We start from the raw sequence: 72,089 nt of genomic DNA, 5'->3' as shown, positions 1-72,089 counted from the left end.
TTGGTTTTGGTGAATTGATGAAACTCTAAGTGCTAACCTAGTTCATCAAGTGATCATGAGATAGGTAGCACACTTCAAGTAGAGAAGCAAATGAAGATCATAACATGACAATGGTGATAGCATGGAGATGATCAAGGGCTTACACTTGAAGAGAAGAAAGAGAAAAACAAAAAGCTCAAGGCAAAGGTATAACTTGTAGGAGCTATTTTGTTTTGGTGATCAAGACACTTAAAGAGTGTGATCACATTTAGGTTTGATAGCCGTACTATTAAGAGGGGTGAAACTCGTATCGGAATGCGGTTATCAAAGTGCCACTAGATGCTCTAACTCATTGCATATGCATTTAGGATCTAGTGGAGTGCTAACACCCTTGATAATATTTGTGAAAATATGCTACCACATGTGCACAAGGTGTTTGTAGGGTTGAGATGGGTTTGGGTCCCTCTCTCCCTCCCGCCCAGCAAGCTCGGCGGGATTCGGCGCTTTCGGGAAAATGAAATGTCTATTTTCTATTGCGCCGGATGCAAAATTCTTGGTGGTTGGCACACTTGAGCAAGGGTGAAGAAGTTAGAGTTAAAATGGAGTTGATCGAAATGATGCTGGCGTCGGTCTACTGACCGGACGCTGGGTCACTCAGCGACCGGACGCTGAAAGGCTGCGTTCGGTCGAGCTGTCAGACGACACAGTAAGCTAGGGTTGAGCACCGGACGCTGGTTGCGTCCGGTCAAGGTGGACCGAACGCGTCCGGTCGGAAAAACATGCCTCGGGGAGCTTACTGGAAACGACCGGACGCTGGGCCTTCAGCGTCCGGTTAGCTTCATAGCCGTTGGAATCCGACGAACATCGTTTGAAGGGGATGACACGCGGCGTCCATCGGGCGACCGGACGCTGAGGGCCAGCGTCCGGTCAGTATGACCGGAGCGTCCGGTCAGAGCGCGTTTTGCCCAGTGAAGGGGTATAACGGCTCTATTTGATGGAGGCTCTATTTATAGCCCCATGGCCGGCTCAAGCTGGGACTCTTGGCCATTTCTATTGACATAGCATACTTGTGAGCTTAGCCAAAGCCCTCCCACTCATCTAGATCATTGATTCATCATCATAGTGAGATTGGGAGTGAATCCAAGTGCATTGCTTGAGTGATTGCATCTAGAGGCACTTGGTGATTGTGTTTCGCTGTGGATTTCTCTTGTTACTCTTGGTGGTTGCCGCCACCTAGACGGCTTGGAGCAGCGAGGATCATTGAGCGGAGGTGGTGATTGGCTCCGGCTCCGATCGTGGTGATTGTGAGGGGTTCTTGACCTTTCCCCGGCGGAGCGCCAAAAGGTACTCTAGTAAATTGCTTGTGGCTTGTGTGATCCTCATCTTGTGTTGGTTGTGCGGCACCCTATTGAGGGTTTGGCGAGTGATGCCAATCAGCGCGTGAACCTCCAAATGAGTGAATCGCCACAACGAGGACTAGCTTGCCGGCAAGTAAGTGAACCTCGGTAAAAATCATTGTGTTCATCATTTGATTCCGAGGTGATTGGTCTACATTGGTATTCATCATTGTGATCGATTGGTTCCTACCACTACACGGCGGTATAACTCTCTTGCTCACTCTTACATTACCGCAAACTAGTTATCAAGCTCTTTAGTGTAGTTAGTTGTGAGAGCTTGTTTGTTTGATTAGTGTTGCTCTTTAGTTAGTCTTTGAGAGCACACTAATTTAGCTAAGTGTCATAGCTATTGTGTGGATATACACTATTCAAAATAGAATTGTGGTAGGTGGCTTGCATTTTAGTAGGCTAGCACAACACTCGCTTCGCCGCATAATTGTCTAACATATTTTGTTAAGTGTTGTTGTAGAATTTTATTAGGCTATTCACCCCCTCTAGCCATTAGGACCTTTCAGCTGCCCATGAGCATGGCCAGCTTCAGCATGTCGCTGCTGTACACCAACGCTGCCATTGTGGCCTCCGCTGATGACGAAGGTAGAAGATGCTGTAGCAGGGTGGTTTTTGTAAAAAAAATATCCTAGTCAGCATCCTCTCAAAGGGTATGGGCCTGCGGTACACGACTTAACAAGTTTAGGAGTCCAGATTTCAGTTTCGAGAGTTCGTGGACCTAAGTGACATAGGGCCACAAGTTCAAGGGTCACTAGTGTATTTAACTCTTATTATTATTATGTGCTAGCATAGGTATACCTTGAGACTGAAATCGACATAGCCCTGTTCTACTGCAACTACCTCAGCATTATTTTTCAGCGAAGAAACATTATTTTCCTCTAATAACAAATCAGCATAAGTATCAGTATAAGCCAAATTTCAGCAAAACGAACAACACACACATAGAAAATATTTATTATATGTAGCGAAACTTCAGCAAGTTTTGATCAGTATAAAAGCCTCTGTTTTGAAGCTTTGTGATTCTTCTAAACATTTATTATATGTAGCAATAGATACATAGAAAATACAAAACATTGCATGATTGTATCAGGGAAAGAGGGTCCAAAACTTGCTACTCAACTAACTTGTACTTCCTATGTTCCTTATTAACTGTCGCTATGGGAAGAGTACTGGTCAAACTTTCTTAAGTTTGATTAGATTTATAGAAAATATTAACAGTATTTGTATCTTCAAATAAATTTATTATAAAAATAAATTCAATGATCTATCTAATGATACTAATTATGTATGATAAATATTAGTATTTTTCTTATATATGTTTGGTCAAAGTTGAGTATATTTGATTTACTGGAATCGAGAACGACAATTAGAAAGGAATGGAGGGAGCAGTGCTTTAGCCTCACCCCTCTCCTCCTATGAGTTTTATTTTCATGTATGTCTAAATACTTAAGTGCAAGTTGTACTATCTGAACTTTATAGCCCAAACTGAAACCACACATATATTGTACGCAAGTTAGAACTACACATATACATAAAGACACATACGCAACTGAGAGATACTCGAAGATCAACAAACTCCAAGCATGATAGGCATGACATTTTAACCATTGTAAGTATCTACACGTAAAGCTGCAAAAAAAATGAGGAAAAATTGGTACCAAACCGGTGTAGTAGCTCAAACACGGAATGAGATCCTCTGCAGTTGGCCACATGACTTCTCTCTACGGTTGCTGAGCATCCAGGCGTTCATTCATATCTAACGGTGGCCAGAGCATAAGTGCTGCGCCCCTCAGCTAGCTGGGCTTCGGCCCAAACAACAGAGCCGCGTCCACTAAAAAAAACTGTACAACAGAGCAGCTGTATTTTGGTTCCGGCGCTATTACTCGATACTTTGGCGCCGGGACTGCGTTTTTGGCGCGAGAAAGGAAAGGGCGGGCGCCGGGATCGGACTGCTGCTGCTGTGGTGCTCTCGATCAGTAAGCAGGTGGACTTCTGTACTCACGTCATCCCTTGCCGTGACGTGTTGTTCTAATTTGATTTTTTTTGTCCTCCCTCACTGGATTTTGCTGGAATCGATAGATTGAAGGAGATGTGATATGGAAGCCTGAAGTAACATCAACTTGCTTGAATGAAAACAAAATTTGCATATTTAACATGGAAGAAAATAGGTGTGTAACGCCATGATTGTTTTTTTGTGGTCCAACTAATTTAGGGATAGATTGTAGTTGTTCAGTTCGCTATATCACGTCATCTTTATCTGTTTTCTTGTAGGGAGGGCTTGCTTCCTAATCTTTTACCTCAAGTTGGCATGGAGTTCAGTACTGTAGATGAGGCTTGGATGTTTTGGATTAGCTATGGGGGTCACAAAGGCTTTGAGGTGAGGAAAATGTACACAAATAAAAGAAAGTTAGATGGAAAGGTTAGTTCCTGCAGATTTGTTTGTGCAAATGAGGGCCAGAGAAAGCCAGATAAAAGAGATCATCTAACAAAGTGTCCAAGAGCTGAAACTAGGACTAACTGTCAAGTTCGCATGGGACTTATAATGGACAAGAATAAGGGAAATTATAGAGTGACTGATCTGTTTTTGGAACACAATCATACCCTTCAGCTGCCACAAACCTCACACTTGATGGCGTCCCAAAGGAAAATTTCAGAGTTACAAGGTTTTGAAATTGAGACGGCTGACGATGCAGGAATTGGGCCCAAAGCTGCTCATGAGTTGGCTTGCATCCAAGTTGGTGGCTCAGTTAATCTCAGTTACACTCTTCAAGACCACAAGAACTATTTACGGGGCAAGCGGCAACGGGAGATGGCATATGGTCAAGCAGGAAGCATGCTTATGTATTTTCAGGAAAAAATTGCCGAGAACCCATCATTTCAATATGCACTGCAGATGGATCGGGAAGAACAGATTGCAAACATATTCTGGGTTGATGCTAAAATGCTCACTGACTATGCATATTTTGGTGATGTTGTCAGTTTTGATACTACCTTTGGTACAAACAAGGAGAGTAGGCCTTTTGGCGTATTTGTTGGGTTCAACCATTTTAGAGAAACAGTGGTTTTTGGTGCTATTCTCATGTATGACGAGACATTTGAATCTTTCAAGTGGCTATTTGAGACCTTCCTGAGAGCCCATAATGGCAAGCAACCTAAAACAATATATACCGATCAAGATTATGCAATGGGAAAAGCAGTTAAGGAAGTTTTTTTAGAAGCATGGCATGGTCTGTGCACTTTTCACATTATGCAGAATGCTGTCAAGCATCTAGCTGAACCGGATGATGAGGAATCAGGTGCATCTCCCAAACAGGAAGTAGAAGACAGCAATAAAGAACCAAGTATTCTCTCTGATTTTAGTGCATGTATGTATGAGTATGAAGATGAAGCAACATTTGAAGATGCATTTAACATCATGAGGTCAAAGACGAAAAAGCAAACTTGGTTGGATAGTATATATAAGGTAAGAGAAAAATGGGCCGAATGTTACATGAAGGATGTGTTCACATTAGGGATGAGAAGTACACAACTCAGTGAGAGTCTGAATAGTGACCTGAAGCGACATTTCAAATCTGATTTTGATATAATCCGATTTCTTAAGCATTTTGAAAGGGTTGTGGAATATAAAAGAAAGAAAGAACTGCAATCTGAATTTGAATCAAGAAAAAAATTACCTAGAATCAAAATGAGGACACCTATGTTAATCCAAGCTAGCAAGCTGTACACACCACATATTTTTGAAGCTTTTCAAGGTGAGTATGAGAGGTCAATGGCAGCATGCACCAGAACATTGGAAGGCACAAATGAATATCTTGTAGCAATTGGGAGTCTAGATGAAAATTTTACCTTTGAGAAGGAGTACAAAGTTATTGGTGATCCATTAGAACAGATCAGTACATGCAGCTGTGGGCAATTCAATAGAATCGGAATACTATGTGGCCATGCTTTAAAAGTCCTTGATTTGATGAATATCAAATCACTTCCCACACAATATGTACTGAAGAGATGGGCACGGGAAGCACGCAGTGGAGCAGTACAGGACAACAAAGGCCGAGACATAATAGAGAATCCAAAATTAGATGATATGCTTCGCTACAAAGATATGGCTCGCAAATTTCTCAATTTGGCATATCGAGCTGCCAGCCATCCAAAATGCACCTTATTAGTAAACAACACACTGGATATGCTCAGCAAGCAAGTTGAAGAAGAAATGAATGGTGTTACAAGCCCTATGGATCCCATCATCGCTCCCACCAATGTTACTTTGCCTAATGAATTGTTGAGTACAGTAAGCCTAAAGAAAAAGGAGGTGGAAACAAAAACCTCGAAGCGCAAAAGAACTTGGCTTGACAAGAAGCGCAAGTGTGCAAAAAAGGGAGGTAACAAAAAAGAAAACAGTACAAAGGTGTGTGACAAGAAAAAAAAAAGTTTGAAGGTTTGTGACAAGAAAAAAGAAAAAAGTTCAAAGGTATTTAACAACACAAAATATATCAGATTATCTCTAACTGTATTCGCTACAAAAAGTTTCAGTTGTATTTAACTATTTGATTCTCTTCTATCTGATCAGGAGCAACAGCCTACAAAAGTGTCAGTCGATGATGGCGCAACACTACAAAAAACATGCCTGAACCATCCATCTTTACCTCAGGAAGAGATCTCTAAATCATACACAGTCATCAATAGTTTCTCTCAGCTATTGACGGTAATATTATAAAGTAATACATTTTTCCTCTTAATCATATATGGTCATTATGTTGAATTATTTTTGTTCTATTTTTCAGGGAGCAATGACAGATGGTGTTATTGGTGAATTCTAGTAGTACAGATTATGTCCCCTTTGCATGTCCTGCAATGACAGATGGTTTTGTAGTTAAAGTGTAATCAGCCAAATGGAGCTTCTAGTAATATGCATCATTTTGTGCATCTTGATGAAATTGCAGTACCCAGCAACATCTTTTGTGCAGCCATATGAAATTGCAGTAATGAGTGACATCTTTTGTGCATTGCATTCACAATAGCATTCCAAATCAATTTACAACAGCGATATTTACGTCTTCTATAGTCACAAATTGTTTGCTAGCACTAGAACAATTTACAGAAGGGATTCCCCTTTACAGAACTGATAGCAATTACAATATCCTTCCATCACTAGTCTTTTACAGTCCACCGATGGGCCTGACCATAGGGCGCCAGGGGCTGTGGCCACGAAGCCGGGCATCTGCCACGAAGCCGGGCTGTGGCCACGAAGACCGGCGTGATGAGGAACGGTGTCGACGGCGCAGCAGCTTCGTCGGCGATGAGGCTCGTGCGTGATGGCAGGGAGACGAGCGCCAATGCCAATGCAATTCCTCCAGGAGAATTGTAACAGAACCGACCAAATCATAAGAACGTAAGTACAAAAACAATCACCGAAGCGATCAAATTCCTGTACTTAAGCTCCCATAATCCCGGTAGTCCGGAAATCACGAAGGATTTCAACCAACTCTCGACATACAAACCAAGATCGTAATGATTCAACACAACACATCATCTGTTACAACATTTCATAAGTAGCATTCGGATTACATCCATCAGAGTTCAAATAAATATTACAAACCAAGTTTGAGTGTGCGGAAGCAACATAGTTTAGTACAAAACATCATAGTTTTCAAATACATTGCCAAGATCAGAGTCATGTCCCACAAAAGCATTAACAGATACGAGAGCTAGTAGAGACCGTGCCCCACGGTCTAGTCTTCATCCCCAGCAGGGAGAAGGCAGTACTTGCAGCAACCAAAGTAGAACTGGTCATCTGCAACAGGTGGGAAATAAACCCTGAGTACGAGAAGGTACTCAGCTAGACTTACCCGACGAAAATTAGAAATAAAGACACCAAGGATCATGCAAGGCTTTTCAGGTGGGCTAGCTTGACACAGTTGCATAAAAGAGCTTAAGATTATAGTAACCCATTTAAACTTAGCATCAAGCTTATCATTATTTACCTGTCCGCTAGATTAGCACCTGTACTAGAGCACTCACTTATTAGGAGCAAACAATATTAACCATAGCAGGTATAATAAGGCTGTCATCATCATATCATCATTTCGAACCATTAAGATATTAAGTGTATCTACATTGGAGATAAGCCCGTCAAGTTCTCACTAACCGGGAGAGACGGCGATTCGAATCGAATTACAACTCAGCTGAGGGGGTATTCCTAACTCTCACCCTGGCATACTTTGCAAGGGTAGCCGTGGGTCACCTTTGGAACATCTCAGGAACCAAATTCGCGGGTTCGATCAGCGCCAGCACTCTCAGGGATTACCCTTCTGCCAGGACGACCAGGACTTTTAAATCACCTGCCCTTGGACTCACGCCTACGGCTCCCTTCCGAGGCGCACTTTATACTTATCGACTCCCGGCCTGAGGTGAGCTACTCGGCTTCGTGGTCGGTCTCCAGACCCGGCCAACTAAGAGAGAGGCATGCGTTCAACATGAACAGGAAAGGCTCCAAGATCCAGTCCTTAATCGACACAGACGGAGTCACTGCAAACCGGCAAGCCTCCGTCCGGTCTTCATTTCAATTTAAGACTGGTTCTTTTCCACGATAGCAAATATAGCCAACCGTGCCACATGTATCTTCCTATATCTCGCAGGTGACAGGAAATCACCCGACTTCTACCGAGTTTAAGCAGGGCTAAGCACTACTCGAGCCTGAGCTACATAGGGTTCAGGGTGACAATATCTGGACAAGGAATGGGTAACCAATGCAGCAAGTGTTTGCATCCAACACCTAAACTTAATGCAACAATATATGTAATAATAATACTGTAACTGCAGTTCGGAAAATAGGAGGCTTAATATGCTCCGGGGCTTGCCTTTCACAAAGTTGCAAGGACGGTGGTCAGGGCACTCAACGGCGACCTCGTCTGGCACTTCTCCTGAAGGCTGCTCCTCCTGAATTTCCGGTGTCGGCTGCTGCTGCTCGTTCAGTTCCTCGAATTCCAGCAGGGTCACTCCTTCCGGTACACCTATTGCATGCCGATGCAAAAGATAAATACCATGGATGCATAAGGTATGACATGATGCTCATGAAGAATGGATCGTAGTAAGTGTTTACGAAGGTATTACTGGACACTCGTTTACCGAGTACTTCGCTCTATTCAAATCACTTTAAGCATGTATCCAACTTAACTTAAATAACAAGAGCAACTTACCTAGCTTGCATAACCTAAGATAAAGATGCTCATCTTCAGTTAAAGGCCTAACACCTAGGAACAGTACCATGAACTTAGGATAGTAAAGACATACTTAAAATAACAGTTAAAGCTTCATATGCAACAAGTAGCAACTTAAATCTATCATAACCCGAGTTCTATAACTCCAAATGACGTACAAGAGGACATTCTGGAAAGCTTATGAAATTCTCTACAATTTATTTGTAAACATCAAAGCATGATTCTAAAGTTGACCAACTCCAATTTCAGTAGACCTAGAATCTGTCCCGCAATGACAGGGTTGCTAACTTAATTATTTAATGATGGTGCAAAAGCCTAATTTGACCAAACCAAGTTAACCAACTTGTTTTTCATACCTAAGCAACATCAGAAAGTACAGTGCTAACTTCTAAATAAATTCTTTAATATCCTTTTCTAATTTATCTAGTTAATTAGGTGATTAAAGCAATATATAGTAAACCTGTTCAGAAAAATCTACAAAAATTACAGTAGCTATTTCATGCTTCACATAGACTACTATAAAAATTTCAAAGCCATTGAGTAAGTAGAACAGTTTACACAAAAATGATAAGGCATACTAGCTTAAAATGGCATAATTAAGAAATCCTAATGAAAAGTGTCAAGCAACAGATTTCACATTTTTCCTAGCATCATTATAGCATAATAATAGTACCCATAAAATTTCACCTTCACTGGATCTATAGAAAAATTATGAAAATTCACACAAGATCCACCTATTAATAAAAGGAAATTCTATAACTTAAAAACTACACATGCACTAGCTCTGAAATTTTTACCAGAGCTTCTAATAAACCTAAATAGAGGACCCACAAAATTTCATAATTTTTGGACCACAGAAACTCAAGATAAAATTCAAACAAGTTTGCATGCTCCTAAAAACACATTTCAAAGTCCTATTTAAATCATCAAAAATTTCTAAAACAAGTGCCCATATAATATTTTTGTTAAATACTAGACATGATCAGGAACCCAACAAAATTAGAACCATAGCATTTGGATCTATATACTAGGAGCTACATATTTTTCAAGATGTACATAAATCTGTGGAATAAATAAACGAAATAAAATGGGAAAACAACACTCAGCCCTACACGGGCCAGCCCAAGAACGGCGGCCCAAGACTACGGCGCTGGCGCGGCCCAACGCGACGCGGCCCACGCTGGGCTCCCGCCTCAGCCGCGGCGGCTGACAAGAAGGGCCCGCGCGTCAGCGAGAGGAGCAGGGGAGGCGGCCTCGGCGACGGTGGAACTCGCCGACGGCGAACCCTCCGGTGAATCGAACAGCACCGGCGTGCTTCCCAAGTCCCCGCGTTTCGATTTCCCTACAAAGCCAAAGCTCTAGGGGTCCCTAAGCGCTCCGACCACGGCGCACGGCGAATCGGCCATGGCGCACGGCGGCGCTCGGCCGTGTCCCGGCGCGGCTGGACCGGCACTGGTGATGGCATCTACACCCAAGCAGCTACTCGTGATGGAGAAGGCTAAACGTGAGCTAAGAGTGGAGGAGGGGAACGGTGCCGTGCTGGCCACGGTGAGGTCACCGGCGCGGCCATGGCTGCGGTGGGAAGAACGGCGAATACGCCCTTACCAAAGCACGATCGACCTGGCTGAGGGGTGGGGGTGGCAGAGGAGATCACGGTGAGGCTACAGGCGGACGGGGCAACGCGTTTTTGCCAAGACGCGGGCGCTAGGCGAGAGCGAAGCTCCGGCGACAATGGCGGGCGGCTCGGTGCTGCGCTGCGGGAGGCGAAGAAATGTGAACTGGAGTGGTGAAGGCGTCGACAGGCGCTGGCTTGAAGTGGAGGGCAACGGCAGCGGCGTCAGGCCAGCCTCGGCGCGTGGCCAGCGTGACAGCAAGCCGGCGACGAGTGGCGGACACGCGGCGTCGAGTCTCTGCGTCGGTCGGCCACATCGTTACTGAAGGTTTTCTGAAAACCGCGATTCAGTTAACCCTTGTCCCGACTGACAGAGCATGTTCGACGATAAATATCTCCTAAACCGTGGCGAGTTAGTGGAAGACATGAACATAAAAGCTATAGACTTATCTTCCCTCTACAATTTCTTTTCAATGATCCCCACCTAAAACTTCATGGATCAGAAGTTACATGAAGCTAAAGTCGGCCTGATGCAACTGGAAAACACTATGACTTAGAATATTTTTCTAAGTGTTGAAAACAGCATGTATCACAGACTTGTGGGCCATGTTTGACCATGTTCCACACATTTTCATGACTTGGCTAGAAAACAACTTTTGTTCCTTGATAAATTAGCCACAACTTTTGTAAAGAGTGCACAGCCATGCAAAGTCTCTAAGTTGCACTTTTCAAACAGTCAAACAATGAGACTCCTATGGTCAATTCTAGTCAAACTTGCACTTAAGGGCATTTTGGTCATTTTGATCTACATGAACAATGTTCCAACAAGTAAACTAAATGTAGTTAAGGTGTATTAGACCATGATCAACCACTTTACAAACTTGTTATACCACTTCTAATGATCACATGGAATAAGACAATTAAAATAAACAATTCAATCATATGTTGCAATGAAATGTTTCATATGTTTCATGGCTTGGTTGTTATTTTACACTTGTCATATTTCTACCATGTTGCCATGTTTCAAGGTATGAGAAATTTATGTTGCATTCATAGGTTGCAATACTATCATTCATGAGCACTCAACTACGAAACACATACAATTTCAAATGTTGCATACGTATGTTTCAATGATAATGACATGGTGATATAGATAATGCACATGATTATGAAATGACATGCAATTAGTGGAAGCCAAACACCTAGGGTGTTACAGCCCTCCCCCCTTAGAAAAATCTCGTCCCGAGATTTGGAAAGCGTACCATTTAGTATAGAAAGTTGGATGATTTTCCTTTAAATAATCTTCCCGCTCCCAAGTTGCATCCCGTTCACTATGGTTACTCCAAACTACCTTGTATAACTTAACCACTCGTGTACGAGTCACTCTTTCTTGAGTATCCAGAACTTGCACGGGCTTTTCCTCATAAGAAAGATCAGATTTCAAGTTGACTTTCCTTGTTGCTATTCTTTCTTCGGGAATACGAAGACACTTCTTCAGCTGGGACACATGGAATACCGGGAATATAGCGCCCATTTCACGGGGTAAGTCGAGTTTATAGGCTACTCTTCCACTTTTCTCGATAATGCGGTAAGGTCCAACGTATCGAGGCTCAAGCTTCCTTTTAATTCCAAAACGCTTGACTCCTTTCATAGGGGATACCTTCAAATAAACATGATCACCTACTTCAAACTCAATAGGTTTCCTTCTCTTATCAGCATAGCTCTTTTGTCTAGCCTGAGCGGCAGTCATATTCTTTTGTATAGTCCGGACTTGCTCTTCGGCTTCTTTTACAAAGTCAATACCATAGAATCTTCTTTCCCCGGGTTCTACCCAGTTCAAAGGAGTTCTACACTTTCGGCCATAAAGAGCTTCAAAAGGAGCCATTTTGATACTCTCTTGATAACTGTTGTTATAAGAGAATTCAGCGAGAGGTAACCAGTCTTCCCAAGAGCCTTTGCAAGAGATAAGACAAGCTCTAAGCATGTCCTCAAGAATTTGATTAACACGCTCAGTCTGTCCTGATGTTTGCGGATGATAGGCAGAACTGCGGATTAGATGAGTGCCAAGATTCTGATGTAAGCACTCCCAAAAGCGAGCCGTGAACTGAGGTCCTCTATCAGAAACAATGGATTTGGGTACACCATGGAGACGTACTACTTGTTGAAAATAGATCTCAGCATAATTGTGAGGATGATAGGTAGACTTGACCGGAATAAAGTGAGCAGATTTAGTTAGACGATCTACGATAACCCAGATGGAATCACAACCCTTTTTGGTAGTGGGTAATCCAACAATAAAATCCATACTAATTTCTTCCCACTTCCAGCCAGGAATAGATAGTGGCTGCAATAGTCCGGGCCTTATGTGAATAGCCTTGACTCTGCAACAGTTATCACACCTTGCCACATAAGCTGCGATTTCTTTCTTCATCTTGGTCCACCAATAATACAGCTTGAGATCTTGATACATTTTACTGCTACCAGGATGGATGGACAATTTTGAAGAATGGGCTTCCTCCATAATTTGATTTCTAAGTTCTTTATCTTTGGGTACCACCAACCTATCATTAAACCAGAGAATTCCCTTGTCATCGACTTTAAAGTGCTTGGTCTCTTTCTCTTTCATTTTCCTTTTGATATGAAACACACCCACATCAGTCTTCTGGAGTTCGATAATTCGACCTCTAAGAGAGCAATCCACAGTGATATTGTGGAGTACTATAGGATGAAGGAGGTGTGACAGATGAAAGTCTTCACTAACTAAGGAATTGCAATGGGCCTTTCTGCTTAAAGCATCAGCAACAACATTTGCCTTACCAGGATGGTAGTGCACTTGAAGGTTGTAGTCCTTGATCAATTCTAACCATCGTCGTTGACGCATGTTCAACTCAGGTTGAGTAAAGATGTACTTGAGGCTCTTATGGTCAGTATAGATGTTGCACACATTACCCAGCAAGTAATGTCTCCAAATCTTCAGGGCATGAACAACTGCGGCTAGTTCTAAGTCATGGGTAGGATAGTTGACTTCATGCTTTCGAAGCTGACGCGAAGCATAAGCAATTACTCGGCCCTCCTGCATAAGAACACACCCCAAACCGGTGCCACATGCGTCACAGAAGACATCAAAAGGCTTCTCGATATCAGGTTGTGCCAATACAGGAGCAGAGGTGAGTAAGGTCCGCAAAGTGTGGAAAGCCTCTTCACACTTCGGAGTCCACACAAACTTCTCATCCTTTTGCAGTAGTCGAGTCATGGGCTTGGCGATTTTTGAGAAATCCGGGATAAAGCGACGATAATAGCCAGCCAGACCCAGAAAGCTTCGGACTTCTGTGACCGTAGTAGGTGCCTTCCACTCAAGGACTTCTTGCACCTTAGTAGGGTCAACCGAAATTCCATCACCAGATAACACATGACCCAGAAAAGGTATCTTGTTCAACCAGAACTCGCACTTGCTGAACTTAGCATAAAGCTGGTTGTCTCGTAACCGAGTTAAAACAATTCTCAGATGTTCAGCATGCTCTTCTTCATTCTGAGAATATACCAGAATATCATCAATGAACACGACGACAAATTTGTCCAATTCCGGCATGAATACAGAATTCATCAGGTACATAAAGTGTGCCGGAGCATTTGTCAACCCAAATGACATGACGAGGTATTCGAACAAGCCATATCGAGTAGAGAAAGCTGTCTTAGGTATATCTTCAGGACGAATTTTGATCTGATGGTAGCCAGACCTCAAATCGATCTTGGAGAATACCTTAGCTTTAGAGAGCTGATCAAACAGAATATCGATGCGAGGAAGAGGGTACTTGTTCTTGATAGTAACAGCATTTAGGGGACGATAATCCACACACATGCGTAGAGACTCGTCCTTCTTCTTCACAAATATAGCTGGACAACCCCAAGGAGAAGAACTAGGCCGAATCAATCCTTTCTTCAATAGCTCATTCAACTGACTCTTCAGCTCAGCCAACTCATTGGGCGGCATTCGATAAGGCCTTCGAGAAATGGGAGCCGTACCCGGAATGAGTTCTATTTTGAATTCTACATCGCGGTCCGGAGGTAATCCAGGCAAGTCATCAGGAAAGACATCTGGAAACTCACAGACAACCGGTAGATCCTTAATGGCCTTGGCTAGGGTAGCATTGGCTGTATTGTGAATAGAGATATCACGAGGTAACTGCACGAGAAAACCTTTCTTATCCACAGGATCCCTCAACATTACTACACGGGTTGACGTGTCGATCAACACTCCATTCCCGCTCATCCACTTCATTCCTAGGATGACATCGATTCCTACCCCCGGTAGAACTACAAGATCCGTACGGAACTCTCGATCCCCAATCTCAAGCTTTACATCTTTAACTACTCGGTTAGTCAGGATGTTATTTCCAGCAGCACTAATACAATACCCACCCTTGACAATTGTAATCACATTCATATTATGCTCAGATGCAAAAGTAGAACTCACAAAGGAGTGCGAAGCACCCGAATCAAAGAGCACAACTGCAGGGTGATCATTAACAAGAAACTTACCAGCGGTGACCACTTCACCAGCAGGAATTTCCTCCACTGTAGTATAGTGAACACGCCCCTGACGGACGTTTCCTTGAGCATTCTTGGGAGGATGGGGACATCTGTTTGCCCAATGACCAGGTTGGTTACAGTTCCAGCATGGCCTGTTTGATGGTGGAACATTGGAGCTACTCTGCCCAGATGTATTCTTCGGCAAGGAAATGGTATACCCCTTGCGGAAACCGGTTTTAGCTTGGTTCTTCTTCTACGGTGGGCGGTACCGGACATTAGCATGGGGCGGACGGTATGGGGCCTTAGATACCATTGGAGCCTTGGACTGGGAAGCACCAGCCTCAAAGTTCCTTTTTCGGTTCTTGGAAGCAGCATAAATCTTGTCATTGTTCTCCTGGGTCAGAGTGTCACTGATAAATTCATTGAAGGTGACACACTTGCAGTTGCCCATTGACTTCATCAGTTTTGGGGAAAGTCCCCTCTTGAAACTAGCTATTCTTTTGGCGTCAGTATCGACGAACTCAGGAGCATATCTTGCCAGGTTGTTGAATGCCTGGAGGTACTCATTGAGACTCTTATTGCCTTGGGTGAGCTTCATAAACTCAGTATGCTTGATGGCCATGAGACCAGGAGGAATAAAGTGTCCCCTGAAGGCTGCCTGGAACTGGTTCCAGACGATCTCAACGTTAGCAGGGAAGGTGGTCCTGTGATGGGTCCACCAAATACCTGCAGGGCCTTGGAGCTGGTGTCCTGCATACGTAGCCTTCAGGCTTTCGGTCAAACGGAGCAATCCAAATCGTTGCTCTATCGTGCTCAACCATTCATCCGCTTGTAAGGGTTCTTCTGCCTCACGAAAGACAGGAGGCTTTGTGTCCATGAAGTCCTTAAAAGTGCTATACTGGTTCGGCTCAGGTCCCTGGCGGACATGCCGATCCTCACGGTTAGCCATCTGGCGCATAGCCTCAGCTAGCATGCGCTGACTTTCCACAACAGTCTGCATTAGCTCAGCTGGTGTGGGTGGTGGCGGAGGTGGTTGTTCCTCATTTCCCATGCCACGACCGCGACGAAGGTTATGAGCCATCTGCAAAATGTATAGCCAATGAGCACTGACGATGTGGAAATTTTTTTGCAGATGAAATGTATAATTATGCCGAACTGACTCCAATGGAGAAAATGAATTCGTACTATCAACAGAGGCACAATCATCCATCACAATCACACAACTCATCAAGTGCATCAATTGACACATTAATGCGATGAACTTAACCAACAACGAGATCCATAGACCGCAAGGGCGAAATTCATCAAAAGCTCTCATACGTGGAGCATAATACGTTCGATAGGTTACACCCAAGCCATAGTGGTTTCAACTTACATCAAAGGTAACATAGGGTTCGAGATTACATCCCAACGATTAACTTGTCCATGCATGAGGGTTAACAAAAGACTAGATCTAGCGCATTAGCTAAGTAGTAAGCTAAACTACGCATCGTCCTCGGAGTCGGTGTCGAAGATTTCTCCTCCATCTTCATCACTAGGAGGCTCTAACTCCTCATCTTCCTCCTCATCAGGTGGAGCGTCCTCAGGTCCATTGACTTCCATGTCATCATCACCTTCGGCCATGATGACGCCAGATCCCATCTCATTTTCATCCTCAGGTGGCAGGATAGGGTGAAGTTGGTTGTGCAGTAGGTGAACCTCCTCATGGAGATTGTCATTGTACTCTTCTGCAGCCGCCAACTGCTGCTCTAGCTCCACCTGCCTCGCCCTCAACACATTCTCCTCGTGCCAGGCTTCATTCCGTTGGTTCAGCATGTGAACCAACATACGCTCACAGTTACGATGAGCAATTGTCAACCTCTGAACCTCAAGGGTTTCTTGGTCCCTCTCTTGCGTGACTTGCTCCAAACGCTGCTGAACTGCAGTCCTTTCAGCAGTCACCTGGGCCAGCTCTGCCCTTAGCCTTTCCGCCTCAGTAGGCTCAGGACGGGGCTCACGAGGAGCTAAACGGTGACGAGGCGCCCTACCTCCAGCGGACTTGCGAGCAGTGCGTTTCGTGCGCGCCATCTGTAGCAAAAGTTACAACGTAAGGGGAGAATCATTTAAGGGACGCGAAATTTAATTATTCGGGACCATCAATTTTAAAGGAGGGAGTAATGCAAGAAATGCCATGTATGCTTGAACATGATGCATGCACGATCCGTACGTCCTCACAAACCTAGAAAAATTTAAAGGCTAGCGAAATATACGGTGGCATACATACGTTCTCTCGTATACGGTAGCTAGTCGATCTACAACGATACGTTGTTAGTGTACCTGCAGAAGATTTCATTTCAGCCCAATACTTTCCCCAAAAAGCATAGAAAACAAACAGTAAACTAAATACTTTCATACATACATCCCCTGATGTATATACTCTAGTATCACAGCTACCCGTCAGAGATACCCACAATTAAGTACTCTCATAAATACATGATTAAACACGTAAGTATGCGAGCAACCACAACTACTCTCCCCTAGACCGACGATTGGACGGTCATGCTCTCACAACTCACACTTACCAGAGCGTAGAGGTATTTTGATCCATACATTACCACCCAAGCGGATGGCATCAATACAATAGCACGCCGTATGGACGACGAAATAGAAACAAGCAGGAACCCCCAAGTTAGTACTTTAATAAGCCACCTAAGAGTCCTTATTTGGGCATAAGGGATATGACCACTGGCAATACTTAGTATTTAATTTAGGATTTTCACAAATACTTTTGTTTTAAATACACAAATGACGTGTTTAGTGTCAAATCTTGCTCTGATACCAGCTGTAACAGAACCGACCAAATCATAAGAACGTAAGTACAAAAACAATCACCGAAGCGATCAAATTCCTGTACTTAAGCTCCCATAATCCCGGTAGTCCGGAAATCACGAAGGATTTCAACCAACTCTCGACATACAAACCAAGATCGTAATGATTCAACACAACACATCATCTGTTACAACATTTCATAAGTAGCATTCGGATTACATCCATCAGAGTTCAAATAAATATTACAAACCAAGTTTGAGTGTGCGGAAGCAACATAGTTTAGTACAAAACATCATAGTTTTCAAATACATTGCCAAGATCAGAGTCATGTCCCACAAAAGCATTAACAGATACGAGAGCTAGTAGAGACCGTGCCCCACGGTCTAGTCTTCATCCCCAGCAGGGAGAAGGCAGTACTTGCAGCAACCAAAGTAGAACTGGTCATCTGCAACAGGTGGGAAATAAACCCTGAGTACGAGAAGGTACTCAGCTAGACTTACCCGACGAAAATTAGAAATAAAGACACCAAGGATCATGCAAGGCTTTTCAGGTGGGCTAGCTTGACACAGTTGCATAAAAGAGCTTAAGATTATAGTAACCCATTTAAACTTAGCATCAAGCTTATCATTATTTACCTGTCCGCTAGATTAGCACCTGTACTAGAGCACTCACTTATTAGGAGCAAACAATATTAACCATAGCAGGTATAATAAGGCTGTCATCATCATATCATCATTTCGAACCATTAAGATATTAAGTGTATCTACATTGGAGATAAGCCCGTCAAGTTCTCACTAACCGGGAGAGACGGCGATTCGAATCGAATTACAACTCAGCTGAGGGGGTATTCCTAACTCTCACCCTGGCATACTTTGCAAGGGTAGCCGTGGGTCACCTTTGGAACATCTCAGGAACCAAATTCGCGGGTTCGATCAGCGCCAGCACTCTCAGGGATTACCCTTCTGCCAGGACGACCAGGACTTTTAAATCACCTGCCCTTGGACTCACGCCTACGGCTCCCTTCCGAGGCGCACTTTATACTTATCGACTCCCGGCCTGAGGTGAGCTACTCGGCTTCGTGGTCGGTCTCCAGACCCGGCCAACTAAGAGAGAGGCATGCGTTCAACATGAACAGGAAAGGCTCCAAGATCCAGTCCTTAATCGACACAGACGGAGTCACTGCAAACCGGCAAGCCTCCGTCCGGTCTTCATTTCAATTTAAGACTGGTTCTTTTCCACGATAGCAAATATAGCCAACCGTGCCACATGTATCTTCCTATATCTCGCAGGTGACAGGAAATCACCCGACTTCTACCGAGTTTAAGCAGGGCTAAGCACTACTCGAGCCTGAGCTACATAGGGTTCAGGGTGACAATATCTGGACAAGGAATGGGTAACCAATGCAGCAAGTGTTTGCATCCAACACCTAAACTTAATGCAACAATATATGTAATAATAATACTGTAACTGCAGTTCGGAAAATAGGAGGCTTAATATGCTCCGGGGCTTGCCTTTCACAAAGTTGCAAGGACGGTGGTCAGGGCACTCAACGGCGACCTCGTCTGGCACTTCTCCTGAAGGCTGCTCCTCCTGAATTTCCGGTGTCGGCTGCTGCTGCTCGTTCAGTTCCTCGAATTCCAGCAGGGTCACTCCTTCCGGTACACCTATTGCATGCCGATGCAAAAGATAAATACCATGGATGCATAAGGTATGACATGATGCTCATGAAGAATGGATCGTAGTAAGTGTTTACGAAGGTATTACTGGACACTCGTTTACCGAGTACTTCGCTCTATTCAAATCACTTTAAGCATGTATCCAACTTAACTTAAATAACAAGAGCAACTTACCTAGCTTGCATAACCTAAGATAAAGATGCTCATCTTCAGTTAAAGGCCTAACACCTAGGAACAGTACCATGAACTTAGGATAGTAAAGACATACTTAAAATAACAGTTAAAGCTTCATATGCAACAAGTAGCAACTTAAATCTATCATAACCCGAGTTCTATAACTCCAAATGACGTACAAGAGGACATTCTGGAAAGCTTATGAAATTCTCTACAATTTATTTGTAAACATCAAAGCATGATTCTAAAGTTGACCAACTCCAATTTCAGTAGACCTAGAATCTGTCCCGCAATGACAGGGTTGCTAACTTAATTATTTAATGATGGTGCAAAAGCCTAATTTGACCAAACCAAGTTAACCAACTTGTTTTTCATACCTAAGCAACATCAGAAAGTACAGTGCTAACTTCTAAATAAATTCTTTAATATCCTTTTCTAATTTATCTAGTTAATTAGGTGATTAAAGCAATATATAGTAAACCTGTTCAGAAAAATCTACAAAAATTACAGTAGCTATTTCATGCTTCACATAGACTACTATAAAAATTTCAAAGCCATTGAGTAAGTAGAACAGTTTACACAAAAATGATAAGGCATACTAGCTTAAAATGGCATAATTAAGAAATCCTAATGAAAAGTGTCAAGCAACAGATTTCACATTTTTCCTAGCATCATTATAGCATAATAATAGTACCCATAAAATTTCACCTTCACTGGATCTATAGAAAAATTATGAAAATTCACACAAGATCCACCTATTAATAAAAGGAAATTCTATAACTTAAAAACTACACATGCACTAGCTCTGAAATTTTTACCAGAGCTTCTAATAAACCTAAATAGAGGACCCACAAAATTTCATAATTTTTGGACCACAGAAACTCAAGATAAAATTCAAACAAGTTTGCATGCTCCTAAAAACACATTTCAAAGTCCTATTTAAATCATCAAAAATTTCTAAAACAAGTGCCCATATAATATTTTTGTTAAATACTAGACATGATCAGGAACCCAACAAAATTAGAACCATAGCATTTGGATCTATATACTAGGAGCTACATATTTTTCAAGATGTACATAAATCTGTGGAATAAATAAACGAAATAAAATGGGAAAACAACACTCAGCCCTACACGGGCCAGCCCAAGAACGGCGGCCCAAGACTACGGCGCTGGCGCGGCCCAACGCGACGCGGCCCACGCTGGGCTCCCGCCTCAGCCGCGGCGGCTGACAAGAAGGGCCCGCGCGTCAGCGAGAGGAGCAGGGGAGGCGGCCTCGGCGACGGTGGAACTCGCCGACGGCGAACCCTCCGGTGAATCGAACAGCACCGGCGTGCTTCCCAAGTCCCCGCGTTTCGATTTCCCTACAAAGCCAAAGCTCTAGGGGTCCCTAAGCGCTCCGACCACGGCGCACGGCGAATCGGCCATGGCGCACGGCGGCGCTCGGCCGTGTCCCGGCGCGGCTGGACCGGCACTGGTGATGGCATCTACACCCAAGCAGCTACTCGTGATGGAGAAGGCTAAACGTGAGCTAAGAGTGGAGGAGGGGAACGGTGCCGTGCTGGCCACGGTGAGGTCACCGGCGCGGCCATGGCTGCGGTGGGAAGAACGGCGAATACGCCCTTACCAAAGCACGATCGACCTGGCTGAGGGGTGGGGGTGGCAGAGGAGATCACGGCGAGGCTACAGGCGGACGGGGCAACGCGTTTTTGCCAAGACGCGGGCGCTAGGCGAGAGCGAAGCTCCGGCGACAATGGCGGGCGGCTCGGTGCTGCGCTGCGGGAGGCGAAGAAATGTGAACTGGAGTGGTGAAGGCGTCGACAGGCGCTGGCTTGAAGTGGAGGGCAACGGCAGCGGCGTCAGGCCAGCCTCGGCGCGTGGCCAGCGTGACAGCAAGCCGGCGACGAGTGGCGGACACGCGGCGTCGAGTCTCTGCGTCGGTCGGCCACATCGTTACTGAAGGTTTTCTGAAAACCGCGATTCAGTTAACCCTTGTCCCGACTGACAGAGCATGTTCGACGATAAATATCTCCTAAACCGTGGCGAGTTAGTGGAAGACATGAACATAAAAGCTATAGACTTATCTTCCCTCTACAATTTCTTTTCAATGATCCCCACCTAAAACTTCATGGATCAGAAGTTACATGAAGCTAAAGTCGGCCTGATGCAACTGGAAAACACTATGACTTAGAATATTTTTCTAAGTGTTGAAAACAGCATGTATCACAGACTTGTGGGCCATGTTTGACCATGTTCCACACATTTTCATGACTTGGCTAGAAAACAACTTTTGTTCCTTGATAAATTAGCCACAACTTTTGTAAAGAGTGCACAGCCATGCAAAGTCTCTAAGTTGCACTTTTCAAACAGTCAAACAATGAGACTCCTATGGTCAATTCTAGTCAAACTTGCACTTAAGGGCATTTTGGTCATTTTGATCTACATGAACAATGTTCCAACAAGTAAACTAAATGTAGTTAAGGTGTATTAGACCATGATCAACCACTTTACAAACTTGTTATACCACTTCTAATGATCACATGGAATAAGACAATTAAAATAAACAATTCAATCATATGTTGCAATGAAATGTTTCATATGTTTCATGGCTTGGTTGTTATTTTACACTTGTCATATTTCTACCATGTTGCCATGTTTCAAGGTATGAGAAATTTATGTTGCATTCATAGGTTGCAATACTATCATTCATGAGCACTCAACTACGAAACACATACAATTTCAAATGTTGCATACGTATGTTTCAATGATAATGACATGGTGATATAGATAATGCACATGATTATGAAATGACATGCAATTAGTGGAAGCCAAACACCTAGGGTGTTACAAGAATGACTAATGTAGATCAGCAGCCAGCAGATTGCAACTCTCAACCCTCAACCTGGGTCCCTGGTGCAGGCTGTTCATGTTGTTGCATGAATGACTCATAGGTCTCCACCCTGGTCTTGGATTCAGGCTGTTCGAGTTCATGCATGAAACCATTCGTCATCGCAAGGAAATCCTTCATATGCAGTTTCTTCCACTCCTGTGGGCAAGAGATAATCTTTGTAGTTAGAAAGCACAAGGCCACATATGTACATACCACATTTTGGGCTATGGGTGTAAATGGAAACAGATAGATGAGGATGTGGAAGACGTATTGATAAAGAGTAGTTGCCGGAATTATGCTAACAAATTGCTACATTCACAGAGTGTGGTTGCAATGGGAATTTAGATCCTGAGGATGGCAATGGCTGATAGAGTTCAGCATTTGATAGGATCCTAAGGTAGCTGCAGTTCTCCTATGGCCATAGCGTGACGATACATTATAGATAGAATTCACGAGGATCAAGTGTGGGGATTAAAGAATCAGAATAATCACATAGCGTTAACATCCCAGGACTGCAGGAAACAAATCTCCTCACCTCAAAATCCCATTCGCCATAAAGATTGGGGTCCTCTGCATAACTCCATACATAAGCGTCAGCCAACATTTTATCTGAAGAGTCCTACAATGCAAAACCACATTTCTTTTAGCAAAGCACCTCTAGATGAGAAATCACAGACTGCAAGTAGTGCTAGTATTTCCAGGGTAAAACAAGAACCAAACACAATGAACGATGGCTTTCCAGTTAAAATCCCCTACGATGGCATTCCAAGGATGAACAGATGAGGGGAAGCATGATTGTTCGTGCAAAAGTTTGTAGAGAACAAGGTATTCATAATCCACGAAGCCGATGCCATATCAAGCAGCGTGTAGCCGCCGCCGCAGCGGCGGCACCGCCAAGGCAAGAGCTGGCTTCCCCACAGTGCCGTAGTTGCCGCTCTCCTCCGAAGTGTTGTAGATCTTGCCATCTATGGAGAAGGAAGACCAGGAGAGAGATTGAGAGCGAACGACAAGGCAAGAGAGGAGCAAAATGGACTCAGCGGATGCACATACGCGAAGGGAGTCTGAGGCCAAGCAGGATCCACACGCTAGCGATGACGCTCCGCTGAATCCGCGCCGCCGCCGCGCCAGGGGGCACCCTCACCGGGGCTCGCCCATGCCAGGGCCGCCGCGCTCAAGGATTGGCCGCGCCGGGGGCCACCCTCGCCGGGGCCGCCGTGGCAGGGGCCTCCCTCACAGGGGCCGCCGCCCCGGGCCCTGCCCTGCCGCCGCGCTAGGGGGCGCCCTCGCCGGGGCAGGGGCCTCCCTCACCGGGGCCCTGCCCTGCCGCTGCGCCGGGGTGCACCCTCGCCGGGGCTCGCCCATGCCAGGGCCGCCGCGCTCGAGGACTGGCCACGCCGGGGTCCACCGTGTTATCCGTGTCCTTTTTTTTTTTTTTTGAGTGGACGCGGCTCTGTTTGGGCCGAAGCCCAGCTAGCTGACGGGGCAGCACTTATGCTCTGGCCACCGTTAGATATGAATGAACGCCTGGATGCTCAGCAACCGTAGAGAGAAGTCATGTGGCCAACTGCAGAGGATCTCATTCCCTCAAACACAGGGTTGTGGACGCTCCACTAGACACATCCGACCATCGAGGCAACAGCTCCAAGTTTTTAAATTTGGACTAACTCGTTATGCCCTAGCCTCACTACTTTGACTTTGACAGCATAAATCAGAGTAAGGGTAAAAAAAAAAGTACGCAGAGACTGAGGAGAGAGAGCGCCTTGTAGAGAGATGGAAATCATTAACAAAGCAAATAAAATATCATCATTGCTAATGTCTTAACTTGAGTTGATTTTGAATGTATTTATATTTACGGAGAAGAGAGACTAGATTAACATTAGAGCATCTCCAAGAGTTCTCTAAACATCCTCCTAATTCTTGTTTTTTTAGAAAGATGGGTAAAAAACCCTCTCCAAGAACTTCTAATATTTACTACTAATTTTTAGGACTTGGAAAATTCTCCCCTTCCGCGTAACTTTACGCGGTTGCGCAGAGAAGCCGTTCCCGTGCGTCGTCCTTCTTCCCGCGCCGTATTTTGCCGTGCAGAAGCTTGGTCTTCCAGCGCGCGCAGCGGTTCTAGAACCAGACGGCCACCTGGCGGGGCGCCATCCTGAGGCGGCGAGCCAGCTCGGTCTTGCGCTCGGGCTCCAGCTTGTTATCTTCCTCGAAGCTCCGCTCCACACTACTGCAGACGGGCTCTTTGCCGAGTGCTTAGGCACTCGGCAAAACCCCTATTGCATTGCCACACTCGGCAAAGAGCAGTCGGCAAAGAACCCGTCGGCAAATATTTCTTTGCCGAGTGCCACATATCGGGCACTCGGTAAATCCTTTGCCGAGTGTCACGTCAGCACTCGGCAAAAAAAAAATCCGACGTCAACTCTGACGGCCTCTTTGCCGAGTGCCACCTCAGCGACACTCGGCAAAGAATTTTTTCTTTTTTTTGAAAATTCTTTGCCGAGTGCCATACTCTTGCACTCGGCAAAGAAATTTTTTCTTTTAAAAAAAAATCTTTGCCGAGTGCCATGGCTCTAGCACTCGGCAAAGCTGGGAAATTGGGTCTCTGCTTCCCAGCTTTGCCGAGTGCCATGGTCACGGCACTCGGCAAAGCCGTCTTTGTTTGCCGAGTATGGCACTCGGCAAAGAGGGGAAAAATGCTACTTTTTTTGTTTTTTACTTTCCATCAGCACAAACAAAGAAATCACATATATATCAACACACAGCATATGATATATCACATACGCATCCATATTCCATCACATACACATCCATAACCCATCACATACACATCCACCATCCATAATACATCACATACAAATCCATTGTCCATAATCCATCACATACATTCGCATCATCCATGACAATATCCATCACAATATATATATATATATATATATATATATATATATATATATATATATATAGTAGTAGTCCAACATAAGGCTAAGTCTAACACAAGTCCATGCAACATGAAAAGAAACAAATAAACGGTACCTACTGCCAGCCTCCCCACCCGGAGTGTGAACTGCCACCTTGAGGAGGGTCAGTTGGCCACCTGGCCTGTGGAGAAGGGCCACCTTGAGGAGTCGGGTTCGAACCCGCCGACTGTGGCTGCACAAAGGAGAAGCAAATTCATGAGTATCTACAGGAGGGCCGCACAAGCTAAAGGAATAAACAACCATATATACTCACCGGAGTCCCTACAGGAGGAGGAGCCATAAGTGGAGCGAGCAGCGACTGGGGCACGACCACACCTGGCAAGGCCTGAAGGCTCGCCATGAAGCTGAACATGTCCTGCAGCCTCTGCGCCTCGGCCGCCCTCTGGGCTTGTACAGCCTCCATCTCCAGCCAATGGGCCTCTGCCTGGGCCGCCTGCTGGGCCTCCAACCTCCGCAAGTCGGCCTGCAACATTCCACCCACAATGTTTAAACAATGCAAAGACAAGGTAGATGTGTAAAAGCAATGAACGATGAATAAAACAGTACTAACATGAAGTTCCGCCATCTGCTGCTGTGAGCTCTGCTGCCGAGAGTGTATGGGGAGGGAGGAGCTCGTGCTCCTTGCTTGAATCTCGGCGAGGTTGGGAACAGAGGCAGAGTCGACTATGCTGTCCGCCATCTAGTACCGGCCGTGCTGCTTCCCTCCTCCTAGCCTCAACAGGAGGTCTGTGTCCAGGGGCTGGGTGGCCGGATCGAAGTCCTCCCCATGGCGCTTGTGGGCCGCCGAGGTGTACTCGCTAAGCTTGCTGTGGACGCTCACATTGGTGTACGTCTCGGGCCCGTCCGCCGGGTTGTAGGTGACTTCCGGGGCTGTTGCCTTGCCCTTGTGTGCCAGGGCGTACGCTATGAACTCGTTGCATTCCTGGCCTTGGTGCGCCTGGGACTGCGAGAAAAACATAAAGATGATTACAAGTAATGAGAATTGAACGTTAGAATAAATAAATAAAGATGAAAACACAAAGAAGATTACCCATGTCTGGGCGTACGCGCTGAGGCTCCGGTTGCCTTGGTGGTGTGGCGCCCCACCCATCTGCAGGCGGCAGTCCCGACGGATGTTGTGCTTCTTCGCCCACTCCTCCGAGAGCCACCTGTCCACAATGGCCTCCCAGCAGAGGCGGTGCCTGGCGCACCAATCAGGACATTGCTGCATGCCATCAAGTTATTGATATGTCAGAAGATGAAATGAAGCCTATCTATTCTTCATGGAAGGAGTCAGTATTAATGTTTCATACTTACCGAGAGGTACTGCTCCTTGGTGAGCGTCCTGGTCCTAGCATTGGCCTTCCTCACCACCTGACCAAGGACATCGACGCTGTAGTTGATGATGCACTGGAGCCGCGTCTCGTGGTACAGGTCCGAGAGTCGGGACCTACAGACCTTGTCCTGCACTCGCGCCGCCCGGTCCTCAAACCCTTCGTCGCACCTGAAGAAGTCCTACATACAGACATCATGTATCATTTCATTATTTCAAGAACGACCAATGAATACGTAGTATTGACCAATTTAGTGCGATGAAGACTCACCCAGAACTCGGCCTTGATCCGCGCCGCAACGGTGCCGAACTCGTTGTCCTCGGCGGCGTAGAAGTGGTCCCACGTCTAGGGCGGCGAAGTCACCGAGGCGTAGGTGACCATGCCAGGGTAGTGCTGCCGAATCAGATGTGGAGATGTCCTGGTTTGTGAGCATCGTACGTGACAACGTGGTCGAAACTTTTTCAAAAATTTTCCACGGCATACGCATACGATATGGCGACAACTCGACAAGTTTCATGATATTTGGAATTCGTTCACATTTTATACAATTAAAAAACCACTCCCACGCAAGTTGGCGGCGTTGCCCCGTGAGCACGTTGATCGAAATTTCGAGACAGTTCCTGGATTTAGCCTAAATTTACACTAAGAAACAAGGATAACATTTTTTGAACGAATATAATCCATTATTCGATGCACCTGCAGTTCAAACTTACATTTTCTGAAAAAATTCAACAAAACAAAATAAACTATAGAAATATGCCAAAAGGCAATGAAAATGTTCCAAATTTAAACATGTTGTTTGTGGTAGTGTACTAAAGCTTCAAAAAAATTAGTGGCAAAAAATCAAAATTTTTTTTGCCGAGTGCCAAACGGGGGGCACTCGGCAAAGAGGACGCCGCTGGATGCCGTTAGGCCCCTACCAATCTTTGTCGAGTGTCTGCCTTTGCCGAGTACAGGTCTTTGCCGAGTGCCATATTTTGCCGAGTGCGACGCTCGACGAAGCATGTCTTTGCCGAGTACCCAAAATTTGGCACTCGGTAAATCACGTGTTTCTCGTAGTGCCAACAGCTGCACCTGCTCCGCCGTCAGACGGCGCCTCTTCTCGGGCGCCTGCTCGTCGTAGTACTCCTCCTCCAGGAGCTCCTCGTGTCTAGTGAAGAAGGGCCGCTTGCCCACGCGCGTCGCGTCGTCCATGCCCAGGCCATCGGAACACCTGCGCCACATGGCATCGCACCACCGGTAAGCAATCGGGGATCTCAAGAGCCGCCAGATCTGAGCGGCCCCATGGTCCACGGATAGTCACTGACGCACCTCGGAAGAAGCAGCAGGCCTGCAAGGTGGAGGCGTTCGAGGAGCACGACGAAGCGTACAACGGCGCCGTGGCTGTGCAGAAGCACTCCTTCAAGGAGGAGGAGGAGGAGAAGTACGGCGCTGCTGCCGTGAAGAAGCACGACGAGTTCAAGGAGGAGGAGAAGTACGGCGAAGTAATCGACGTGGAGTACGGCGCCCACTACGGCATCGGCGCCGCCGTGAAGAAGCAGGGCTATGGCTACACGCAGGAGGCGTACGGGGAGACCGAGGCTGCTGCAGGGTATGGCGGGGCCCACTACGACAGTGGCGCCGGCGGGAGGAAGCAAGGCTACAGCTACACGCAGGAGGCATGCGGGGAGAGCGACGCCGGCTACGGCGCGCACCATGGTGGTGCCGGTGCCGCCGTGCAGACGTACGCCTACGACCAGCAGGCGGCGTACAGCAGCAGGCCTACAAGCAGAAGGACGCAAAAAAAGCCGAGTGGACCCAAATTTGATTATTGAGAAGTGAAATATTAGGAACTATTGAAGATGATTTTTTTTTTCTTCTAATATATTTTTAGAAGTTGGGAAACATGGAGTTTTTAGAAGGAAAATTTAGGGAGCACTTGGAGATGCTCTATATTGAGTTCAAATCCCAGACTTTCAAACAGGTCTTAATAAAAGTTGTGCATAGAGACTATGCCAAACGAACATGGTTTTATATCTTGCTACCTATCTAAACATGCCAAATTACAAATCCATTTTTTACTCTTAAAAACAGGGGAAAAAGTGGAAACTCGTTTCTATTTTTTGGGAGAATTCAAAGTTCCAAATGTGAGGGTCAAATTATAAAAGTATACTTTTTCATTACTTTTAAAATCTTGTCATTACATCCCCTCCATGTGCGATCCAAAACATTTTCGAATCGATGGAGAAGAAAACTCCCTCCAAACCCTAAAGGCCTAAACTCGGCCGAACCCCACAGGCCGTCAGACAGGCCCCCAACCAACCGTCCAACCTCTCACCCGGGCACCCGGCGGCCCCCAGTCCCCTGCAGTCCACCCATGGCGGCGGCGAGCCAGAGCGATGCGCCTCACCGGGAGCCCGGGCAACGCCGTCCCATGTGCGGCGTCTGCACGAAGCCCCTCCGCCTCTGCCTCTGCGGCCGCTTCCGCTCCCCGCCGGTGGACAACGCCGTCGGAGTCACCGTCCTGCAGCACGCGATGGAGGCCCACCACCCGCTCAACTCCACGCGCGTGGCGCGCCTCGGCCTCCGCAACCTCGCCGTCGTTCAGGTCACCGACGTCAACCACCGCGCCCGCTTCATCCTCACCACGCTTGAGGCCGGCGGCGGCGCGGCGGCGTCGGGTCTTGCAGGCGGTCCTGTGGCTGCTCATTTTGGAAACCATGATCGGTCTGACGGGCCTGAGGAGATCGACTTGCAGAATGGCGGTGGCCCTGCGTTTCCTCGTGATGGGATTTGCGCCAAATCAGATCGAAAAGATAATGCGAGCTGTGATTTTGACGGGTCCGGATTGAATGCCTGTGGTTATCTGGGCGCTGAAGACATCAGTTTTGGTGATTCTTGTGAAAGGTTGGATCTTGGGGACCTCAATGGTGGGATCTTCTGCAATCTTGCTGGAGAGGTTGGTTCTCTTAGTTGCGCCAGATTCATCGAGAAGACGAAGAGTGATGGACAGTCTGCAGCAGGTCTTGAAAGGCCTAGCTCTGCAGCAAACCAGATAGAGAACTCTGTTGATGACTCAACTATAGGTGAAAGCAACCATAGAAGCGAGGTGGGGTAGACTCAGGAGAAGTTAATGGGATGGTTAATGACTGGAACGGTATGGGAGAAGAAATAGATGAAGCTAGTGCTGCTATTGGACAGGATTGGACCAGGAAAAACATGGATAAGTGCACTATTGCATACACAGAGAAGGTACTAAGGATTGATATTGAACGCGGAGTGAAACCCAAAATCAGATGGTTATCAAGAGGCCCGCTTGGTGAAGCAGCTGTCTCAAATGGCTTTCTTGTCACAAAGATACAGATGAAGAAGTGTAAACTCACTGGAGAAGTAACAGTGTTTGAGGAATTCTCAATCACCATACCGCCAAAATCTGCTTTGCTATTTCCGTGCCAGCGGGCAATCAGCATTGATGCTTCAGGTTGTCAGGTACAACATTTGATTGTGTTGGATGGCACTTGGGCAAAAGCACAGAGGATGTACCATGAGAATCCATGGTTGCAACTTCTGCTATACGTGAAGCTGGAGTCAGATAGGGTTAGCTTGCATAGTGAGGTGAGGCATGAGCCAAGGGCTGGGTGCTTGTCTACCATTGAGAGTATAGTTGTTGCCATGAGGAAACTGGGAGAAGATCCAAAGGGATTGGATGATCTCTTGGATGTTTTTGAGTCGATGATTGCTGATCAGCGGCGATGCAAGGATGAGAATGTCAAGCAAAAGCTGAAGTCCTAATCATAAAAAAGTCTTATCATCGTCAGTCTGTTGTCTAACTTCATGATGACCTCTGGATGCATTTTTCAGTTCACATGACATATATACGTTACTTCATACTGAGAAATTTTTAATGCCGAAACTTCATAGTTAGATGGTGCTTTCCATTTAAGCTTTATCTCATTTTCTGGTTAGGGCAGAGCATATCATTGTCGGTTTCACCTTCTGTGATCAGATCTGACTCTTTTCTCATCATTGCTAAGCTCTCAACACAACTATTTTGTAGACTTGGACCTATGGTAATCATTTTGAATGGGATGATGATACATCAGATATGTGATACAGCACTGCATTGCTTCTGCTCCTATTCTCCTATGCTTCTTAAAAAACTACAACAACAACAACAACAACAACAACAAAGCCTTTAAGTCCCAAACAAGTTGGGGTAGGCTAGAGTTGAAACCAATCAAGGTTATTCTTCTTAAAAAACTGCTTACAATAAACTATTTAGTTGACCCCCTTCACTGATCTTGGGCCAGTTATAATTTTCTTGCCATTTCCAATGTTCCATGCCATGAAGTTTGCTACAACAAATTAAAAACTGAGTTGCTGAGAAATTTTTTTATTGTCATGGGAATGCCTATTTTTCTTTCTGCCATTGAAATTTTGTGCGTCTCATTCTGTCAACTCTCAGTCTGCTTCCACCATTTTTGACTAAGTAAAGATTTCCCCCCCTTAAAATTATCATGACGAGTATGCTGCTGGAGGTCCTTGAGAATTGAGATCCTGGTTTCTAATTAGCCTCCTTGCACAATAAGCAGGTAAGGCTGCCTAGAAAATTCCTTTCCCCAGACTCCATGTTATGTTGGAGCTTCCGGCATTGGATATGTTATGCCTTTTGTTTAATAATTATCATGAACAATGGAAATATTATGAAACATGAATTGCATAAAAAATGCAGGATTTGTGTATTTCTGTTTTCGTATGAACAATGGAAATACTATCAAACATGAATTGCATAAAAAATGCAAGATTTGTGTATTTCTGTTTTCCTATAGACGGTGTGCGATGTACACCTTTCTTTTTTTTGAGATGAAAGAAGTTATAGTCTTGTTTTTGCAAATAACAGAAGTTAACTCTAATTCCCTCTCTATGTGTGCTATGTCCTATTGGTCAAGTTTACACTCTATGTGTTTAAGCCCATTCGTTTATCAGATCCTCATTTCACAGCTCTTCCTACAGTTACATTTTTTTTCCTGCATGGTGTTCAGTTGTTTCCCTTGATGTTATGGTATTGCAGTGCTCATCAGATAAAATAAATGAGTGTCCTGGTTTATGTCCTGAATAAGCCCTTGGTCCTGAACAAGCTAACTCTGACTTGCTGCTTACTCAGGTTCAACTCCAATTTCGTTTCATTTTTACTGTTACCATAAGCAACCACTTGCACGGCCATATCTGGGTTGGCCTGGCTGTTTCTCATTCCAGTTTTTTTCTGCATTTGCCGAGAGGGTCCTTTTTTTACCTTAAAGAAAACATGTCGGTTGTATCAGTTGGACTTGGTAGAATCATAATATTCACTTGCTGGGTTTCTTTCTCACAGGCTAGTGATTTGCATCTGTAGAAGAGCTGATTGGCTTTTAGCTGCCTACCATTGGCCTATTATTCAATACAAATGGTGAGATACCACCTGGATATATTTTTACTCCTGCTAGCACAAACTGTGTGTAGATTTTTTTAAAGGTTCTTTTTTGCTAAATGGGAACCCCTTCAGCTTTTCCTGTGGTAACATTTTCTTAGGCAGTGGAAAACGCTACTGTGGCCAAACGTCAGGTGATTAGCACAGATGTGTCACCTTTTTAGTGGGGACACTTCCTAGGGCTTGTTTAGATTGCCTCAAAATTCTAAGTTTTTTCACTCTCTCTCCATCACATCAATTTTTGGACGCATGCATGGAGCATTAAATGTAGGTAAAAAAAATAACTAATTATACAGTTTAGTTGTAAATCACGAGACGAATCTTTTGAGCCTAGTTAGTCCATGATCGGACAAAGTTTGTCAAATACAAACGAAACGTGCTACAGTGTCCATATTGCAAAAATTTGCAATCTAAACAAGGCCCTAGTATGGCTGTATGAGGTTTCTGCAACTCTACCATTGAATCTTTACATAAATGCTCTGTAATTGCGGTTGGAAGGAATGAGAGGATGGCATAATGATGCCAACAAGATATTTGGGTAAGAGATCATGGTTTATAGGGTGGTTGTCTGTCTTTTTTTTTTTAGTTTTAGTTATTGTTCCGCTCTAGTGCCAGTTTTGGTCCCAGTTTGAGTTCTATAAATGGCTGGATAGCTTGTCGCAGCTCAATTAGTAATTTGACTGTTTTTTCTTAAAAAAACATTTTAGTTGTTTTTATTTTTTTGATAGGATTTAGTTGTTTTTAGCTTGTCTACAAATCCAATATTCTAAAAGCACTTTTGCAACTGAATTCAATTATACTGCTTTGAAAAGTTCAATCATTTGATGGAATTATGAACATGGGACAATGATCATGTTGGCTCTATGCATCCTCGGCACTCCTCAGGTCCTGAGTTCGACTCCCCGTGGGAGCGAATTTCAGGCTGAGGTTAAAAAAATCCCCTCGCCCGCCCCCAGGTGCCAAAGCGCAGTTTGGCCCCGGCCCGGTTCTCACAGGGTTACGGTACCACTGCGTCAGGCTGGGGGCGAGGGTTCGGGGGTTTTCTCGATCTGTGTGAGAAGATCTTCTTCTTAAAAGGAAAAACCCGGGGGCCGTCATACCCCCGCAGGTCGAGTTTTTTTTTATGATTGGTTGTTTGTATTAGTCTTGGTCTGCATTAGACCTTGTGCAGTACAACCTAAGCCAGCACAAATGTATGCAATGTCTTTGGTGTTTAGTTGTTCTATCTAGATGTTGTGTTTTATGTATTCGCGTCCATGTTTTAATAGAGGTCTCAATCTTTTACTAGAGGGATGGGCGTATGGCAAATGAGAATATTTCTTTTTGTATAATTCATGTTTTGAGCACTGTGTAAGTTTGCGTAACAACCTCTACAAGGAACCAAATGGGCAAAATATAATGCACCAGTCTGGATAAATGTTAATGCAGGTAACCAAACAAGCCATACGGAGCCTGTATGTAATTAGTGAGTATCACTTTGCAATTGTAGGAATGTTTTGTTTCTCCACCAGTTGCTACAGTTAAACTATATTCACGTTTTTCTGTTTGAAAATATCCATAAGTATTCAGTTTGAACAGGTTCAGCAACAGGTCATGGATAAATATCCATAAGTATTCAGTTTGAACAGCAAACTCTTTTCTGTTCCAGTGCAATGAATTAGGTGGTAAATACTTTTTCCACTCCAATCTCTAAACAAATTCCAAAATAACGAAAAAGTCGCAGATCCCAAATTGTGGTCAGAAGTTGAAGCACATGCAACACGTTTTTTCTTCCCGAACGCACTCATCTTCGCGCTTAAATTTTCTGTACACGTAAAAGGGTACCACAGAAGCTAAAATGTAAGTTTTATAGGACGGTGATTAGACCTGCTATGTTGTATGGTGCAGAATGTTGGCCTACGAAAAGACGACATATTCAACAGATAAGTGTCGCGGAAATACGTATGTTGCGTTGGATTTGCGGTCATACAAGAAGGGATCGAGTTCGGAACGATGATATACGTGATAGATTAGGGGTAGCACCAATTGAAGAAAAGCTTGTCCAACACCGATCGAGATGGTTTGGACATGTCCAACGAGGACCTCCAGATGCACCGGTGCGTAGTGAAATTCTAAGCCAGGATAGTAACGTGAAGAGAGGCAGAGGTAGACCGAAGTTGACTTGGGTAGAGACAATAAAAGGAGACTTGAAAGGATAGAATGTATCCAAAGATTTAGCCTTAGATATGAGTGCTTGAAAAACAGCTATTCACGTGCCTAAACCTTGATTGCTTGTGCTGGGTTTTAACTCTAGCCTACCCCAATTTGTTTGGGACTTAAAGATTTTGTTGTTGTTGCTGCTACTGTGCATCGCCACGTTCAATCGTCGATGACAGTAACTTTAAAATTAAATTTTCATTTCAAACACTTCGTGTACCGTTACATCTGGGAAAAAGTTATCGTGGCTTTTAGGCATGTCTACTTGCTACATTACAAAAGTATTCCATGGCTTACGTAAGGTCGTTTTGGTTGTGCCTACATTAAACTTCTCCTTTTGACAAAATCTACACAGAAAAAAAAAATACCACCATCTATAATATTAAATTAGTTTTATAAAATCCATCATAAAATATAATACACTGTGATAGTGCATTTACTTAGAACGGTAGATGTCGACATACGTATTTTTCTATGAGTTTAGTGGAAGCATGAAAATCTTGACTTATAAATAAAACTAGTACCTATATGTATATGTTTCAGAAAGAGGCAGTAACATTTAACAACGATTTTCTTTTGAGAAATGGTGTAATTTGTTAGGAGTGTTAGAGAAACTCCAAGAAACTTATTCTTTCTAATCGTTAGGAATAAAGATTTTAGTAAAAAGATTATATTCCAACAGCTCTTTAATTAGTTTTTTTAATATAGTCATTTTCTATTTCAGATTTCTTGGTAGCTAAAGAACGAGAATGACTATTTAAAGTGCACAGTAGATTTCCCTGGGCAAGTTGAACCGAGTCAGCCTCGCGGAATTGATTTTGACGGGTGACTGGCTCATATGGTGGGAGCGTAGGAAGTTTATCCATGGAGAATCCATCCAGTAGACGGCGCGATCAGCCTTATCAATTGCTTGTCTAACGATAAATTATCAAAGAGTTATGAGGAAGACCATCAGACGGAGGGAGAGATGGAAGAAACCACCGGAAGGGAAGCTTCTGATGAATATTGATGGCAGTTTCAGACTTTCAGAGAGGGACAAGGTAATGGAGGAACAGGAGTCGTCGTCAGAGACTCCAATGGTTCGTTTATTACAGATCATGCTCTTATTTGGAACATGTGGTGGATGCCTCGATATCGGAGAAAATGGTTCTCAAAGAGGGACTCCAGCTAGCTCAACGAATTGGTTGCAATGACCTCATCATACATTCAGACTGCTTGAGGTCGTGGAAACCATGAGACTGGGGTTTTCGTCTTCAGCAGGTGCTCCAATTTATGATGATTATTTCTCACTGTTGCAGGGGTTCGTCGTTGTTTGTATTGAGCATTGTGATCGCGAAGCAAATAATGTATCGCACAGAATAGCTAGGGTAGCTTTAGCTTTAAAAGACAATTGTATTTGGGTCAATGAACCCCCTAGCTTTATTCCTGAATCAATGGTGAACGATGTAAAAGTGCACCGTATGGTTTCTCTAAATAAAAGTGCGCATAAGGTATATAAAAAATGTTAGAGAGTGAAAAAATATAAAAAAACATTTTTTTATTTAAATGATCTTTAAACGATGATTTAGAGAGTAAGTTATATAAAGTTAGTTGCCAAATTGCAAAGGGTCGACGTAGACCACGCATGTCGCTGCACGTTTGTATTTTTCTGACCGGAGGTGACGGTGAGCAAGATATTCCCTCCGACGGGCCGCGCGCTCACCTTCGGGTCCCTCCGGTCCGCGGTGCTCGTCGCGGCCGCCGCGCTCTCCTCCCGCGCGGGCGTCCGCCGCGGCGACGCCGTGCTGCTCCTCGCGCCCAATAGCGTGCTCTACCCGGTCTGCTTCCTCGCCGTCACCGCACTCGGCGCCGTCGCGACCACGGCTAACCCGCTCTACACCCCGCCGGAGATCGCCAAGCAGGCCGCCGACGCCCGCGCCAGGCTCGTCGTCAGTCGTCACCGTCTCCGACCTCTTGCCCAAGATCGCCGGCCTCCGCCTCCCCACCATCCTCCTCGACGGCGGCGACGGCGACGGCGCCTCCGTGCCTTCGGACTGCCGCCCCAGCGGTAACGTCACTCTCTACTCGGACCTCGTCTCCGGGGTGCAGGAGGCGGAGTACCGGCCCCCGCCGGCAGTCGGGCAGGGCGACACGGCGGCGCTGTTCTACTCGTCGGGCACGACCGGGGAGAGCAAGGGCGTGGTGCTCACGCACCGCAACTTCATCGCGGCGGCGACGATGGTGACGTCGGACCAGGACGAGCTCGGGGAAGGCCGCAACGTGTTCCTCTGCTTCCTGCCCATGTGCCACATCTTTGGCATGGCCGTGGTCACCCTCGGCCAGCTGCAGCGCGGCAACGCCGTCGTCGTCATGGCCCGGTTCGACGTCGACGCCGTGCTGGCCGCCGTCGAGCGGCACCGCGTCACGTACCTCTTCGGCGCGCCGCCCGCGATGGTCGCGCTCGCCAAGCATGGCGGGGGCGGCAGGTACGACCTCAGCTCGCTCAGGTGCATCGGCTCCGGCGCCGCGCCGCTCGGCAAGGACGTCATGCTGGCTATGGCTGACAGATTCCCCGGTGCTGACATTATCCAGGTGGGTTAGCATGTGGCATCGTGCAACATTAAATGCAGATAGGACAGGAGTACGTAATGTGATGATCTTTTTTTCGAACCGGACACATCACATTATGATCCTAACATTATGAGAACCGTTGACACCGTAGCCTGTGGACATGGTCCCACGAGCTGGCATGCTGGCGTGTGCACTACATCTACAACTGTTTTTTTTCTGGTGGGTGTGTGTGTGTGTGTGTGTGGGGGTGGGGGGGGGGGGGGGGGGGGGGGGGGCGAAATTTGAACCCGTTCGATTGCAGTTTCTTTTACCTAAAACAAGTGAATTTCTAGCCTTCGGAATTTGTCTCAAAATAAATGTACTTTTAGATATAATAGTCCACCTAGTGCTAGTAGGGTTTTCCTCTTCAAAGGGCAATCATTATATGCTGAAATAACTTTTGATATGGATAAATATGTAATTTCCATATAGCATTGATGTTCTCAAGAATAGAAGAGAGAGAGAGAGAGGGAGGGTACTAGTACTACTTTTTCTTTTATTAGGCTCAATGTGGCATATTTTGACATGCTAGTTTGGAACTGATGCTAGGTTTTGGTATGCTCACCTGTGATTCTCAAGAATTGAATGGTGTGCTCACCTGTGATTGTAAAGAACAATGGTAACATTGATCATTTGATCTGGCATGCTAATGAGCTGCGCAAGCCCTGTATTTAGAATTGTGACAGGTTTAGGTGATTACTATAAAACAGCACAATGATAACTGTGTTGAACATGTAGTATTTGTTGGAGTGCATCCTGTAGTGTTACCTTTAGACCAGACATATAATACTCCCTATGCTGTTCAAAATGCTGAAAAATGTTTACTTTTTTTGCGAGAAAAAAAAGTATAGTTGTAGTTTTGCTGCCATTCTTTTGTATCAAGAGTCATGATTACAATGATAGCTACCTATAAACTCAGGGGTGCTCCTCTTGCAGGGTTATGGTATGACTGAAACCTGCGGGATTATATCCCTGGAGTACCTGAAAAAGGGCCGTGCCCGTCAGTTTGGTTAAACTGGAGCACTTGTCACCGGAGTTGAAGCAAAGATTGTTGATGCAAAGACAATGAAGCATCTGCCTCCGAACCAACTAGGAGAAATCTGTGTTCGAGGACCAAACATAATGGAAGGTAAATTTGAATTGTGGTCTGTGTAAATTTAAAATTTTAAACCTGTCATTTATGATCAGAAGGGGAGCTGTATTCACTAAATATAACATCAATTTCTTGGTCAACTATTTACAAATTAAAATACCGAGCTCACTCAAATGATATTGCACTGAAACTACATCAATTGTCAGTAGTATTATTTTTTGGCATTGCAATTGTTTATCGAGAATTAGGATATGCCAATTGCTAATGACTGACATGGTTTGAAAGGAAAAGGTAGATAGTGTTTTAGATCAAGATGCCCCATCTATTCGATAGATCAAGATGCTCCATCTATTAGATATGTATAGCCATGTGCTATACATATCTAATACACCTCCTACAAAGTTCCCTGTCATGAGCTATGTGCATATCTACAATGTTTCTCACCGACAACAGGCCCAAACGTCAACTTCTCTTTACTTATTTAATTGGGGAAATTGTTGATAGGTTATTTCAACAATGTGCAAGCCACTGAGTTTACAATCAAGCATGGGTGGTTGCATACTGGTGATCTTGGATACTTTGATGAAAGAGGCCAGCTTCATGTTGTGGATAGACTTAAAGAGCTGATTAAGTACAAAGGCTTCCAGGTAAAGAATTTCAGTTTTTTTCCTGGAAATTCTTTTCAGTTTTAGCAACCCTTTTCTTATAATCATGTGAGGGAAAATTAGTTTCCCCTCCTTGTACCAGAAATTTTCAAGTGAAGCAGAATGTCCGTAGACCCATTTTTTCAGTAGGAACTTTGTATGTTCCTTTATTTACTGGCAGATTGCTCCTGCTGAGCTTGAAGGACTGCTTTTGTCTCATCCAGAAATTCATGATGCTGCTGTTATCCCGTAAGCTGAACAACTTAGATTCTAGTTTTGTAGCTTCTTGTAAGATAAAAAAAATACCTTCAATTCTTTTGTTTTCTTGTCTCTTATTTTGGAAATCTACTTTCTCCAAGGTATCCTGATCCTGAAGCAGGGGAAGTTCCTATCGCCTATGTTGTACGATCACCAAAGAGTTCACTGGCTGAAGTTGATGTCCAGAAATTTATTGAGAAGCAGGTGATGTTGGCTAGTAGAAGCCAAGCTTAGTTGTGACCAGCAACTAGTTTTACTATAGTAAAAAGACCATAGTATCTCTCTCACTAATAGAATGAACCATTTGTAATTCCTGAATGGACAATGTTCTGTACTCCTGCATCAACTGAATATATGACCCTTCTAATAACACCGTAATGACTTTGGGTGAACTACATTTCAGGTCGCGCACTACAAGAGACTGAGGAAGGTGACGTTTGTGGACAGTGTACCGAAATCTGCTGCGGAAAGATTTTGAGAAGAGAGCTCATCGCCCAAGTCGGATCATCCAAGCTGTAGCAAATTGATCTTCTCAATTTCATTTCAGTGCTTGTCTAGATGCAAAAGTACAGAATCTCGGCTAAGCGCTGTAAGGTTTATCTATCAAGTACTGTCAGGAACCACACATTCAGTCTAGACATGCCAGACACTTGAGTTTTTTTTAAAAAAATGAAGGAATAAAGCATTCTGGTTTCTAATATCCATGGACGAATGGGTATAGCGGTATGCTAGACACTAGGTGCAGGCCATGGATGTTGTAGGCAAGTACGAATGCAAGTGTGTCATGTACGGGCGTACGTACAGCCGTACGCGACGCGCCCGCGATGTACGCCGTCGTGCCGAACGCACAGCACGCGCAGGAGATGGCCACGAGGAGGCCCAGGAATCAGTCACCTCACGTGGCTAAGAAGGAAATTAGAAATAGCTTTCTATTTTAAGTACCTTAATTATAGGAGTCTTAGTTGGTTGGTTGAGGCCGTGACCTCATATATATTGTAACCGCACGTTGGTTTTGGGGATTATTAAGCAAGATCAATTACCCTAATCTCTCTCTCTCTCGCTCTCAAGCCCGAGCCGCCGTGAGGGGCATAACCTCCGCGATCGGAAGACAACGGCACGAGACTACGAACTCCGTAGTCGAAGGCCGCCTACCCTAGATCACCAGGCCCTTGACAAAGTGGGTTTGTTGCCGAACCCGCAAGTATGCTTTTTTAAACACAAACCCGCTCCAAATGATTTATTTGTGGGTTTGCAGATCGAATACTCGAATCCCTATAGGATACTGAATTACTGATATATTGGAAGAGCAATCAAGCCTGTGTGAGATTAACGCAGGAATCAAAACACAGTAATCATAATAATCTTTAAAATATAAGAATGATAAAAGGTCATTTGATACCATGATTTACTGTCAACTAGCAGACGTGGGTTATGTTATCAGTACTCCATCCTTCCTCTCGTAGTTCTTACTCCATTGGACTTTGCCTCATGCGAATCGAGCAGTCCAACGGTGGTCGTCGAACAGTCCGACGGGGCTGTGTGCACTTTCAAGGATTTATCTTTTTCCTTATGTGGATTATCTTGGAGGATTATTTGGGCCTTTAACTAGTAGTAATAGTAAGATTGGTAGTTGTGTAAGGATCGTTTTGTCCTTAAAAACATTCTAAACTAGATACATATATAAAGTTGGAACATCTCGTTAATTAAATGTATTAATTTGAAAAATTATATGCCAAAGCCAGGGCCGGCCCTGAGGGCGGGCGAGCGGGGCGGCCGCCCTGGGCCCCCGATCCCATGGGGCCCCATTCCAGGAATACCGTATTTAAGGCTCAGTTGCGAGCCAGCGAATAGTCTGCGCTGTTGCTAGCCTACAGGTACACCGCTCTGCAACAACCTGACGATCCTCATGCGAGCTACTTTGCGAACTCGATCTGGTGGGCCCTGAGCAACCATGCTAACTAGCTTTCTTCATCTTCTACTAAACTAAGACATGAAAGCCAGAGCAATTTGCTAGTTTCCTTCACTATCTTCTTGCCTCTTCAAAGCGCACATGATTATGCATGCACACGTACAGTAAAGCTTACATGCTTCCTTTATTTTAAAAAAATATTTTGTACAAAATCTCGTCAAATAGAGAAAAGAAAAAAGTGAGCATGAGTAGATGAATTAATACAATCACGGAGAGATCTATACGTAAGTTTTTTTATAAGAGTAATTCAAGCGTAGAGATCCAAACAAGATGGTGATGGTTGACTGGTTGTTGTCGAGGAACTAGAGTATCTATCATAATTAATGACTTCACATCGAGAACATCATAATAAAATTTTAAGGTATTTTATTATATATGAATTGTTTTTTTATCTTAATATCGCTTTTGTATATGTAACTAAGCGTTTATCATTAACAATTTATACGTATAAGTACTTAGTTCATGTGTATATAAGGGGTCCCTAAATTTTGGTTTCACCTGGGCCCCTAAAAACACAGGGCCGGCCCTGGCCAAAGCATCCCATTGATGGACGAGTACTAAAAGAAATTATAACTGGAACAGAAGAAAACCAAACTGTTGGGATCATTGTCACCGACGAGTACAAATTAGTAGCATTGCCAGCTTTTGACAAACATCCATTATCTCAAGCTTCGTCAAAAACAAGATTACAATAGAGATGTCACAAACTCCACCGGTTCACCTTCACATGTTTATAGCATTTTGTTCCCTTTGGAGCCAGGTTACCATCAGTTGCTTTGAAGCCCTTAGCTTGTGTCTGCCTTTCTTGTAAACAATCTACAAGTCACCGCTACAAAGACATAAATTTTATCATAGAACTTGTCGAGTAGGAGAAAATAAGCAATCCTCCTGGTTTTCTGGAATAGTAGCGTAACAAACACCACCCAAAGACCAACTACATATCCGATGCCAAGTCCGAAGGACATTGACTTGGAATAGTGTTCATCATCTCCATGAACAGGTATATTATTGCTTGGACAAGTCTGTTGGAGAGGAGGCCCACACAGACCCTTGTTTCCATCATACATAGAGGGCATATAACTGTAGAGAGTGTCAAGTTGACCTCCTGATGGTATTCTTCCTGACAGATTGTTATTAGACAAGTCCAAAACGCTCAAATGTGCCAAAATTGATATGCTTGATGGGATTTCTCCTGAAAGATGGTTGCTGGAGAGGTCAAGTGACTCCAACCACAGCATGGCCCCAATCTGGTCAGAAATTTCTCCATCCAATTGGTTATGAGACAAGTTCAGATTTACCAATCCTCCAAGAGATGTCATTTCTTCTGGAATTTTACCACGTAAATAGTTTGATGACAAGTCAATGCTCAGTAACTCCAAAATGACAGCACCATGGTAATTCAGTTTTTGCCTCTTTATGTCTATTGACAAATCACCAACTGTATTTTGGAACCCAGCGGGAACCGTGTAAGGATCCAGTGCAAACGTTCTTGTCAGAGATGTGAGATTTGACAGATGTTGAGGTATGGCTCCTGATATCCAGTTGTCTGCAAGATTCAGATGATAAAGTTTTGTGAGACTTGTGATATTATTTGGAATATTCCCATGGAACATGTTGTGATTCAGTCGTAAGAACTGCAACGACCTGCAACTCCCAATCCACTCTGGTACTGTTCCAGTGAATCGATTCCAAGCCAGAATTAGAAAAGATAGATTTGTGCATCTTCGTATGAATGGTGGGAAGCTGCCAGAGAAGCTATTGTTACCTAATAACAGATATGCCATTTGTGTCATATTCAAACATTGGGGAAACTCTCCTTCGAAAAGATTATTGGCCAAATCCAAGCCCCACAGGCTGAGCTCGCAGATAGATGTTGGGACCTGACCACTCAAATAATTAGAATACAGTATGATGGTATCTAGGTTTGGGGCTCCAAATTTCGTTGGCAATGGTCCTGATAAAGAGTTCTTTGATATATCCATAAAGTTCAGGCTTCTAGGCAATGGAGGAATTTGACCGGTCAGGTTGTTTGAGCTGGAATAGAGTGCTTCCAATGACATAATATCCATATTTTTTGGCAAGCCACCACTAATTTGATTATTGGAGATATCCAGATATGTTACCTTAGAAAATGTATTAGAAAACCAATCTGGAAGCCTATCATTTATACTTGCGTTCGAGATATCAAGCCGATGAAGATTCACTTGCAGTTTCAACCATGCTGGAAACAGAGGACCGATTTCGCAACCTGAAAAATATGCTTCATGTAGTCTAAAGGTGGGTGTCCATTTTGAATAGACCATAATCTTCAAGTTGGTATAAGACAAGTCAATGTAATCTAAGCTCTCCAAACCGTCCAGGTGTTCTTCTGTGATCAAGCCATCGAAGTAATTCTGTGTTAGATCCAGACTAGTTAACTTAGCTAACCTACTTATTTCAGATGGCAAATGTCCACTAAGGTGGTTGACACCCAGGTTAAGGGTCCTCAGATTTGTTAAATTCCCCATAAATGCCGGAAAAGGCCCAGTGATATTGTTCGAACCAAGATCGAGGTTCCACAACAGAGGTAGATGTGTCAACCACCAGAGATCAGTGGAGTGCATCTGCACTCCAGCGTCTAAGAGATGGAGTTCCTCCAGCTTTGAGAGGTTCCCAAGCTGGGGAGGCACACTGCCGGAAAATGGTACGAAAGAGAGGTCTAGATATCTTAGGCTCTGGAGAGAGCCTAAGAACTCAGGAATTTTGCCGGTCCGGCCCTGGAGGCTATTCCCGCTGAGATCGAGAAATTCCAGATGCTGCAGAGAGAGCAGAGAAGGACTTATCTCGCCGGTCAGACCACCACTGCCACGGGAGTCGCCAAGGTGCAGCTCGACGACATGGCCCCCCGTGAGGTTGCTGCAGTGGACGTAATCCCATTGGCAGCAGTCGTCCTCCTCGTCTGGCTGCCATGCCTCGAGCATGCGGTCGTGGTCGATGGTGATGGCTTTCTTGAATTCAAGGAGGGCCTCCTTCTCCTTGGGCACACAGGCATCGACTAAGCCGACGCTGGTGAACCAAGAGGAAGCGGCAGCGGCTACTAGGATAACGAGGAGCAGGAAATCGGAGGTGGACATGTTTCAAGACAGTTTTCAGGTGACTGACATGTACTACTAGCTCTCATCATCAGCCGTTGTTTAAAAACAGAAGAAGCACCGTGCCGGTGCCAATATAAGGCAAGGCCCTGATGCTAGGCGCGGCGCTAGCGTGAAAGAATTTTCTTTCCTTCTCTGCACATGGCATGGCGGCCACTGCTGCATGAAGGTCAGCGAAAGAATTTTCTTTCCTTCTCTGCACATGGCATGGCGGCCTCTTTCCTTCTCTGCACATGGCATGGCGGCCACTGCTGCATGAAGGTGATGGCCGGTGTGCGTGACTGAGAACCTGCCGCGTCGTGAGGTGGACTAAACGAACTCCACCGCGTGAAGACCCACCGGCAGCACGGCCTGTTAGCTTCTTGTTTTTTTTTTCCGCCGGAACATAATTTTTCTCTCCCAACCAATCCGTCAGAACAGTGTTTTGACTTGTTTTTTCAGTGAAGCGATATGTGTATGGATTCGTACTCGTGTACTCCCTCTGTCCTAAGAATGTCATTCCCACTTCTAAGAAATCAAACATTTTTAACTTTAACCAATTATATATAAAAGAATATGACTTCTGTTATTTATCTGTTAACAGATTTAAAATCTGTCAGATTTCTATACGTTTGGTTCTGCTTTAGAATTGTGCTACAGCTGTCTACTGGGTCGTATTTATAGAAAATCTGACAAATTTGACCCCATAAAATCTGTCGACAGATAAATAGACACTTCTAAAGAATATTAATATTTATAATGCACAATTTGTACCATTAGATGAATCATTGAATATATTTTTATAATAATTTTGTTTAGTGATACAAATATTTTCCAATATTTTTATAAAGCTGTCAAACTTGAGAAAGTTTAATCAGCACGTGTCTCGTAACGTCATTCTTTCTAGGATGGAGGGAGTATGAGATAGAATGTTTGACATACGTATTGATATAAAACTGTTGATAAATTTATTACCAATACGTGAGATCATGTGATGAAAAATTGGTTCGAGATTAAATTGACATTACAAAGTATGTGATTGAAAAATTGTGGCACGGGTAATATGCATATGCTGCTATATTTATGTTATGATACCACGATGGTTTGATACACTCAAGGTAGTGTAGCAGTTTTGATATTATTGCATGACAGTCTCATGTAAGGTGTCGTGCGGATTGACTTTAGTCAAGTTGTACAGCCTGTTCGCTGGTTGGTTCTGGGCTGATAAGCCCGACTGGTGCTAGTTTGTTACGAGAGAAACTGTTGACTGACTGATAAGCCCTGGCTAAAACCAACAAACGAACGGCCGGTAGTCAAGTTGTGGACTTCTGCTCAGACACGGTTACGTTCAACGTGTGTATGTGGTGTTTGAGGCGGAACATAAATAATGACGTAATAGAACTAGGTTGAGAAAGAACTAAGGTTTTATGACTAAGTTTAAGGAGAAATTGAGATATCCATAAAAAAAAAATGTTTGTGGTAGTTTAGACTAGAAAATAATGCACATGATGATGATTACTCCGTGAGACACATGCATATGGGAGACGTATGGGCTAGGATGTGATATTTCACTTGTTGGTGTGCCTTCTGGAAGCGTCAATAGTCTGATGGAGCCGTGCTAGGCTGCTGGTGCGTGCAAGCACCTAGACGTGGGAGTTCCCGTTGGACCCGTGATCGTGTTCACGAAGACCCTACTGCTGGTCAGGGCAAAGCATGTGCCAGAGCGTGTACGTTAGGACTAATCAACGTGGCGGAGCAAAAATGTCCGCAGATAATTGTCAAAACAGTACAATTCCTTTGTTTTTGTTTTTTTAATCTACAATTCCTTTGTTCTAAACGCTTGTTCGCAGTTTCTTTCCTCTGCTTTTTTATTCCTGTAGTTTTCTTTTGAATTTTCGCCAATCCAAATGGGGCCAAAATCATGTGTGGGCCTAGCCCGTTCCATCTCTAGCCTACCAATCACGGGCCGCTACACCCCCATGGGCCTCGCCCACAACTCCTGCAGCCTATTTAGGGCGTGATCGGTAGGCCGAATCGGACCGTCCCCGCACCGTTTTAATGTCTGACCTCATTCATGCAGTGTGTTTGGTTGTTCTCCTCGCACCTTTCGCCTGTATCCTTTCATTCATCTGCCCTTCTCCATCCTGCACGACTTTATCTTCTCAATTTTCACTTCCCTCTCCATACAAGATGGCTTGATTCAGATATGGCGCAGGGACCCATGTGTCATACACTCAAAACTCTCATCCATGCATGCAACCAAACAAGATCTCAACTCATCCTGGACCAACGACAAAGACAATCAAACACGACTGAATGCACGGTTTGAGCATGCATCTCACCATCCTGAACCGGCTCTCCATCCCGGCTCCCCCTCACCAAAGCAACCAATCACGCCCTTACTGAAGACGCCCATATAGCCATTTTAGTTTTTCAGATACCTCAACAAACTAGGTTTATTTCAGGTGGTTTGTTTTGGCTTTGGTGCATTTCATTCCTACCAGTACATCGTAGAACAATTACTGTATCTTCCGATACACTGAAAAAAAATACTCCTTTCTGAAACATCTTCTCCAGTCCATTACAACACCATCGTATACAGAAATGTCACTTGCTACAAACATCCGTAGTGGTACAATAAGAGCACTCAAAGCAGCAAACACCCTCGATCAACCAGTCTACAATATACAGGCAGCACGACGCATTAACTTTCAGGTGTTAGATTATCAAGTCGCACGCATATATACACAGTAAGTACATCGAAGGCCCTTTTAGACTAAGCTATACGACAAAGTAGCATCAAGGAGACATTAGGATCTTCCTCAACTCACGGCTGCCCTCCACGATGCACCCTGAACCAGCAAGAGAGTTGATCCACACGTCATCAGTTCTCACGGGCTCTTCGTCGTCATTCCTGTGCCAGGTCCAGTGGGCATGGGTGGAGTTCACGATCTTTAGCTCGCCGTGACCAAAGCTCGCTTCCCTGAAGACTGACCAAGCTGGCTTCGGGTTACGATACCTGAAGACGCCAAGAAGCAATTAAGCATACCTATAGTGATGCTGAAGTTGCTAAGATTCAGAGGCACAAATACAGTGGTGGTCAAGTGGTACCTGTGGGCCAAGCCTTCACGGTTCCCACCGTCCCCAATAGTTATGTGAACAGCACCACAAGGATCAAGTCTGCCATTGTAGACTCGCTCCTGCAGGAAGAGTGAAATAACCACATGTAATTTTCATTCAGATCGACCAAATGGTTACTTGCTCAAATTTGAATACTTCTGCAGACTGCAGTTCGGGGATATATAGGGAGTCATACCGCACGTTCATAAGCATGGACATGACCTGCTATTACCATATCCACATGAGCAGCATACAGCAAAGGCTCCATTGAAGCCATCATACTGTCACCTTCACCCTGATGAGCCCAATTGCTATTGTACCATGGTACATGCAACAACACAATGAGCCAGGGTGTCCTCTTTCTATCAACCTTGGCAAGATCAGCCTGAAAAGAAGAGAAGTTAATATACCAAAAAAAATCAAATCTACTATCAGCAAGAATAGCTGAGGGGTTTTGAAGTTAAAGACATCCTCTTTAAGTTAAGACAAATAAAATATACATTGACCATAGATAAAATAACTAGTAATTAAAATTCAAGATGAGCAATACACTAGGTATTGAATTCCAATCATTAGTCTATCTTTACTCTTCTTAGCAATGTACTGTTAGCAAAAACATGGTTCCTTTCAGTATACACAATCCCTTCTCCCTCCAAACAATTGTAATGCGCTCTGATATGGATGTTATCATTACAGAGTTTCATACCTTTAGCCAAGCATACTGATCTGAGCTATCATCATAATCTGTGTATGAACCTAGCATTATGAAGTGTGCACCTGCAACTTCAAAAGAGTAGTACAAATTTGATCTAGATCCACTCTCTTCATAAGGCATTTTCCATCGTGCATTATAAGATTGAAATCCTGACTCAAAAAATAGAATCTGCTCCTTCTCATGGTTGCCTTCCGTCACCATCCAAGGCCGGTTGCTAGCAAGTGGCTCCACCAATGTGCCGAAGGAATCCCACAAATGTTGCATATAATCAGCATAAGAGAGATCACCAGGGAGTAAAAGCATATCATGCTCACACTGCTTAATGTGATTCAGGGTTGATGTTGTCCAACTAGTCTGACCAAGATCACCAACAACAGCCAATGACAGTGGAAACTGGGAGGGCGGGGTCTTAAATTGGAATTCTGGACCTTGGCCTCCACATCGGTAGTAATAAATAGTGTTGTCTTCAAGAGGTCCAACGACAACATGATGAATTTTTCCTGAGCTATACAATAAGTAGCTGTAGGATGTGCTTTCTCCTTGAGATTTCATTGTGTATGTACCTTCTTTGGTTCCATAGTCCACCACAGATGGGACAGAGTTATCATCGGTAATCCATGTTATTCTCATGTGCTTTTCTCCAGCTAGTGAAATGTGCACCTGAAAATCGTGCCATTACATGAGTGGTTCAAGAGCAAATATTGTCAACAATAAAAGGAAGTAAAAACACTAGTAAAGGAACTAAGCAAGTACTAATGAACTGCGCAAAGGATCTGCTGCAAAGAAATTTAGCTTCGGAGAACAGATAAACTAATGCAGTCAATTACTTCCTTATATCTCAAATTATGACCCTCTTGTTTATCATGGACATAGAGAAGCTAGGATATCCATCAAGAAAAAACCCAAATAAGAAGGCCTAAGACATCCATATGGCACATTAACAGATTACCCATGAATACTAACACAACTAGTTATTTTTATGTGCCAATAATTAAATTTGCCATCAACTAACCTCATGAAAATTAAGCATTCCCTCAACTTCATAATACAAGGTCAAATTATACTTCTCCCAGGTTTAAAATGGTGACAGTTTAGGTGACTAGTCTGCTCTTATCATATGTAGAGCTAATAACCTGCTCCTGTAAGTAGGGAATCATTTAAAATGTGTCCTTGAATTTAGTAGAGGTCTAATGAAATGGATGGAGGCGCCATTAAATTCAACTGGTCATGCCAAGTTCCAAATCTTTTATATTATAGCTAGGGACTAAAAAACTACCTTATGTTTCACACTAAAGATGCTGAAAGATCTACAGTGGATGTTAACATCTTCAAAATTTAGGCACCAAGTCGCATGTAATGCAATTAATATTTGGATGTAAAGCCATAAAATCCAGCCCTCATCAGGGTTGTCGCTGAGTGGAGTATGGTCATACAAATGAAAAAAAAGGTAGAAATCTGGAAAACAAAAATTAGCCGTCCAGAATCATGATTCAACTATTTAGCGGTGGTTTTTGTAGGCTTCATAAGCCTGTGGTCTTATATTATCTGTCAATGTTCCTACAAAGTATGAACAGCCAAGACGGACTATAAAGGATAAGAAAGAAGAAAAACATTGCAGGACTAGTAAACTCTATGGTCATAGGAACAGCCAAGACGGACTATAAAGGATAAGAAAGAAGAAATACGTTGCAGGACTAGTAACTGTATGGTCAGAACTGTGTGCCACTAACATGTTACCAAGTGGAATGGATATTGAATGCACATTAGTGAAGTGCCCAAGCATGCACTGATATAGAGTTTCTGCATTATCACACTAGAAAGTTGAACTTCAAATACCTTCAGGCTTCATAGGTTAGTTCAGCCTAGATCTATTATTCTGAGGCCATCCCACAAAGCTCCTAGCCTCCTGGGCATCTTAGAAGCAACAATTAGTGATATCTCCCTTACATCACTAAAAACATGGTAAAATCAACCAGGAATGAAGTTGATTTTGATTTAGTTACTAATCGAGAATCGCGACTGAGTGCACCATGCTAGTCATGACTAGTTTGGGTTGGAATTGGCATGACCTCACTCATCCAAGACTAGTCAGAGACGACAAGGGGAGTGGCCATTCGGCGAATTGGACGAACGGAGCTATTTATGAACACAGATACCGAGGTGGAACCATTCAATACACAGTAAATCAGCTCAAGCCCTTGAATGAACATATTAAGTGTAGTTAATAAGGGGAATATGGTGACAGACTTGCACCCAAAAAGAGAGAGAGAGAGAGATGTTGATAGATAGCCATAAACAGCACCAAATCGACTACTTCGATCCAGCCGAGCATCACTAGATGAAGAAGTATCCGAATAGGGCCGGTTGCTGCCAAAACAAGAAAGTTTCCTTTGCTGGGCCAATCCCCAGAACACCCCAAAATTCAGCTCAAGGTATCAAATCGATAGGGATGAGGCACGAGATTTCACCTGCTGCGGATCGGAGGCGGAGGACTCCTTGCTCCAAGGGAAGAGGCTAAGGAGTGCCTTGCGGTGGCACCGCGCCGGCGGCGGACGGACGTAGTCCTCCCCCACCACCGGAGCCCCGGCTGCCGCGGCGGAGGCGCAGGAGGATACGGCGAGCAGGAGTATCAGGAGGATGAGGGGGAGGGGGAGCGGAGGCGGCGCGGCCATGGCAGGAGATTGAGGTACGGCGGACCAATCTTCCACTGGGCTGTATCCTTGTACGACGGACTACCTCAGGTCATTTCTGGTAGAGCACAGTTCAACCTCCGTGTCAACTGTCAACGAAAGCGCCATTTTTAGTATTTTTTTTTCTTTTCGACTGCTGGACTGTCAACGGACGCACCAATCTTTTCTTTTTCTTCTTAAAAAAAAGATGTGTTTGAAGCAGACATTTGCTCAAAATGTGTCATGTAGAATTTGTTTGAATGAACAATTAAAAGCCTAAAAGATACAAGGGAAGAAAAGTAAAAACACGATAAAATGTGTCTTCCAGAAGTTGCCTGACAGCCTCCGTGCTGGAAGCAACATTTGCTCAAAAAGCATCACGCACCACCAGAGCCCATGAAATGAATCAAATCAAGACGCGCACCATTTCAGAACCACACCCCACTTTGCCTTTTCGGCTGCGCCCTTCGCACCATTTCACAACCAGAGTGACACTTTCATGATTGCAGAGGAAAAGTGACGCAATCACCGGCCGAAAGCCGAGTAAACAGAACACACACACACAAAGTTACATAGGTAAAGGTTACAGCACTCGATGATGATGAGCTTAAATTAAACAGGCGCACATCACGACCAACTAGACAGGGTTCCAAGATGGTCAAACTTTGTCAGCGTTCAATCTGTCAATATCCATCGCCTTGTAAAACTTCACGTCTTACCTGTGCAGAGCTACCTGCAGAAACTATGGAGAAAAACTACGAAAATACAGAAACTGGGAACCAAAGGCACCTACATCGTGTTTCACTTTGCTCGAGAACTTCTGGGGATACTTTTCTTGAGGACCTTCCCTTCCCACATACATCTGTAGGTAGCCCTGCAAGACAGTGAATGTTACATTAGCCAATTAATCGTGGTATTACACATCATTGCAGCATAGAATATACCGTAACGAGGATTGGTAATCTACCTTAACAAGGGTCCTTATATTTTCAGCTTCATCGGACAAAATTCTTGGGATGTCTATTTCTGCCGAGTGAGCCCAGACGGCTGCCACTTTATCCACAGCCTTCTTCACTACAATCTTGTGGACTTCCCGTGACAGCAGACCGTTTTCCCACAGAGGTTTTACAAAGCCTTTGACAAATTCGCACAAGGCGCACTTGAGCGCATTCATTGAGGTGCTACTTTCTTCGACTGCGCTTAGCTGCGGAGGCCCAGTATTTGACTCGGAGATCTGCAACTGAGTTGCTGCTTCAGGGGTACCGTCTTTGCAAACTTCTCTGGTGATTTGGTTTGTTGCATCAGCTTGATTACACTGTTTTTCCTCTACCTGCTTAAACTGTTCTCCCTTCGAAGTGGGTCCAGTTAATGAAGCTGAAAGACTCGTAGAAATGCTCTGGGGTTTGAGACTGTCTGCAGTTACCTGGCAAACCGGTTCCTCAGGTGGTGCCGTAAAATCTTCATCACTGATCATACTAGGCGAGCAATTTAAGTCTGGTATTGAAGGACGTAGGATCCGGTCATCTTGTTTAGCAGCGCCAAAATGAATTGTATCAGAAGCACAATCCTCTGTTGTTATCCGTTGATTTGATGCGATCTCAACCCTACGGGCTTGAGGCTGACAATCCTCCTTTCTAGCTTTCGCGTTCAGCTCATCTTCAGTCTCTGCCAGCAGGGAACATTCTTGCTTCTTCCTTAAAACATTATCATACGTGGTTTCCTGTTGGTTGTCTCTACAATCATTTCCATCTAAACAATTTTCGAAATCTATGTAGTAACTTTCACTAGACCGATTGATGGACTTCTTTTGGGACATGTTTGCAGTTCCTCTAGGCAGCATTGACCCATCGCATGAAGTACTTACAATCTCATGATCTGGAACCCTTAGTGCATTTACCTTCGAAGTGCCATGCCTTGAGCAACTAGCAACAGTCTCTTTGTCAAGCAATATTGGGTCAGTATACATACCAGTAGATTGTTCAGCCAATTTGGCACCATGGCCTCCTGCTTTCTTTTCACATTTTACACCTGGTTTCTCTTTCCTTCCTGCATCCGAATCAGCATTATTTGTCTCCTGTTGAGAAATATTCTGATGTGCACTATTATCACAGTGTGAAACAGCTGCTTGATCCACCTTACAAGTGTCAGAACAACCATTCAAACTACTATGCACCTTGGGATGATCAGTTGATACCTGCCTCCTGTCAACAAGTTTTTCCTTTTCTTTAGGTTGTGCAATTTCAAGAGGATTTGCTTCTGGCAGAAGCTTGAGACTACACTTCAGTCCTTTCTCAGCTGTTGCGTTTTGAGGCCTTTTGTTGCATTTACTGTTACTAGGGAATTTGATGGTCTGCTCTAACTTTTTGTTAGCTCTTCCTTCACCACACTTTTGTATATCAGATGATGTTGCGCTACTAAATTGGTCAGAACACTCTGAAGCAGTGTCATCTTTATTATCACTTTCTGAGCTAGACGACGCAGCATGGTCCTCCACTCCTCACTCTTCTTCCAGTTGACATCTTGCTTCTTTGTGCAGTCTGTTGTTGGTCAGCTTTCACGATGTTATCAGCCTTGGCAGCACTATTCTTTCTTAATTGTCTCTCTCTCCACAGGATTAAACAATCTCGGCGAAGTGCCTCAGACTGAGAAACATTATCTGATATTTTCAGTTGTATATTCCTCTCTGTATGGGTGACTGGAATATGCTGCAGTATACCTCTTTCAGTGCAACCATCAACATCGTTGTCGGATTCTAGATCCATGTCTTTACTTCCTTCGCTCAAATTTGGTGCGTGTGATGAAGCAATAGTTTTGCTGCACTTGGGACTTAACATGTTTTTCCCATCACACTTTATTGGGCCGCTAGAAGCGGGAGCTTTAGCATTCTTCTTTGGGTTGAAGTTCCCTTTTGCTCCATCTTGACACACTAACTTGGTTATTTCAACATTTCCCTCCCGACTATCATTTCTCATCTTGTCAGACTCAACTTGTTGTTGTTGGTCCTGCTCAATGGAGCAGCGGAGCCTTTTAGATTTGTCCTTATTAGCGTGATTCTTCCTAGCTTTCTTTCCACCCAAATGATCTGCATTCCTTTTCCTGCTATTGTTTCTATCATATTTACCAGCACAAGCACCATTGTAGTGTTTCCAAGGAAATCTTGTTTTATAAATTTCCTTTTTACTACCTTGCCATTATAAGCATTTCTGAAATTTCGACTGTTATCAGAGCATTCACGAAAATCTTCATTGGGAGAAAGCTCAGGTTGCTCATGGTGGATGGGACGAAATCCATTAATTGGTCTCTTGGGGTGAGCTTTTGCTACTTCATCCCTTTGACACGATTCACCATGTGAGGGGTGAACAGGAATATGCTTACTTGAAGATTGAAAATTGGACAAGTAAGACCGATGTCTTGCTGCATCTATCAAAGAAAAATGGTCATCCAGGAATTTAGTTGGTGGATATCTATCATCATGATACTGTCTGTTCTGACTGCCACTCCCCTGGTTAGCAGAATAATTCTTCCTACAACCTCCTGCTGGATGTATCTGTCCGTCATGTCCTTTTGCACAATGAGGAACATGATCGAAGGAAGGGCATTTCTTTCTCCTGGATTAAGAAACAAACTATTTAAATGGCCAGGACTAAATAGCATGAGAAGTTGTTGGAAATGCGTAACGACAAATATTTAAGTTCAGAACAAGAGATTACCGGTAAGATCTGATGGGACCAGGTTCAGGTGAAATGCTGTGCCTGGTACATTCCGATGAATGGTTGTGGCAAGCATGATATTGACCGCAGCGTCCACCATAAGAACAGCAACATAGATGGCATCCACCTACTCCATCTCCAAAGCCATAAATCGCAGAAGAATGCCGATGACCATGTGATGGCCCCGACCTGCATGCCAAAGCATCAAAGTTCCACAAAACTGAAATGTTTGGTATAAGTAATAAATAATAATGAGCATCCAAGCTTGGAAATAGGTGCACACAGCATACCTCTTTACACCATACGTAGAAAAGTTACAATGTCTATTGCTCACAACTTCTCCAGTTCTGTGCAAATCATAACCACCTCTAGGTTCAGTCCTAGAATCTTCTACCCTGTTTTCACATCACAATATCACATAAATCCAACAATAGGAGATAAATTTGAATCTATAAAACTAACAGCAATATCAGCATAGCATGGAATCTGAAATTTAATTCATGTGTTGATGTGTTGATGAAGAGAACAACCTGTCAGGCATATCCAGAGGCAAGTGCAGGGTTGCAACATGATCAGGTTGCTCCCTTGTTGCTTGATCACTTTGACGAAGGATTAAGTTTTCCCACTCATACTTCTCGGAGCGCGAATAACTTTGTGATGCTTGTCCAAAAATTTCTCCATGTACTGATGACAACAATATCCTTTTTGAACCCATTTGTTATCCAGCTGCACTTGAATGAAGAGGACACTGACATGAAAGCTCAAATATCACAGATGGGAAGCTGGTTTGAATCCTTATTCTTCTCACTTGCTTCCTAGCAACAATACCCATAGATAATCATTGGATAAATCTTGCAACATGGCCCTTGATAAGCAATTTAGCAGATGAATTACCAGTTTCTACCAAGGATCACTTTAGTTCATACTCCCTAAATCATCCTTCAAATATCAGTCAATGGTAGCATCCGGCCCTATAATTATGGCATAGGAAAATAGTAATAAGTAGAATTGAATGGTAGAGTCCTGCAGTACACGTGAAGTCGTGTTCTCGAAAAAAAATGGTAGAGTCTACAATAAAAACTGAACTGTAAAATCTGGCATCTAGCTGAAAGAGAGTCCCCGCATTTCCTTTATAGGGCATACTATCACTGGCCACAAAGGATAAGGAGCTTATGGAGACAAGAAAATGGTAGAGGAATAGATAGTATATGTGATTAATAATGTCTTGGCAAGAAGGGAGAGAATAGTTGTTTTGTATTTACTCAAATGTCGAAACAGAAGAGATAGATTGGTGATGGCAAATGAGTGGACAGTCCAAACAGCATGGAAACCTTATATTTTGAAGGAAAAGCAAAATGGCAAAAACAAAACTATACCTTAAATTTTAGAACAGCTGGAGTTTGATGTAAGAAAACAAATAAATGCAAAAGTTGACATGTACGCATATGTAAATTTTGTTTCCGGTTGCCTATATGCATTGACAATAATAATATATGCATAAGTCCTGCAATCATGCGTACTACTTAGTAATTAAAAGGCTTATACGATGGTAGATACAAAGTCCATATCTACTCCAAGCCTGCGCCAACTACCATGCTTACCCTTTCGCCCTTTCGGTATGACTTCAAATCAACAAGAAAAGATTTTAAAACTGTAAGCAGTGCCATCAAAGTCATCATCAACGTATGCTAAAATTTTAGGTCAATACTCAAACTTTGTTATATGTAGTAACGAGATAAATCACAAATAAACCTTATTGAAAGATTTTTTTTCTTACAAGAAAAACTCTGGTAGCCCCACATGTAATATATAGTTGTTTCTTAGCGTATGGTGACTGATGAGTTTCGATGTGAAAATTTATTTGGTAGCATATAATTTATAGCACTCCTCACATTGCTTAGAGATCATTTTTTGTGCGAATTTGTTACATTAACTAAAGAGATATACAATAGGACCCAGGAATAATTTGTGAGAGATACCCCAATATATATTGTGTATGTGCAAAGTAATATATATCTGTAAAAGACTTGAATTGAATACTACCATCATTTTTGTGATAAATAAATAAGCGAGACAGCATGATTTTAGAGTTAAAATTCTTGAATTTGAAGTTAGAATTCTATTAATGTCATGTGTTCCACTTGGTAAATATTTGATACATGTGGACCTTGTGTTAAAAAAAGCATATGGAGTACTACTTTCACATCTAAGAAGAAATGGTATCCACAAATATGCGCACAATAATACCGCAAACAAGCCAAAAGCACCTCCATCCAGATATAGAACTGTAGAAAAATGTGACACTGCCAAATTGAGTCTCTAAACTTTCCTAGTTTCCTTGTACTACATTTGACAACGAAAGAAAGCAAGCATCAGTAGTGCCCAGCACCCCAGCCCATGCATTTGGTCTCCCCAGGTAGAGACAAGAGGGGCCCCAAAATCAAAATGGTTAGTTGAGCAACAAAAAGGACACGCTTGGCGACCACCGACCAAACAAGCACTGCATCCCGCCCAACCTTTCAATCTTGATAAAACAAACATGAACTTCGCAATTGATCCCAGACAGAAAATGCCCAATTTAGGAGTGAAGGCACTGAGACCGGCAGGTGGAGAGGGCCATAGATGCGAATAGACTGAAGTAATGCTAGTATGTAGCAGAACTAGGAGCAGTCCATGCATGGAACAATGGAGAGAAGAGCAATACCTTGTCGCCTTGTCGTCCCCGCAGCCGGTGTGGATGTGTGGAGTTCGCCCTGACCTCAGGTCGTCGGCGTCACAGATTAATCTGAGATCCATAAAACATCAGACGATGATCAGATAGGCGATGCTGTTCACGTGACACCAATCAACGTCCAGCCAAAGAACTCAGAGTGCCAAACATGAGGACCAAAACCCCAAAGTAGTAATCGATGGTGCAAATAAATGCACATTAATAGAGAGAAATCAAGTAGGAGGAGTAGTAGCGGCGATTTTACGGGGAATAAAAAGGGAAGCGAAAAAAAAACTCAATTTAAAAGCGCAATAAATAAAAGGTAGAAATGATGCAAAGGATTCGAATCTTCATTAAGTATAAAGTACTAGCGTCTCCTCGCAAAATCTTTAAAAGAAGATGCAAAAAAAAAAAAAGTGCAAAGAACTGGAGCGAACAGGATGAAAAGCCAAGATCTCACCTTGGAGGCAATCCGCACCGGGGTGGTTACTTTTAAACCCTAAACACTCGCCCCGTAACCGCCAGCGATTGCACCGGCGAGATAAGAGAGGAGAAGGCGACCGTTGCAAGACGAACGGACAGGACGATCGCGAGGGAGGGCGAGGAGTTTACCGACGTCAATGCCGGAGTCCCGAGTCCCGACGGCCTCCAATGAGTACGAGGAGTCCGAGTCCCGCGACGCGAGAGCGGCGGAAGGGTGGGGGCGGCGCACTGAGAAACGAGAGGAGGAAAAGGAGAGGAAAAGAGGTGGAGTAATGCAGGAGGCGGCCAGAGCGGAGGCGTGATGATAGAAAAAAAAATGCCTGCATTAAAGTTTTGTATTGACCAAATCCAAAGTAAATACTCCTATTTGGTTTTTTTATAATTTGTTGCATGTAGTTATTTTTATGTTTTATTACATGTGACCTTATATGTCTCGTAGAAGTATAAAGTTGAAAATATTTTATTGTTATTATGTGTGTATCGAGTATGTAAACCTATACTATAACACTGTACAAGCATGTATATAAGAGTCTATAAAATAACTAAACATAAACAAACTGCACGGCATATACCTAAATACAAGTTAATTCAGGCATCAATCATCAGACTAACTTATAGTGGACTATGGCCCTGTTCGGCTTACCCCGCATTCAGCTTGTTCGGCTTGTTTTTTTAGCCGGAACAATATTTTTCTCTCACAATAATTCAGCCAGAACAGTGTTTTTTATCCAAGTTTCAGACCAGCGAACGGGGCCTATAAAACGAGTGCTGTCGTAGGATCTATTATAAATTTATAATAATTATTAAGATAGAAAAAGGGATCTTCACAGTATATGTTGATCACCAGAAACAGAAAGAAAAAGATCTTAACCGCCACACCGCTAGCAACTTTTTCTTTTTGATAAAACCACTACTATCCAACTGCTACTATTAGTTTTTGTATCTCTTCTTTCTCCACACGGTTTCTTCTTTTTTTTTTTCCCTTGCCACAACCGCAATATTACTACTGACTTCGCTGAACCGTTTCTACAGAGTACAGTACCACTGCTCGGTTCGAAACTACCATATATTTTTACTGCCCCATTATCCGAATATTAATAGTTAAATGCAGATTTGAATGTGCCTCAGTCACACCTAGATCAAATTACCTGTGTCCTGATAATCTTCTTATAGGAATTCTGCACCCAAACGACGGGCAGCGGATCGGGCCACGTCGCCCGTTAACCCGCGAACCGTAGGATCCGAGGATCACGCTATATCCACCGTTCGATCGGAGATATCACGGGTCCGTCGACCGCTAAGCTGAAAACCCGAGCATTCGTAAATCGTTGCTACCCGCTCGGGGCCCGGACCAGGCGAGGCCATCTGGATGGGCCACGGGACAGGGCTGCTGCGCCTGAGCGGCGCACGGGGTCGCGGACGAGCTACTCCGCGGCGCGCCTGGCGGCGGCGCTAGGTCGCAAGGCCGCGAATGGGCTGCTGTGTGGCGGCGCACGGGGTTGCTCCATGGGGCCACGGTCGAGCGGCAGCTCACGGCGCCGCCCTCCTCGACCTTGCCTTCTGCACCCTCTCCGGCACCACGCTGCCACCATCCAACCCACTCGTCCGACGGCTCGTCCCGTTCTCCTCACGACACCCCTCCTCCCCTGCAGCGCCACGACCCTCTGGGCTCTGCTCGCCGCCACGGTCACGAACCCCATTGCGCCACTTCGAGAAGCGTACTGCCCACGGGGGCACGAGGCGGCGGACAAGCTGCGGCGCGGCGGCGTGCGGGCTGCGATACGGCTACACGGGGGACGCGCGACAGCACACGGTGCAGCGGACGGGCAACGACGCACGGGCCCTACGGACAGGCGGGGCGCACAACTGCCGGGAGAGCTGCGAGGTGAAGGACTAGCTCGCGTGAATGGACCCCGCGACGCACCGTCTACGACGCATGTCAGCTCGCTGCCTCTCCTTGCTTCCGCAGCCGCAGCCGCCAAGGCGAGTGCAGCCCCCATAGTGATGAGCATCTGCTACGCACGCGGTGGTGGGGAGGAAGAAGGGAGAGACGAACAAGAAGGAGCTCTGGAGGATGTCGTGCGTGCCATCTGCCACAGAGCTGGGCAACTGCTACTGCAAAATCTACGGGAAAGAAGAGGGTGGCGTAGACCAGGATGCGCCGTTGCTGCCGGTGACCACGGGCCAAAGTTCGTAGATCATAATGGAGCAGGATAACTGGATAAGGTACACTGGGAGAACAATACTCTCATACCCCCTTCTCTCCTGTCATTTGTTTGTAGTTAACTTCCTGCTGGTACAATAGAAATTACTAGCTTGCTACAACTGGTATCCTTAAGATATACATAAATGCTATCACATGATTACTTTCTGCAAATGTTGCCTGCATACCAATTGCTTGAGAAAATGCCTTGATGGAATTTATGAATTTGAAGCCTTGGACTCTATTTAACAAAGAAACTAAATTAATAAAGCTTGCTCTACCAACATGGCTTGACATGTTTTAAGGATGGTGATGGTTGCCATATTCATCTTTTAGTTGATCTGTCTCTATTTGTAGTTCCTCAATTTCACTGCCAAACAAATACAGGCCCCGTTCGCGTGCCTTTAAACCCGGCTTGATCCGCTTCTTTTTTCATCCGGAATAATATTTTCCTCTCACAAATTCCTTCAGAATTCCTCCCAACCATCCAAATTCCTTCACAACTATACCAGCCGAACACCCCCACACTGATCATCACTCAACGATGGATAGTCATGTTTCAACTATCACTTCTCTTTACCTTCACTTTTTTATATCTGGATAGTCAACTTCAAAAATCTAGAAGCCAGTTGCTCATGTTTAATTTAGAGGTGTTTTCCTATTTAACTAAGGAACTTGATTCCATCTGTCGTTCACCAAGTTGCATGCTGTACTGAGAGGCCCCCCGACAAATGTGACTATAATCAGCAAGCGGTACTGCCTTTCAAGTTGAGCAATGCAAGATGCAAGATGACAACCCAACACTTGATCCGGTAGAACAATATATGTGTTTTCCATACCATTAGGCAAATCTTTTTCCACAATTAGGGATTTGCACTATTTTCAATTAATTTTTTTTGTTAAAATGTACTTTATGCTCCTATCTTGCTGAAATGGAGAGGCACCCAATTTACATCGCAATTCTGGCATAAAGTGCATAGATCCTTGGGGACAAAGTTGAATTTCAGTTCTGCGTACCACCCGCAAACCGATGGACAGACTGAAAGGATCAACCAGATTTTGAAAGATATGTTGAGAGCTTGTGCACTTCAGTATGGTGATAGTTGGGATAAGAGTCTGCCTTACGCAGAGTTCTCATACAACAACAGTTATCAAAAGAGTCTCAAGATGGCACCTTTCGAGGCGTTGTATGGACGTAAGTGTAGAACGCCTTTGTTCTGGAATCAGACTGGAGAAACCCAAGTGTTTGGTCCCGATGTCCTTAGAGACGCGGAAGAACAAGTGAGAATGATTAGAGACAATTTGAGAGTAGCTCAGTCCCGACAGAAGAGTTACGCTGATACCCGCAGAAGAGAGCTGACCTTCGAGATTGGTGATTATGTGTACCTAAAAGTGTCACCAATAAGCAGTGTGAGAAGATTCAATATGAAGGGAAAGTTAGCCCCAAGGTATATAGGACCTTTTAAGATCCTAGAGAGACGTGGAGAAGTAGCTTATCAGTTGGAACTGCCTGAGAGCTTGTCCGGTGTGCACGACGTGTTCCATGTTTCCCAGTTGAAAAAGTGTCTGAGGGTACCAGAAGAACAAATTCCTTTGGAAGAACTTGTTGTCAGGGAAGATCTTACTTATGAAGAGTATCCGACAAAGATTTTGGAAACTGCCGAAAGAGTTACGAGAAGCCGAACAGTAAAGATGTGCAAGGTGCAGTGGAATCGTTATACTGAGGATGAGGCTACTTGGGAAAGAGAAGAGGATCTGAGAAAGACTTATCCCCAACTGTTTGAGTAAGCAATCACCCGAATCTCGAGGACGAGATTCATCTTAAGGGGGGTAGAATTGTAACACCCAAAATTTTTCATTCTTTCAAATAAGTAAAGTTGATTTAATTATGTTATTAAGTGTGCATTCAATTATAGGAAATTAATAATTTTTGGCGAATTAAAATCAATTATAAGATTTGAAACTTTTGAATGCATACATGCTGCTGCACTATTTACACATGTGCTGATTGTTTTTAAATTAGAGTTCAAATGAAATCAAAAATTATTTGAAAATGCTTTTGGGAAAATTTGTTTGGAAAATAAAAAGTGAAAATGATCATCTCCCCCTTCCTTGTTTTCGGCCCACATGGCCTTTTTCCCGCGTGGCCCGTTCATCCTCCTCTCCCCTTCCCCGCTCAGCCCAGCCGTCGCTCTCGGCCCAGCAGCCGCGCCCAGCCCGGCACCGCAGCCCAGCCGCGCGCCTCGATGTCGCCAGCCCAGCAGCCACGCCCAGCCCAGCAGCCGTGCCTACGCCCGCACCAGGCAACCGCCCGCGCCCAGCCGCTGACCGCCCGGGCCCACCTGTCGGCGCCGCCCCCAACCTCCCGCTCGCCCCGCGCCGCAACCGTCGCCCACGAACGGCGTCGTGGGAGCGCCCCTCCTCGCGCCTCGGCCGCTTCAAATAGCAGCCCGACCCCTCCGCGCGCACCCGGCTGCCCCCCCGCTCTCATTTTCGCGCTTGCCAAGCACCGAGGAAGGCCGCAACCGCCGCTGCCGTGGTCGCCGGGATCCGCCATCGTCGAGCTCGGGACCTCCGCACGGACAGCCTCCTCCGAGCCGCCTCCGTCTCCATTTCCCCCTTGGTGAGCTTCGCCGTCCTCCCCTCTATCTCCCGGTATCTCTTTTTCTCGTTTTTCTTGGCTTCCCGAGCCTTGGCCGCAAGCTCCGCAGGCCATGGTCGTCGGCCATGGCGGCCACCGCGCTAGCCCCCGTTTCCGGCCGCCGAAACGGCATGGCCGCGACCCCCTTCTCCCCCCGAGCTCACGGGTGCCCTCGGTGGTCCATTTGGTGAACCGTAGGCCCTAACCGCGCGCTCCGGCGAGTCCACTACCGCCGGCCATGGCGCCTGGCCACCGGTGTTACTGTTCCGGCCGGCCGACCCCCTCCAGGCCGATCCTCGCCGCCCATCGCGAGATCAACGGCCAGGATTAGAAGTTACCCCTTTGCGGGTAATTTTGCTAAAGAGTCCCTGGACTTTTCTAAGTCCTAACCCGCAGTCCAAAACGTATTTCCCCGAATGCGCAATCTCGATTAGAAAGCGTAAACTCCACGGCTTAAGTCAAAAGTACGCTTTCAGTATTTATAGAAATGCCATTTGAACTGTTTCGCTTATAAAATTGTCGTTTTAGCTCCGAATTAATCCATTCAAATCGCGTTAGCTTCGTAATTTCATAAGCTACATGTTGGAGCTACTGTTAGTCAAGTTTGGAACTTTTTAATTTCATGATTAGATTTAATTAAATATATGGCTATAGGAAAACCCGTTTAAATCATAACTTTCGCATTTTAGCTCCGTTTTTCGTGAACTTCGCGTTGACGTGATCGTAGCGAAACGTAGATTAGTTTTACAAACATTTTATCTTGATTTCAATACTGTTGGTGTACTGTTCTAATGATAGGAATGTTTACTTTGCATGAATGCTTTTGGAATGTTGTATGTTGCCGTGTTGGTCGCGTTCAGACGGTGAGGAAAACGTTGGAGACCAAGAACTCTTCGATGACCAGCAGGACCAGCACGAGTTTGTGAACCAAGGCAAGTATAACATGGGCCTTCCTTGATATCCTATTTCACTTTAATCAATTACTCATTTGCATGTGTCTAATTTTGATACCCGTAAGGACATCCTAGTGATTGTTATCCTGTTCCTTGTCTCCTATGGGTTAAATGCATATGGGTAGATTGCTAGTGCTCTAACTGAACTTGATATACATGTTGATGAATGATACTATGGAATAAAGTGAGTAACATGATTTATAACAACTGTTCTATAGGGCGAAAGTACAAATGACCTTTGTTCATATTGCTCCCGGCCCTCCATAAGGACTTATCTGTCAGCAAAAGCTGGGACTGACAGTGCAACCGGGAGAGTTATATGGCTCTGACTTTAGCTCAGTAATAGGATCTTTCCTAACTAGTTAGAGGTTACCTTTTTGGCGCAAATGGGGCTTGTCACTTTGGGTATAGGGCTGCCTCTGTTCCTATGAGTATAGCCGCGATGGATTTGTGCCATAGGAAAGGGGGTCCCTACATCAGCCTGCCAAGGAAACCTAGCGGCCCTAACTTGTTAGGGAAACCTATGAAATGGCTTCATAGTGTACCCTGCCCGCTCACCTTGATAGTGACATGGGAGTAATTAACCCGGGCATATGGGGATCACGACTCGCGGTGAATGTGCACCACCTCTACAGAGGGTAACAAACTGTTATAATAGCCGTGCTCACGGTTACGAGCGGCCCGGAAAACTCACAGAATAACTGGTTAATTGCTGATGATCACTTAAAGTTGTTCAATGATGATATATGGTACACCTGACCCCGATATTTGTTCTTATGGGAATTAAATGGGTGCTTAAGCATAACTTGATAATACTTGAGAGTAAAAGCTTGACCTATTAAAAATGCTAACTGCAGTAAACCAGAGTCTATCCTTTTTGAGCTTCATAACCCCATGTTAGCTTGCTAAGTACGGAATGTACTTACACTTGTTTATTTTTCTTTACTTGGATAAAAATCCTGGATGGGTAATAGATGACAACGGGTATGAGGATTTCCCGGAGGATTATTAGACTTGTGGTCAATCAGTTGACCTTCCCTGTGATGACGGCCACGAGAGATTTATTATCTTTTCATTATTCTGCTGTGATGTATAAGACTAAGTTTTACTATAACTCTGATGTATGAGACACCGTGATGATAATATATGTAATTTGTCAGCTTGTGTGTGTGATTGATTCCTGGGCACACATGAGTTTTGTGCATTCAATTTTATCCTTAAAATTGGGTGTGACAAATTGGTATCAGAGCCGTGTTGACTGTAGGACGCAAGCCTAGTTAGAAAATAGTCGTTCTAGCATCTTTGCTCCTCTGGTTTCTTGCTTACTGACTTATTCTTGTTATTTTATTAAAACATTTATGCTTTTCATACCTTAATCTATTATTTAAAATTTGTTGATTCTAATTCTATCTCACTTTAAATCTATAGATGTCTCATAATCCGAAGACTGCTCGACTCAGCACCGCTGGCTATCGTGCCATGTTCACCCCGCGTACCCCACCAGCGGAGAGGGAGATTGTGATCATCTCCGACGACGAGGAGATGGCTACACCGACGCCTACACCTACTCCTACACCAGTCGCCGTGCCCGTCTACCCTGTGGTAGCTACACCTGAGGAGTCGACGGCTACTTCCCCTACACCTGCACCCTCCCCAGCAGCCCCCGTGGAGGACGAGGAGGTTGGCTGGAAGTGCAAGTACTACTTCAAGCCAGCTCCAGAGACAGCCTACTACCACACTCTCCTCACCCGCGTGCTAGACGACTACTTCCCCGATTTGCACGCCTCCATCAGCTACCACTGCGCCGAGTACAAGCACCCATTGGAGGCTACCTTTTGGAAGGTAGAGCTAGTGGTCACCGCATGGAATGATATCATTAATGGACATGAGGTGGAGACTGTCCACAGTGCCCCTGCCAGGAGAGCCCATGCTTTGGATGGCATGGAGGATGCAGCACAGAATGCCTACATCCACTACCATGGTCGTCGCTTTGAGGCCATGAGGGAGGATCGCTTCAGGTTCCTTCCTCGAAATGATCATGAGGGTGTTTGGCAGGTTTTGGCTCCACCAGAGAATGACCCAACTCTGGAGGCAACGGTGCAGCATGTCCACGCTATGCAGGGAGTGGATGATGAAGTCAAAGGAGAACTGCATGTATCTCAGAGGGCGCAGAGACGTCTTCAGAAACAAGTGGATGAACTTCGAGCACAACTGGGACAGCCTTCCATCTACAAGAAGAAGCGCCGTTCCTTCACCATGATTGACACCGCTCCATAGGTGTTAGGTGCCTTGATCTAGATTACCACGTCGATAGATTCGAGTTCTTAATTAGTCTTGTTGGTCTTGTGAACTTGGTTGATTAGATGTTTGATTTGTGAACTTGGTTGATTTGGTATTTTGCTTGATTGCTGGGAGTTTGTGGACATGTCCACAACTTCCTTAGATTGGAACTTTTAGTTTAGAATGAAATCTTAATGCAGATGTTTCGTTTTATCTTATCTCTGCTGTGCTGATTTCTGGAGCAGCCTGTGTTCTTTATCTGGTAACTCGAAATCTGGGATGATAAAAATTCTGAAATTTTTGTGGAGATAACTAGACCCCTGTATCTTTCAAGTGTCTTTGGAATCACGTCAATAGCTGTTCAGGTTTGGGAGATCTAGCTGACACAAGTTGATGTTCCTGCGCTGTCTGGAACTCAGAACAGTTTCGGTTTAGCTCTACTTTTGCCTATGTGTGAGTTCGAATCTGTAAAAGTGGTCTAAATGAAAGTTGTAGCTGATGTCCTAAGCTTTCTAACGAATCTTGGTGCACCTCTGTTGGATCTCTGAAACTCGAGTTATAATAGTTTTACTGAACTGCTGAATTTAAATCTTGTCCAGAAAATTCTCAGCATTGTTTCTTATCTTTTGTAAGCTCTCTATAATTGGAAAAATCTCTAAATTTTGCACATTTGTTGGAAAACAGATGGCCGCAAGAGGAGGAAGAGGCAGAGGCCATGGTCGTGGGCGTGATGCTCTTATAAATCCACCACCTCCACCTGTGACCATGGAACAGATATTGGGAATGCAAGCGCAGCTGATGCAAGCTATGATGCAGCGCTTGGACAATAAACTTGCAAGAGGGCCACCGCCTGTCCAGGTTAGAGATAAGCGTGGAGAGTTTATGAAAGGTCGTCCACCAGTGTTCACCCATGCCTCAGACCCTATGGAGGCCGATGATTGGTTGCGTGCTGTGGAGAAACAACTGAACATAGCACAATGCAACGACCTTGAGAAGGTGTTGTACGCTTCCGGGCAACTCCAAGGAGCTGCTCAGGATTGGTGGGAATCATTCCAGTTTGGACGTCCCAACAATGCCCCTGCTATCACTTGGCAGGAATTCAAGGACAGTTTCCGATCTTACCATATTCCTGATGGACTAGTGGAACTGAAGCAGGAAGAATTCAGATCTCTCAAGCAAGGATCAATGACTGTGGCGGAGTATCGGGACAAGTTCGCACAACTATCACGCTACGCTCCTAATGATGTAGCGGATGACAAGGATAAGCAACGCCGTTTCCTCAAGGGACTCTATGATGGACTGCAGCTCCAGCTGATGTCTAATACTTATCCTAATTTCCAGTCTTTGGTGAATCGCGCAATCGTGATTGATGATAAGCGTAAGGAGATGGAAGCTAAGAAGAGAAGGCTCCAAGGGCAAGCTTCTGGAAGCAACACTCGCCCATGTGCTTATCCCCAGCAAGGTTTCCAGCAGAGGAATCAAGGACCAACTCACCAGGGAAACCGTGGTCAGTATCCCCAGCAGAACCAGTTCCAACAACGCCCTCAGTACCAGCAACAGTTTGGAAATCAGCGTCCCCCGCAACAGACTAGCAATCCTGCAACACGCCAGGGAGTGCCTAACAATGCTCCTGTGAAGAGTGGTGCACCCAACAATCCCAATGCCTGTTACCGATGTGGAGAAGTAGGTCACTATGCTCATCAGTGTCCTAAGAAGCAAAACCAACAAGCACCTCAGAACCAGACCAACAATCAGAAGTTCAACGCCCGACCACCTCTCACAGCGAAGGTGAACTATGTGTCATCTGATGCAGCTCAGGAGATGCCTGAGGTCATGTTGGGTACGTTCAGTGTCAACTCTATTTCTGCTACCGTACTTTTTGATTCTGGTGCTTCGCATTCTTTTATCTCCCAAGCTTTTGTTAGAATGCATAGCATACCTTTGTGTGCCATGAAAAATCCTATACTAGTGAATTCCCTGGGAGGTAGTATGCCCGCTTCTTATTGGAGCCCCTCAACTAGCATTTCCTTAAGGGGGTAGACTTCAAGGTGAAGCCTATTGTGTTGAGAACAGCGGGAATTGATCTTATCCTAGGAATGGATTGGATGAAACAACACAGGGCAGTGATTCAGTGTCAGGAGAAATCTGTGGTTGTGACATCACTCAATGGGGATAGAATCTGTGTAGAAGTAGTAGTGCAAGCTCAGCCTATAGCCACAGTGAATCAGCTAGATGGTGAAGTCAATGAACAAGATCGTGTCGTGGAGGAGTTCCCGGATGTCTTCCCCGATGACTTGCCAGGTATGCCACCTGATCGAGACATTGAATTCATTATTGAATTATTACCTAGAACTGCACCAATAGCTAAACGTCCATATAGAATGGGAGTTAATGAATTAGAAGAGCTTAAGAAACAACTAAAAGAGTTGCAAGAAAAAGGTTTCATATGCCCCAGTTCTTCCCCATGGGGGGCACCTGTGATCTTTGTGGATAAGAAGGATGGTAGTCAATGGATGTGTGTGGATTACCGCTCACTTAATGAGGTTACCATCAAGAATAAATACCCTTTGCCTAGGATTGATGATTTGTTTGATCAGTTGTGAGGAGCTCATGTGTTCTCCAAGATTGATCTCCGATCTGGTTATCATCAGCTTAAGATTTGGAACTCGGATATACCCAAGACAGCATTCACTACATGGTATGGATTATATGAGTACACCATTATGTCTTTTGGATTGACCAATGCACCTGCATACTTCATGTATCTGATGAATAAGGTGTTCATGGAGTTTCTGGATAAATTTGTGGTAGTATTCATAGATGACATACTAATATTCTCCAAGACTAAAGAAGAACATGTGGAACACATAAGGATGGTCTTGCAAAAGCTTAGAGAACATAAGTTGTACGCTAAGCGGAGCAAGTGTGAGTTTTGGTTAAAGGAAGTCTCTTTTCTGGGTCATGTTGTCTCCAATGGTGGAATAGCAGTGGATCCAGGCAAAGTGCAAGATGTACTGAATTGGAAACCACCAACAACTGTAAGTGAGATCCGTAGCTTTTTGGGATTAGCTGGTTATTACCGAAGGTTCATTGAAGGTTTTTCCAAGCTAGCCAAGCCCATGACAGCTCTGTTGGAAAAGAGTGCTAAGTATGTATGGTCGGATAAATGCCAGGCAAACTTTGAAGAGTTAAAGAAGAGATTGACTACAGCTCCAGTATTAATTTTGCCCAATTTAAACAAGAACTTCTCTATATATTGTGATGCATCCCGTTTGGGTCTTGGATGTGTGCTTATGCAAGAAGGAAGAGTGGTTGCATATGCATCTAGACAACTAAGGAAGCATGAGTTGAATTATCCTACTCATGACTTGGAATTGGCAGCTGTGGTTCATGCTTTGAAGATCTGGAGACATTATCTAATTGGACATAAGAGTGATATCTATACTGATCATAAGAGTTTGAAGTATATCTTTACCCAATCAGATCTGAATCTAAGACAACGTCGTTGGTTGGAATTGATCAAAGACTATGATTTGGAAGTGCATTATCACCCGGGAAAAGCAAACGTTGTAGCTGATGCACTTAGCAGAAAGAGCTATGCCAATGGAATTCAGATAACATCTATGTCAGTAGAGTTGTGTGCTGAAATGGAGTATCTCAACTTGAGCCTGGTCACTAATGCAATGGAATTTGTGATAGAGCCTACATTGGAGCAGGAGATACGCAAAGGACAATTGGAGGATGAAAAACTTAAGGAGATAGCCGAGAATGTAGTGCTTGGAAAGTCACCCAGATTCAGAATGGATGAGAATGGAACTCTTTGGTTCAGAAAAAGGATATGTGTACCTGAAGTGAAAGCTATCCGTGATGCAATTCTGCAAGAGGCCCATGAGTCTGCTTATTCTATACATCCCGAAAGTACCAAGATGTACTTGGATCTTAAAGAAAAGTATTGGTGGTATGGTTTGAAGAGAGATGTGGCAGAATATGTGGCTTTATGTAACACTTGTCAAAGAGTGAAAGCTGAGCATCAAAGACCTGCAGGGTTACTACAACCAATGAAGATCCCTGAATGGAAATGGGAAGAAGTTGGTATGGATTTTATTGTAGGACTGCCCCGCACTCAAAGAGGTTATGATTCAATATGGGTAATAGTGGATCGACTCACCAAAGTTGCTCACTTCTTACCAGTCAAGACTACCTATAATGGTGCAAGATTAGCAGAGTTATACATGGAAAGAATAGTGTGCTTACATTGTGTTCCCAAGAAAATTGTGTCGGATAGAGGCACCCAATTTACATCACAATTCTGGCATAAAGTGCATAGATCCTTGGGGACAAAGTTGAATTTCAGTTCTGCGTACCACCCGCAAACCGATGGACAGACTGAAAGGATCAACCAGATTTTGGAAGATATGTTGAGAGCTTGTGCACTTCAGTATGGTGATAGTTGGGATAAGAGTCTGCCTTACGCAGAGTTCTCATACAACAACAGTTATCAAAAGAGTCTCAAGATGGCACCTTTCGAGGCATTGTATGGACGTAAGTGTAGAACGTCTTTGTTCTGGAATCAGACTGGAGAAACCCAAGTGTTTGGTCCCGATGTCCTTAGAGACATGGAAGAACAAGTGAGAATGATTAGAGACAATTTGAGAGTAGCTCAGTCCCGACAGAAGAGTTACACTGATACCCGTAGAAGAGAGCTGACCTTCGAGATTGGTGATTATGTGTACCTGAAAGTGTCACCAATGAGAAGTGTGAGAAGATTTAATATGAAGGGAAAGTTAGCCCCAAGGTATATAGGACCTTTTAAGATCCTAGAGAGACGTGGAGAAGTAGCTTATCAGTTGGAACTGCCTGAGAGCTTGTCCGGTGTGCACGACGTGTTCCATGTTTCCCAGTTGAAAAAGTGTCTGAGGGTACCAGAAGAACAAATTCCTTTGGAAGAACTTGTTGTCAGGGAAGATCTTACTTATGAAGAGTATCCGACAAAGATTTTGGAAACTGCCGAAAGAGTTACGAGAAGCCGAACAGTAAAGATGTGCAAGGTGCAGTGGAATCGTTATACTGAGGATGAGGCTACTTGGGAAAGAGAAGAGGATCTGAGAAAGACTTATCCCCAACTGTTTGAGTAAGCAATCACCCGAATCTCGAGGACGAGATTCATCTTAAGGGGGGTAGAATTGTAACACCCAAAATTTTTCATTCTTTCAAATAAGTAAAGTTGATTTAATTATGTTATTAAGTGTGCATTCAATTATAGGAAATTAATAATTTTTGGCGAATTAAAATCAATTATAAGATTTGAAACTTTTGAATGCATACATGCTGCTGCACTATTTACTCATGTGCTGATTGTTTTTCAATTAGAGTTCAAATGAAATCAAAAATTATTTGAAAATGCTTTTGGGAAAATTTATTTGGAAAATAAAAAGTGAAAATGATCATCTCCCCCTTCCTTGTTTTCGGCCCACATGGCCTTTTTCCCGCGTGGCCCGTTCACCCTCCTCTCCCCTTCCCCGCTCAGCCCAGCCGCCGCTCTCGGCCCAGCAGCCGCGCCCAGCCCGGCACCGTAGCCCAGCCGCGCGCCTCGGCGTCACCAGCCCAGCAGCCGCGCCCAGCCCGCACCAGGCAACCACCCGCGCCCAGCCGCTGACCGTCCGGGCCCACCTGTCGGCGCCGCCCCCAACCTCCCGCTCGCCCCGCGCCGCAACCGTCGCCCACGAACGGCGTCGTGGGAGCGCCCCTCCTCGCGCCTCGGCCGCTTCAAATAGCAGCCCGACCCCTCCGTGCGCACCCGGCTGCCCCCCCCCCGCTCTCATTTTCGCGCTTGCCAAGCACTGAGGAAGGCCGCAACCGCCGCTGCCGTGGTCTTCGGGATCCGCCATCGTCGAGCTCGGGACCTCCGCGCGGACAGCCTCCTCCGAGCCGCCTCCGTCTCCATTTCCCCCTTGGTGAGCTTCGCCGTCCTCCCCTCTATCTCCCGGTATCTCTTTTTCTCGTTTTTCTTGGCTTCCTGAGCCTTGGCCGCAAGCTCCGCGGGCCATGGTCGCCGGCCATGGCGGCCACCGCGCTAGCCCCCGTTTCCGGCCGTTGAAACGGCATGGCCGCGACCCCCTTCTCCCCCCGAGCTCACGGGTGCCCTCGGTGGTCCATTTGGTGAACCGTAGGCCCTAACCGCGCGCTTCGGCGAGTCCACTGCCGCCGGCCATGGCTCCTGGCCGCCGGTGTTACTGTTCCCGCCAGCCGACCCCCTCCAGGCCGATCCTAGCCGCCCATCGCGAGATCAACGGCCAGGATTAGAAGTTACCCCTTCGCGGGTAATTTTGCTAAAGAGTCCCTGGACTTTTCTAAGTCCTAACCCGCAGTAGGTGATATGGGACTTCGCGGGTAATCGGTGCGGCCCATATCTTGTCTTGTGGATACCGGGGGCCATACCCCCACAGCTAGTCCCTGAGCCTGGCAGTAGGTGATGTAGTCATATGGTGCCAGGGTCAGAAAGTAGAAGACCAGCCAAGCAGGTAGCTAGTCCCCGGGCGTAGCCTCGAGATGAGAACAAGCACATTCACCGCAAGGTGAAGTGTGACCACTTAGTCCCCGAGCCTGCTGGAAGATGAAGAATGAATCTTGTAGCAGGGTCAAAGAAAAAGAAGTCTGAAAGCTTGCCAACGTTGTCTGACATGCGCGTATCAAGGCCCTAGACATGCTGCCCAAGATCAGC

At 44.7% G+C, this 72,089-nt stretch overlaps 2 protein-coding genes, 1 long non-coding RNA gene and 4 pseudogenes across 3 annotated transcripts; 3 read left to right on the top strand and 4 right to left on the bottom strand.

Annotated features, from left to right (window-relative positions):
- The first annotated feature begins 3,539 nt into the window (after window positions 1-3,539).
- LOC136484058 (protein FAR1-RELATED SEQUENCE 5-like) lies at window positions 3,540-4,879 on the top strand (annotated as a pseudogene).
- Window positions 4,880-19,463: 14,584 nt separating this feature from the next.
- Window positions 19,464-23,747, bottom strand: LOC136520854 (uncharacterized). The gene is made up of 3 exons (XR_010775412.1): window positions 23,342-23,747; window positions 22,827-23,256; window positions 19,464-22,447 (listed from the first exon to the last, which is right to left on the bottom strand). It is a non-coding gene; the product is annotated as an uncharacterized lncRNA (long non-coding RNA).
- Window positions 23,748-28,884: 5,137 nt separating this feature from the next.
- On the top strand, window positions 28,885-30,565 carry LOC136484050 (uncharacterized; annotated as a pseudogene).
- Window positions 30,566-35,159: 4,594 nt separating this feature from the next.
- On the top strand, window positions 35,160-39,324 carry LOC136456984 (4-coumarate--CoA ligase-like 1; annotated as a pseudogene).
- A 2,082-nt stretch (window positions 39,325-41,406) lies between these two features.
- Window positions 41,407-43,928, bottom strand: LOC136484039 (receptor-like protein EIX2). Its single transcript, XM_066481212.1, has one exon. It carries the CDS (start codon window positions 43,885-43,887, stop codon window positions 41,560-41,562), a length of 2,328 nt encoding a protein of 775 aa, XP_066337309.1. The 5' UTR covers window positions 43,888-43,928; the 3' UTR covers window positions 41,407-41,559.
- Window positions 43,929-46,453: 2,525 nt separating this feature from the next.
- On the bottom strand, window positions 46,454-50,499 carry LOC136484029 (purple acid phosphatase 18-like). Its single transcript, XM_066481202.1, has 5 exons — window positions 50,188-50,499; window positions 47,711-48,379; window positions 47,201-47,389; window positions 46,996-47,084; window positions 46,454-46,903 (listed from the first exon to the last, which is right to left on the bottom strand). Exons 1-5 carry the CDS (start codon window positions 50,389-50,391, stop codon window positions 46,684-46,686), a joined length of 1,371 nt encoding a protein of 456 aa, XP_066337299.1. The 5' UTR covers window positions 50,392-50,499; the 3' UTR covers window positions 46,454-46,683.
- A 412-nt stretch (window positions 50,500-50,911) lies between these two features.
- On the bottom strand, window positions 50,912-57,237 carry LOC136484025 (uncharacterized; annotated as a pseudogene).
- Window positions 57,238-72,089: the final 14,852 nt, after the last annotated feature.

Source organism: Miscanthus floridulus, chromosome 1 (genome assembly GCF_019320115.1).
Source record: "Miscanthus floridulus cultivar M001 chromosome 1, ASM1932011v1, whole genome shotgun sequence".
NCBI classification, from domain to species: Eukaryota; Viridiplantae; Streptophyta; class Magnoliopsida; order Poales; family Poaceae; genus Miscanthus; species Miscanthus floridulus.
Note: the sequence above shows the minus strand (reverse complement) of the source record. Positions and strands in the feature narration are given on the sequence as shown.

Excerpts from the sequence above, each read along its gene's own strand:
- LOC136484039 (XM_066481212.1), bottom strand. The coding sequence starts at position 43,887 with ATGTCCACCTCCGATTTCCTGCTCCTCGTTATCCTAGTAGCCGCTGCC.
- LOC136484029 (XM_066481202.1), bottom strand. The coding sequence starts at position 50,391 with ATGGCCGCGCCGCCTCCGCTCCCCCTCCCCCTCATCCTCCTGATACTC. Across the intron at positions 48,380-50,187 it reads CCGCCTCCGATCCGCAGCAG|GTGCACATTTCACTAGCTGG; the intron begins GTGAAATCTCGT and ends CACGATTTTCAG. Across the intron at positions 47,390-47,710 it reads ATCAGTATGCTTGGCTAAAG|GCTGATCTTGCCAAGGTTGA; the intron begins GTATGAAACTCT and ends TCTTCTTTTCAG.